The sequence below is a fragment of the Colossoma macropomum genome, unplaced genomic scaffold (genome assembly GCF_904425465.1).
Source record: "Colossoma macropomum unplaced genomic scaffold, Colossoma_macropomum, whole genome shotgun sequence".
NCBI lineage: Eukaryota > Metazoa > Chordata > Actinopteri > Characiformes > Serrasalmidae > Colossoma > Colossoma macropomum.
In genome coordinates this window covers 5,479,238-5,551,326 of record NW_023494784.1, presented here as the reverse complement: position 1 = coordinate 5,551,326, position 72,089 = coordinate 5,479,238, and the positions used below count along the sequence as shown (strand labels likewise).

Genomic DNA, 72,089 nt, shown 5'->3' with positions numbered 1-72,089 from the left:
GGACAGGGATGCAGCCTCACTTCCTGCTCTAAAATGCAGGGGCGTGGCTAAAATAAGGCTCTGCCTACAAACTGAAACCCTTTGTGTTTCTATAGTGACATGAAAAGGTAAGACTGAATTTGTTGAATAATGTTTTTCTTTTTATTTCAAAATTAAATTCATGATGAATCTAAATCTTTAAAAAGATCTTAAAGAAAAAACACTGAAAAAAAGAAAAAAACTTTGAAATTTAGGGGTTCAGGTTTGGGACAGACACCTCCAAATAGAAAGAACCCTATAAATTATGATTTTGAACATACTTGGCTTATTAATGTCTCTATTAATGTCTTGGGTTTAAATAGATCAGAACATAATCCTTGTAAACGTCTAAGATCTGAATACTTTCTTAACTTGTTCTTAAGTGTGAGAAGCTTCAAGGGACCACAGTTTGAACTAATTCTACAGTACAATGATCCATATTTACACCCAAACTATTAAAGCAGTTTTAAAATTTGCAGTTAAATTGTGTCTTAAATGAAAAAATGTATTGGGCAGATGTTCAGACTTGGCTGATATTTGATGATGTATTTATTGAACTCCAGAAGAGCAGAATGTAAGGTGACAGTGTGTTACTTCACTAAAATATCTGCATGTCAATCATTCCACTTTGTATATTCTGTGTTTTTTCTGTAATGATACTCCAGGTGCATTTAGGACCAAATGTTTTTATTGTTATTATTAATGTTTCAGAATAGGAAGATATGTAGATGAAAAACATCAGAAATCAGCATCAGCCCACAATTCCCATCTCTGTATTCACACCTCTAGGAAATAATGGGTAACGCTGTCTAATAACAACAGTTTATAAAGCATCTACTATTAATTAATCATGAACTAATGAGCTGTTCATCATTAACTGATATATTAGCATCACTGTGTAAGATGGATGCAAATTATTACTTGATTGTGAAGATTTTTTCTAATCTAACGTGATGTCACAGTGTCCTTTTCCTGGCTCCGCCCCCTCCTGTCTCCTCCCGTGTAGCCCCGCCTCATCATTAATGTTCTTATCTGTGTGTAGTTTGCTATCCTTCCTTTCCCAGGTGGTTGCTATTCCTGTCTTTAGGAAAAGCAGCTCTGATGTTTCAGTTTGCGTTTGTCTGACATTGTTTGCTTCATGTTTTGTTTGCAGTGTTTGTTTTTGGTCATCTGGCAAAAGGCAGGATGGATAAGAGTGTTTATTGAGCTTGTTTATGGACTCAAATCTCCTGTTCTAGTGTAAAGGAGTTTGTAAATGACACACAGGCATTTGTATATGTTTATGTACACTAAATTGGTTTCACTGTAGATTCAGGGCTACAAAACGTTGCAGATAGTTCATACATCATTTTGAAAACATGACCAAGGAAATTGCAGCTGTTTGTTAATGTTTACGATATCAGAGTGTTCAGTTTTCTTTTTATTGGGGTTTACAAAAGATACATTGCATTAACAGCCACGATTATTATTACTATTATATGTATTTTGTAGACACTTACATAATATAGAAATCATCTGAACTTCTAATTTGTTCATCATTAATTAATCATAAAGCACTAGAACGTATATAGACATATATTAACATATATTAACATATCGCTGTTGTCGGAACAAAACCTTGTATCTCCAAAATGGTAACTTTACAGGAGAAGGAAAAAACCTACTTTACTTTTAATGTAAGTCAATGGAACCAGACTTTTCCCCAAGTCATTTTGGGCCGTTTCTTTTGGTCCATTCTTCATGAAATTTACAAATAATGCAAAGAACAACAGGCTTTTTAACATTACATCAAAAACTGAAAATCGATAAAAATGGAGATATTTATAAACTAATGATGATAAAAGTTCTTGATTAATACATTATTTCTTCGCTGGGAAGTAAAAGCTCATTACTTCATATTAAAGTAATAGCTTATTTGCTCTTATATTATATGCTACACTAATGTATTATGTTGGATGAATCTAAATACTGGATTAGTTTATAATTAGTGAAATATAGATGTTATAAACTATTCTTATTATAATGTAACACCAAATAGTGTAAATTCGATTTTTCACCAAACTATTCCTTTATTTTCTCTCTTTCTTCCAACGACAGGTTCTCGAACCACCCCCCGCTCACCCCCCCGCTCACCCTCTCACAGCATGTCCAAGATCTCCAACACTTGATAAAGTGCAGAAGGGCCGTTTGCACAGAAGGCAATTAAAAGCTTTAGTGAGTCCAGGCCCCAGTCGACACATGAGCCACGGCGGCGTGCGGAGACGGCCGCAGCACGCGCTCAAATGGCATCAGTAATTTACACTAAATAGACTCCAGGTAGCAAACAGGAGCCAAAAGGAGGGCATCTGCATTAATCAAAAGGAAATTAGCCCGCGTTTAATTTGTGCTGGGCAGCCATGCACCTGCTCATAGAGAGAGAGAGAGAGAGAGGGAGAGAGAGAGAGGGAGAGAGAGAGAGGTGCTTATTCTGAATCACATTTTTCTTTTTGGGGGGCAAATAAAATGTTCCTTACAGATACTTTCAGACCGAAAGAGATGATTTACACTGATCAGGCATAACATTCTGACCACCTCCTTGTTTCTATGCTCATTGTCCATTTTATCAGCTCCACTTACTATATAGGTGCACTTTGTAGTTCTACAGTTACAGACTGTAGTCCATCTGTTTCTCTGATACTTTGTTAGCCCCCTTTTACCCTGTTCTTCAGTGGTCAGGTCCCCCATGGACCCTCACAGAGCAGGTACTATTTGGGTGGTGGGTCATTCTCAGCAATGCAGTAACACTGACGTGGTGGTGTGTTAGTGTGTGTTGTGCTGGTGCGAGTGGATCAGACACAGCAGTGCTGCTGGAGTTTTTAATCACTGTGTCGACTCACTGTCCACTCTATTAGACACTCCTACCTTGTCAGTCCACCTTGTAGATGTAAAGTCAGAGACGATAGCTCATCTGCTGCTGCACAGTTTGTGTTGGTCATCCTCTAGACCTTCATCAGTGGTCACAGGATGCTGCCCACAGGACGCTGTTGGCTGGATATTTTTGGTTGGTGGACTATTCTCAGTCCAGCAGTGACACTGAGGTGTTTAAAAACTCCAGTAGCACTGCTGTGTCTGATCCACTCAGACCAGCGCAACACACACTAACACACCACCACCACGTCAGTGTTACTGCAGTGCTGAGAATGACCCACCACCCAAATAGTACCTGCTCTGTGAGGGTCCATGGGGGTCCTGACCACTGAATAACAGGGTAAAAGGGGGCTAACAAAGTATCAGAGAAACAGATGGACTACAGTCTGTAACTGTAGAACTACAAAGTGCACCTATATAGTAAGTGGAGCTGATAAAATGGACAATGAGCGTAGAAACAAGGAGGTGGTCATTATGTAATGCCTGATCGGTGTATAATGCAGTTTTCATACATTGAAAGGCAACTCAAAGTGCTTTACGTACAGCATAAGAGGAAAAGCATTTTAAGGGAATTAAAAAAGCTAAAAATAAACAATTTAAAAAATGATGAAAAACATGATGAAATGAATGATTAAATAAATAAAATAAAATAAGACTAGAATCCACAATATGACAATTATCACAATATAAAACGAGAGTAAAGCTGAAGTAAGAAGGACCATCTCTTTTAAGAGTGTAGGAACAGACAGTAACCCTGTGTTCGATGGTCTTAGACCATCTTGATGTAGGCAGGTGCTGGAACAGTAACGGCCTGTAAACAAGAGCTTTAGTGTGTTCTGAAGAGGAAGTCAGTGCAGAGCTGTGGAGACAGGAGTGATACGTTCACTCGTTCGTGTTCTGGTTAAAACTGTAGTTTATCTAAACTCTCATGTAAGCCAGTGAACGCTGCACTGCAGTCAGCCAAGCAGGAGAAAGCAAACATGTATTTAGACATTCAGTGTACTTAATGGTGTTTGCACATAGTTACATTTATAGTACATCTATTCAAGAATAGATCAAAGGTATCTCTTTCTGCTGGTAGACGAGTGTTTGGTGGTGAAGCAGCGGTCAGTGCTGGACAAGGTCAGTGAGTCCTGCAGAGAGAGATAAGCCTGTACTGTATGCAAACACGCTGATAATGAAGCTGTGAGGAGACTTTTCTGCATATCTACATTTCACATCACCTTCTGTTCCACCTAAATACTCCCCAACTCCCCAGAGCTGACCTGAGGGAGTGTGAGTGTTTAATTAGAACTGCAGTCCCACTGCAAACAATCAACTATTCAGATCTCAGATGTTTACAAGGATATTCTAATCTATTTACACCCAAGACATTAATAGAGATAGTAATAAGATAAATATATACAAAATTATCATCTATAGGGTACTTTCTATTGGGAGGAGTCTGTCCCAAACACTAATCCCTAAATTTACACATCTGAAAACAATACGTACTGTTTTGTATTTTTTAATTTTAGTTTTTTTTTTTTTAAAGATATTTGAGATTTCTTTTAAAGTGAAGTTTAAAGATTTAGATTTTAGATTGTGAGTATAATTTCTAAATAAAAATAACTGTCCCATGTTTTCATGTCACTAGAGAGAGTTTTCGTATGTGGGCGGAGCCTTATTTTAGCCACGCCCCTGCATTTTAGAGCAGGAAGTGAGGCTGCATCCCTGTCCCTCATGGCCACATGGTGAGCAGTTGGATCCCATTGTTTTGAAGTAAATGAGTCCCAAAGTCTGAAAATCAGTGTGAAACATTAAGAATCATCATATTTTCTGCAGTTCAGCACTTTTTAGTGTTTTAGTGTAAAATATGATGATTTTCTGTGTGAACAGCTGTTCAAAGCTGTGTTTGCTGAGTTTTGAGCTCAAAATGAGCTAAAATTGTCACTGAAACAGTCACTACTGACACATTTGGTACAGTTTGGTAGAGTTATGATTGTTTTGTTAACAATAATGTTCATTTCTTTTAACAAAATAAACATAATGAAGGTGTAGGGTCACTCAAAGCAAAAGAGTTTTAGTCCAATAAGTGTCAGACTGAGACACGTCTGTAAAAGTCCGACTGGAATCGCATTTCAAACCACCTCCAAATCAGATCTTGTGTGTTTATTCGCTGTCCAGACTATCAAAAACCAATCTGGACACAATCTGGATGACAAAAATCAGATTTGGACCATCAGTCTGAACAAGGCCTTCGTGAACGGGTCTGCTGTTCTTTTTCTTTTGCTATTGCGTAGCTAATAGACTGTACGTGTCAGTGCTGCCCTCTTCAGGTTGAGTCGTTAACTCACTCTAGGTTGAAGGTCACTTTGAAAATGTACACAAGAAAACAATAACCGAAATATTTATCTAAGATTTCGTTATCATTATCAATACAGTTGAATTGTTTCAGCTCTACTGGACACACTTAAAAAAAACGTGTTTTTTAAGGGTTCTTTATTAAATGGAATGGTTCTATTTAGAACCATGAGTTCTACATGCTTAAATCGTTCCCTGCATGTTGAAATAATTCTACAGTTTGATGGAGAATGTGTTGAATATGGTTTTATATTGCATGAAAAGGGGTCTACTACTGTCACGATGTCAAGCTTGTATACGATAAAAGAACCCTTTTTGGTGCCGTTTGGAACCATTTTCGTAAAGTTCATATACAGAACCATCTGCAGCACATTCTCCATCAGTCTAAAGAACCATTTCACCATGCAAAGAACCATTTTGGCATGCAAATTGTTTTATATAGAACTCATGGGTCTAAATAGAACCATTCCCTTTACCGAAGAACCATCTTTTTAGGAGTGTAGACTAGAACCCAGTTTGGGTTGCTGCCTAAAACTGACTGTAGACATAATCAACAAACATCTGATGGTCTCATAATGACACATGCTCACATATTCATTAATTAATTAATTGAATTGAATTAACCACAGAGTTAGTTTTACAAATATAAACAGTACTGTTTGTGCTATTTATTAGCTATGTATTGTCTACCTTTCTCTCTCTCTCTCCCTCTCTCTCTCTCTCTCTCCATATTCAGCCCTGTGGACGAGTCCTTAGTCTTTCTTATCTCTCTCCTCCATCAGCAATCGCTCACTGACCACTCTCGCATTAATGCAGTCTGTCCGAGCGCCGAGGACACAATGGACGAGAAAAAAAATCCAATACAGTAGAGAGCGAGGAGGAGTGGAGGAGCTCCTCCAGACGGATTTCTGTTTTTATTTATTTATTTATTTCGTGGAGGAATGCAGCGGCCGAGCGCACACACATACGGACACAAATTTCACGCTCGGGTGAGATCACATTTTAGTTCAGTTTAAAAACGCAAGAGCGACTCAAACACTGTCCTAAAGCGTCCGGAGAGACTGGAGAGCAGATTATTCTCCACAGAGCGCTCGACTCCATCAGGAGAAACAGAGATAAAACACAGAAATCACAGCAGCCACTTAACAAAAGGCCCACGTGCTCAGAAGATCCAGCTCTGCACAACAGAGGTGCTGTATGGAACGGACACAGCCAGAATCCAACACACCTAAACATTTACTAAAGAGGAGCTTCACCGTCTGAAAGTGGTCACTTCCACAACTGAATATGCTTAAGCACTCAAACAGTAGTGCGTATTACTGTCTACATGGGTGTTTGTCCTTCTGGATGACTCTAGCCAGATGTTGCCGCGCTCCTCCTAACCCAGGGGTCGGCAACACGCGGCTCTGGAGCTACATGTGGCTCTTTTACTGCCCTGTTGTGGCTCCACAGCAGAATCAGATTAGTAGGTAAAAATAAAATAATCCTCCTTTACAGTAAAATAAAGCTCTGCTGATCGTTCAACACAGTTTAACTATAAATGGTCTTAAACTCTGGAGTTAATGTAGAACTGCTGATTCACCCTTTAACCCTGAAGATCAGCGCAGACTGCTGGTCACCATAGCAACACAGACAACAGTCTCACCTAGCTAGTATCTAACGAAACGGCACATGAATGTTGATCATTTGGAGACGAATGGACTTATTTGCATTTATAATCACTCCAGCTGGTTTCCTGATACGTTTAATCTGCAACGAGAAACTGAAACAGTAAAAAGTCATGAGGCTTTTCTCGCATCTCCAGCAGGAAACTTTTCTGCAGAAGTAGAAAAGCTTCTTGTAAAATTTCTCTCAACTTTAGATTTTTTAGGAGGCTAAAGTCTTCTCATTTGCCAGTTTCTCATTTGAATTTTCCCGTTCCACCTTAAATGGTACAGCAGTTCTCAATTCTGGCACCTCAAGCACCATTTAAGGTGGAATGGAAAAATTCAAATGAGAAGCTGGTGAATGAGAAGCGATTTCAGCCTCGTAAAATCAAACACCGAGAGACATTTTACAGGAAACTGTTCTACTTTTGTGGAAAGGTTTCTTGCCGGAGATGCGAGAAAAGCGGCTATAGCTGAGCTAAAGCTTAAAGCAGAGCAAAGTAAGTCTGCGTTTTCATTTATGTTATATTTTTAGCCTTTAGCCGTCGCCAGAGAGTAAAGGCCAGTCTGAAGCCGGTCTCTCACTTGGTTTCTTTCTCTTTTTCTCTTCCTCGCTTCCTCCAACAGCATCTTCTTCGGTCTCTCTGCAGCCTCTGCCATGATGTCCATACTGGGAATACAGAGCTGCTTCTTCTTATAGCTGCTGAGTTGTTGGTGTGACGCGGTGCCGTAAAGCAGTTCTGGCGAGAGGTTCTCGTGCTGCTCCTCCAAAGTTACATAGCACTATAGCAGGTGTTCCGGCCGACAGAGACGCCATTCTCACTGTTATAAATCAGAGTAGTGTTAGAATGATTTTGAAGTTATTTTAAGGTAAAATTGTTCCATAATTCTATCCGTCTGTCTGTCAATCTTTGTGAAAACTACATAAGTGGGTCTTAAGAAGAAATTTCTTCTTAAGAACAATTGGCTATTCTTTATTGGGCTGGGTTCTATGTTTTTATAAATCTGCTTCTTATATAAATCTACTTTTTATATACAAATAAAAAGTATTAAAACAATAATAGTGTATATTATTATTTTGATACTTTTTATTTTTGTCTTTACCGTCTCCCTGTTGCACTTGGCTACATTGAAAATGAGGATGAGCCAAAAGCCCCCTCAACCACAAAATGTTCATGTTTTCATCATGCTGTGGGGACCTGGACCCCACAGAGGGGTAAATACACACTCATACACACACAGAGACACACAGAGGGTGTGTGTGTTGTCTCAGACTGCAGTGCCGTTAGCAGGCAGTGATGAGTGGCTGAGTGAGCTCAGGCTGTGAGCTGCTCTCTCTGTGAGTGAAACAGAGTTTCAGACAGCAGTAAAATGCGGCTGTGCTGTCAGTGAGGAGATTAGAGAGCAGAGCCGACAGCAGCCTGTCAGCAGGTACTACTCAGAGAGGAGGAGGAGCGACCTGCAGACCACCGCACACATTCATACACACACACTCACACTCATACACACTCACACTCACACACACTCACACTCATACACAATCACACTCACACACACTCACACTCATACACAATCACACACACACACACACTCACATTCATTCACACTCACATTCATACACACTCACATACACTCTCACTCACATTCATACACACACACATACACACTCATACACTCACACACACTCACACTCATACACAATCACACACACACACACTCACATTCATTCACACTCACATTCATACACACTCACACACTCACACACACACACACACACACACACACACACAGACCTCTGACACCGCAGGGCTACACACTCATACACACACACACTTACACACACACAGACCCCTATGACCCTGCAGGGCTACACACTCATACACACACACACACACACATACACACTCACACACTCACACACACACACACACACACACACACACAGACCTCTGACACCGCAGGGCTACACACTCATACACACACACACTTACACACACACAGACCCCTATGACCCTGCAGGGCTACACACTCATACACACACACACACACACATACACACTCAGACCCCTCTGACACCGCAGGGCTACACACTCACACACACACACATACACAGTCAGACCCCTCTGACACCGCAGGGCTACACACTCATACACACACACACTTACACACACACAGACCCCTATGACCCTGCAGGGCTACACACTCATACACACACACACACACACATACACACTCAGACCCCTCTGACACCGCAGGGCTACACACTCATACACACACACACTCACACATACACACACACAGACCCCTCTGACCCTGCAGGGCTACACACACTCACACACACACACACACACACACATACATACACACTCAGACCCCTCTGACACCCCATGGCTACACACTCACACACACACAGACCCCTCTAACCCCCGCGGGCTACACACTCACACACACACGGACCCCTCTGACACCGCAGGGCTACACACTCATACACACACACATTCACACACATACACTCACAAACACTCATACACTCACATGGACCCCTCGGAGCCCACAGGGCTGCACACTTTCACACACACACACACACACACACACACACTCATACACACTCACACATACACACATACACACACACAGAGCCCTCTGACCCCGCAGGGCTACACACTCATACACACACACACTCACATACTCACACACATACAGACACTCATTTACACTCATTCACACTCATACACTCTCACACACTCACACATACACACACACACACATACAGACCCCTCTGACCCTGCAGGGCCACACACACACATTTACACACACACATTCACACACATACACTCACACACACACACATACACTCACACATTCACACACACACACACACACCATCTATCTGTCTGTCTGTCTTTCTATCTGTCTGTCTCTCTTTCTGTTTGTCCGTCCTTCTATCTATCTATCTATCTGTCTATCTATCTATCTATCTATCTATCTATCTAACTGTGTAAATCAATGTAAATCAGTTGTTAGTAATCAGGTTGGGCTGATTTATGAATGCTCAGTTGTTTGATTCTATAAAGCACATTAACATCAACAAAGAAATGAAAACACAGAAATATTCCTTTAGACGTGTGGTGTGTGTCCATCTGTCTGTTTGTCTACCTGCATCTATACACACTGCACAATATGATATCATTTCATTTCAATGATGTAATCTGGTCTAAATCTGCTTCAGTCCTCTGAGAGAGAAGAGTGATCTGACAGAGGAGAGGAAGTTTAAATCCAGTTCCAGAGCGTGAAACTGGAGCACGTCCATCAGAGCGAACGCTGCATCAAACCACAGATCGACTCTGTCAGTACTTCGCTTAATGCACTTAAGCGTCTGACCAGAGTAGAGATGTGTGGGAAATCCCTTCGGACAGATCAAACTCGAGCAGCCGACACGCCGCAATATGCGCGTGTCACTGAACACCTGCGAATTCGCTTCCCTTAATCCACAACTAATGCGCATTAATGAGCGAGATCGGATCACTGGATTGCCTTAAATCTTTATTAAACGTGTGAGAAATCACTTCGGGAAGCACTGAATTCCCTGTTAGAGCCATCCATACTGCGCTTCCTGGTAAAATTAGTATCTAATTTCCATATGAAGCGGCTCTATTAATAACAGACAGCCAGTGTGCAATTCCTGCCATCATTCTGTGGGAAATGAGCTTTGAAGAATGGTTGTAATTGTCGATGGACATCGCAGCAATAGAGCATCTGTTCTCGTTCTTTGTGCTACATAATCACCCTGTCATAACCCGGCAAAAAAACAGCAAATATGCTTTATTAAAGAGAAAAACGCTGTGGATATATTTAACCACAACAGGTGCAGCTCCACCGTTTCCTGTTCTGAGTCTTAACACTTAATCGCCCCTCACCTTTAGAGCATGTTAAAGGAATAGTCAACACAGCAGCCCCCCCACCTACCCACCCCAGTTCATCAGCCAAGACATATTTAGTGTCTGAAGTTTGCTTCTTTAGTTTTAGCACTGGAGCTACGAGCTAACATGAACGATTCTTTCAATCAACGTAGTTTTTTAAGTTGAATAAAAATAGTTCAAGTTTTTTTTTAGGTAGATCTGACGAGCCACTTTTTACAGTGTGGGTGATGGTGAGTAATCTTAAATAGACTTGCTTAAGTGGTTCCTGACACTGCATGACACTGTAGTTCAGTTCGGAACCTTAACTAATAGAGCTAGGCCTTCTGTTCAGGCCATAAATGTCAAAACATGGTCAAAAACACGGCACCTCTACAATAATGCTAGTTTCTGCTGGAACGTCTATGTGATTTCTAATACTGTGGTAGCACTGAACTAACGGCCATGCTTGTTTTGGCAGATCTAGATTAAACACAGGCATCTGAAGCTTGTAACTGTATCTAGAACTTCCAGAAGGTTTTTTTCTTATGAAATTGGCTCTGTTGTAAATCAAAACATGATGGGTTCATTCAGTCACTTGCTGTGTGGGTAGTTAATCCAGCTTCTGAAGTCCTAACCAATGAGAGAGCTCGCTTGGCTTTATCTACAGATAAGGATGGCATTTTAGGGGGAAAGCCTTAGAATTTGAATAAAAGAGTTTTTAGTAGAGAAAAGAAATGTTTTAGGCCAAAATCTTCTCAAAACTGTCATAAAACAGTCATCAGGCAGTGAATTCATAACCATTTCCTGTGGTCACTTTCTGTGAGGGAGGTTTTAGAGGTGGACGTCTGGTTCCTATCACCACCACTGTGAAGAGTTCTGACTTAGTAAGTTTATCTAGAACTGACCGTTTCACACCAAACCACTCTGAACCATTTAATTATGCGGGACATTTGAAAAACATCAGACTTCCCCTTTGAATTATTCTCTGTTGGCCACTATACCACTCTAAAACTTCACCATCGCTCAGTATTTATTTCTGAATTAGTTCAGAGTGCCGAATTCCAGAGTGCAGATGTTTCATCTTAAAGTTATTGAAACATTAGAAGTGCTAGCTTTGACAGTGTTGGACATCAAGAGACGTGTCTAATTAAAGCATCATATCTATTACAATTTCATACCATCTGGAGGTCCAAACAGTGTGGAAAACTCAACATGAAGCTCTGTAATGTCTCTGTAAGGGCTGAGCATCACCTGATCTTCCTCACAGACAACACAACAGAACAGAAATTCTACTGGAGCTGTAGCCTCAGTTCTATAACCACTGGCCTTTTACCTTTCTCACACTGAGCCAGACACAATGAATCCACACAGCTCTGGCCTACTGTGTGGGATATGGTTTTACTGATAACATTTTCATATTTTCATACCTGCCAAACATATTGATACTACAGCAAAACAGAAAATATGAGCTGTGTACATAGTAAGTGTTTCTAATAAAGCAGCCACAAGTACAAGGTTGGTGTTCCTAATAAATTGGCTAGTTAGTGGAAACAGATGTTTCTAAAAATCTGGCCAGTGAGTGGAGGCACAAGGAAGTGTTTCTAATGAGGTGGCGAGTGAATGGAAGAACGAAGTGTTTCTAATAAAGTGGCCAGTTAGTGGAAGTACAAGGGAGGTGTTTCCAATAAAGTGGCCAGATAGTGGAAGTACAAGGTTGGTGTTCTGAATAAAGTGGCCAGTTAGTGGAAGTACAAGGGAGGGGTTTCTAATAAAGTGGCCAGATAGTGGAAGTACAAGGTCGGTGTTTTGAATAAAGTGGCCAGTTAGTGGAAGTACAAGGGAGGGGTTTCTAATAAAGTGGCCAGATAGTGGAAGTACAAGGTCGGTGTTTTGAATAAAGTGGCCAGTTAGTGGAAGTACAAGGTCGGTGTTTTGAATAAAGTGGCCACATAGTGGAAGTACAAGGTCGGTGTTTTGAATAAAGTGGCCAGTTAGTGGAAGTACAAGGGAGATGTTTCTAATAAAGTGGCCAGATAGTGGAAGTACAAGGTCGGTGTTTTGAATAAAGTGGCCAGTTAGTGGAAGTACAAGGGAGGGGTTTCTAATGAAGTGGCCAGTTAGTGGAAGTACAAGGGAGGGGTTTCTAATAAAGTGGCCAGTTAGTGGAAGTACAAGGGAGGGGTTTCTAATAAAGTGGCCAGTTAGTGGAAGTACAAGGTTGGTGTTCTGAATAAAGTGGCCAGTTAGTGGAAGTACAATGTAGATGTTTCTAATGAAGTGGCCAGTTAATGGAAGTACAAGGGAGGGGTTTCTAATAAAGTGGCCAGTTAGTGGAAGTACAAGGGAGGGGTTTCTAATAAAGTGGCCAGTTAGTGGAAGTACAAGGTAGGTGTTTCTAATAATGTGGACAGTGAGTGGAAGAACAAGGGAGGAGTTTCTAATAAAGTGGCCAGATAGTGGAAGTACAAGGGAGGTGTTTCTGATAAAGTGGCTTGTGAATGGAAGAACAAGGTGTTTCTAATAAAGTGGCCAGTGCATTGAAGTACAAGGGAGGTGTTTCTAATAAAGTGGCCAGTGCGTGGAAGTACAAGGTAGGTGTTTCTAATAAAGTGGCCAGTTAGTGGAAGTACAAGGTAGGTGTTTCCAATAAAGTGGCCAGTGCGTGGAAGAACAAGTTAGGTGTTTCTAATAAAGTGGCCACTTAGTGGAAGAACAATGTAGATGTTTCTAATAAAGTGGCACTGACAGAAAAATAGCCCTAAAATATATTTGGATGGTTTACACACTCGAGCTGGGAGAAGAGGGTGTTTGTGTGTGTTTGTGGAGTAGAAATGCTGGGTTGGAACTCAGAAGCCTCACATGCTGGATTAGGAGGTGGGGTGTGTGGGGGGGGGGTTATAAGACGATCCGAGCCACCGACACACAGACACTGAAGAGTGGAGTTAAAGAGATTAAAGTGGGGCTGCATGCACGGACGCTGGAGATGATGGATTTAGCTGGATCAACCTCATTATGCATGCAGTTATTCAACGAGCTGTCAGTGTGTGTGTGTGTGTGTGTTATAGACCAAGAAATAGAATGAAATAGACACAGAAAGTGTGTTTTTTGTGTGACTCAGAGGCACTGGTAAAAATTTTGGCCCTGAAAATTTCATATTCATGACCCTTGCCTCGCCTCACTTGTCTTAGCAGAACTCACAGCACTAAAATGTGCCAAATTTTTGCATAGCTACTCTTTCCACCGCTTACTTTCGCTGTGCTGTGGTCTCCAGCTGTGAATACAAATAAAAGCAACATCACTGCATATTAATTAAGGCTGCGTGATAAACCATATTTTTACAGTTATCATGGTATGAGTTTCCATGATAAACACCTCATTAACACAAGAAAGGCCAAGAAAGTCAGTCTAACCGTTTGGACATTTTGAGATGTGATAACTTAAATAAAAGTAAACCCTTCATATCTACCATTTCCTGACTTTTACTAAATCAGCGCATATTTCATTCTGATGTTGTTAAAAGATCAGTATTATGTGTGTTTTTACCTCATAAGGCCTTTGGAGATCACTTTGACGGTATACATTAGCCTGTTTTTGTCTCTGTGGCCTTTTTCCCATCTATTCCAGTGATTCTGACTCTATTTTAGCAGACGCTATTTAGTCTACTAAAAAAAAAATCTGGATAAAATTTGATCCAGAATAGAATAAAACAGTAGCAATACAATATAAAGTGGACAGTGAGTGGAAGAACAAGGTAGGTGTTTCTAATAAAGTGGACAGTGAGTGGAAGAACACGGTAGGTGTTTCTAATAATGTGGACAGTGAGCGGAAGAACACGGTAGGTGTTTCTAATAATGTGGACAGTGAGTGGAAGAACACGGTAGGTGTTTCTAATAATGTGGACAGTGAGTGGAAGAACACGGTAGGTGTTTCTAATAAAGTGGCCAGATAGTGGAAGAACAAGGTAGGTGTTTCTAATAATGTGGCCAGTTAGTGGAAGTACAAGGTAGGTGTTTCCAATAAAGTGGCCAGTGAGTGGAAGAACAAGGTAGGTGTTTCTAATAAAGTGGACAGTGAGTGGAAGAACAAGGTAGGTGTTTCTAATAATGTGGACAGTGAGTGGAAGTACAAGGTAGGTGTTTCTAATAATGTGGACAGTGAGTGGAAGAACAAGGTAGGTGTTTCTAATAATGTGGCCAGATAGTGGAAGAACAAGGTAGGTGTTTCTAATAATGTGGCCAGTTAGTGGAAGAACAAGGTAGGTGTTTCTAATAAAGTGGCCAGTGAGTGGAAGAACAAGGTAGGTGTTTCTAATAAAGTGGACAGTTAAAATAGATTGGTTGTAAAGCTTTGATTGGCGGCTTTGATTGGCGGCACATATATGGTGAATTGGGTGCTGTTTCTGGACGACATGATCACTCAGGCAGCAAAAAGCTGAAGATGGTTGAGACACATGTAAAGGTGTGTCCAAGTTGAGTCAGAAGTCATTTACGGACAGGGCCAAGTCGAGTCACGACTCATTCGTGGGAGAGTCCAAGTTGAGTTGCGAATCATTTGCGGACAAGTCCGAGTCAAGTTGCGAGTCATTTACGGGCGAGTTCAAGTCAAGTCACAAGTCATTAATGGGCGAGTCCGAGTCGAGTCGCTTTTCATTTATGGGCAAGTCAAGTCGTGAGTCATTTAAGGGTGATTCTGATTCGAATCATGAGTCATTCATGAGTGAGTCCCAAATTATTTACAGACCAAATTCAAGTTCAATTCAAGTTGTGACTCATTAACAGGTGAGAACAAGTTGAGTCATGACACATTTAAGAGCAAGACGACTTGAGTCTGAGTGGAGTCGTGAGTCTGGTCAATATGCGACTCCAGGGCAACTTGCAATTAGGGCTGTGATTCAGCTCAACGTGAAATGCAGGGTTGACTTGAGTCTGATTCAAGCCTTGAGTCAGTTCAGCATGTGACTTGAGGGTGATTTGCAAGTGAAGTCATGTGACAGGTTAACATGTGACTTAAGCCCGAGTCAGAGCCTGAGTTGAGTCGTGGGTCAGGTCAGCATGCGACTCGAGGGTGACTTGAGGCAGAGTTGAACCATGAGGTCAACATGTGACTTGGCGGGTGACGGGTGATTCGTGATTCACGTATCAGGTCAACATACTTTTTGAAGGTGACTCATAAGTCGCATCGTGAGTCAGATCAGCATGTGCAACATCCCTGAGTGTGTGTGTGTGTGCGCGTGTGTGTGTTATCCGGAATGTGTGTGTTTGGTCGGCGGACCCCTGCTGATCCAGCTGATAACACACACACACACACACACACACACAGGTCTGTGTATAATGAACGATGTGTGTGAGCAACAGAATCTAAATGGCTCCAAATGAGAACTAATGTGGCCATAAAACAGGAAACAGTGGATGATTTAGATGTTTGTTTTCTCTCTGCTGTCTTTAATGGACAGTGCTGACCGTATCACTGTCACACACCTCGCGTCCTTCAGCTTCAGAACAGCTCACGTACAAATTTATTCAAATTCGATTCCATTTACGGTCTCGCTCTGACATTGTGGAAGTCAAGGAGAGTCAGACGCTCTGATAAAGAGACCGACTCAGTTTTGCAGGACGTCTGTATTAATAACCGTCCGAGAAAAGTCACCACAAAGGTTTGAAACTCTGTCTTTAATCCTGAGGAATCCACACTTATTACTGTCATTGTCTTACACTGTTTACCGCTTCACAGTTATGTACTTAAATATGGATCATCCGGCTGAACTGGATCAAAGTCAGAGATGAAAACATATTTAGGACATTTAACTGACTTGTGCTTTAGACTAAAATCCTTTTGCTTGTGTTTATTTTACCAAAATAAATGATTAAACATTCCATTTTTCCTGCTTAGAAAAACCATCGGAGACTAACGGCTGATCACCACCAACACCAGCAGTTATCAGAACAAAGTCTCGTACCGCCAAAATGGTGACTTTACAGGAGAAGGAAAAAACAGACTTTACTTTTAATGTAAGTCAATGGAACCAGACTTTTTTCCAAGTCATTTTGGGACACTTTTTTTGGTTCCATCATCATGAAATTTACGTACAATGTAAAGGACAACAGGTTTTTTCGAATTATGTCAAAAACTAAAAAAAGTCAAAAATGGAGAGGTTTTGTTCCAACAACAGCGATATGCTGTGTTTTGATGCTGGTATGATGCTCAACCAGCATGACCATGACCAGCATGACCAGCTAAACTAGAACAAGACCAGCAAAGAACTGCATAAACCAGTACAGACCAGTCGGAAATGCTTGCTGGTCTGCGCTGGCTTTTTAGCAGGGTTGTCACTACCAAAACAATCATAACTCTACCAAACTTTACCAAATGTTTCAGTAGTGACTGTTTCAGTGCTGACAATTTTACCTCATTTTGAGCAGAACTCAAAAGGACAGCCAGTACATAACCAGCAAACACAGCTGTATACATAAAATCATCACATTTTTCATTAAAATGCAAAATAGTTTACTTAATTGCAGCATTTCATTTGTGATAATTCTCAATGTTCCACACTGATTTTCAGACTTTTAACTGATCTTTAGACTAAAATCCTTTTGATCTGAGTGACTCTAAACCTTAATTATGTTTATTTAATCAATACTAATAACTGAACATTTCATTTTGTCAGTACCAAAACAATCATAACTCTACCAAACTGTACCAAATGTGTCAGTAGTGACTGTTTCCATGACAATTTTAGCTCATTTTGAGCTCAGAAACTCAGCCAGTTCATGACCAGCAAACACAGCTTTGAACAGCTGTTCACACAGAAAATCATCATATTTTATATTAAAACACTAAAAAGTGCTGAACTGCAGAAAATATGGGTAACACTTTTTTTGGAGTCCTTTGTAGATGATTAATAAACTCTTAACAGATTATCAGTAACACGTCAACAACATATCAGTGAAGTAGCAGCAGTGAAGCATCTGAATACACTGAAGTAAATATCTTATAGATGTTCTGTTGATACATTACTTACATTAAGTAGCTGTGTTGTTAATATGTTACTTCCATTAGTAAAGGTTACAGATGTAAGTATACGGTACTGACTTCTGTGATCTGCACTGTACTTTACATTAACCAGGTACGTCTGCAGTCAGACTCTCACACACAATGTATTTCACATAAACAAGATATCAGATCATAACTGCATTTTCACAGAGTATCAATACCCACAACACTCGCTTCTGTCCTGTTAAAGGATCATTTGATCAGATTTAAAATGAAGATACTGGAACACAAACTCATCTCTAAAGGTATCAGACAGTGAAGAGCATCAGACAGGATTCTGGATATTTTCATACATTTTTCAAATAGATTTGATAAACATTTACATACATTTATTGCTGTATTTCTGTGTGTGATATTTCCCCATACATTTAAAATAAATGTATTTTAAACTATATTTGGTTAATCTGGCAAAATATTCTGAAATACATTTTAGTGTTTGGAATGTATTTCATTAATTACATGACTTCAAACCGAGACTAAGGCTACGTTTACACAGCATGTCAAAGTGGCCCAAATCTGATTTTCTCACCAAATCCGATTCTTTTGTTTGGCTGTTCAGATTATCTTTTAAATGTGATCTGTATGCCACATCAGTCTGAACAGATCAGCTCCTAAACCGACCCGCATGCGCAAAAGAACAGAGCTTCACGTGGCTCGTCCAGAGGTAAACAGTCATGACGGCCAGTCGCTCCCGCAGCTTCAGTCTCGTCTTCACCAGCATCACAGGAGCGAGTATGAAGATCCAGTGGTTGACAGCTGGACTCACCACCCACAGTGTGTTCGAGTTCGCCGTTAAAGGGCGCGGCCGCTTCTTTGGTTCGAGTCCTCGGATTCTTTAAACTGTTCTCTGACGCTGCAGCCTCGGCCTCCTCCGTTTGAACACGGAGCGGTCTGATGAGTTTAGTACAGAAACATCAGACTAAATGTTTATGAGTCTCAGCAGCGCGAAATTATGACGAATGTCGAGTTGGACTGACGTAAATGTCACATGAATTCCGATCTGGCTGTTCAGACTGAGTCGCACTGCCGCAGATCGGATACGCATCGGATTTCAGTACCACATATGAAAGCGTCTCAAATCAGAATTGAAAATGTCAGATTCAGTGTGTTTATCTGTTCACACTGACACACAGACACACATCTGTGTCACATACAGAGAAAAAGATCGGATTTGGGCCACTTTTACCTGCTGTGTGAACGTAGCCTAAGTTTAAGTCTAAGCCTCATTGAACTACAGCGAGATATATCAGGGTTCAGTGTTTTTTCCAGCTTGAACCTGAAAGTTCGAACGTAATTTTTACTGTCCTCAACAAATCTTTGCATTTTAAAATGCTATTTAAATATAAATAAGCACACCTAAGCTAATATATTCAATTAATGTTATTTATTCTTACAATGAGTGCACATATTTACAATATACTATTAAAAAACTTTTCTTTTTGCTCTAAATAAGCAAAGGTTTCATAACAGCAGGCCTGTGCTGCAGCTCCTCCACAGCCATGAATGTGTTCCCTGGCTCTCCATCCTTTAAGAACCTCACCATCATCGGTCTCTTGGGCTGGCATCAGTAGAGGCATCAGCTAGAACGCTGTAAAGCTGGAGGACTGGAGCTCTTTCAGACAAGATTCACATTCTGTTTTATTTATAAATATATTCACATTAAAGTTATCAGTAAACTAACATTAGCATTTGCATGCAACAAATATTACCTTACCGTCTGCAGTACTGGCTACCAAGTTCATGCACCTCCATCTTCTTAACAATCCAGTCTGGAGTTATTTTGGCTGTGTGTTTGGCGTCAGCCTGCTTTCGTTATCGCCAGTGATAACTCGAAAACCTGTAGGCTGTCGTTTGAAAACAAAGTCATTGGGAAGTGAGTGAGATTAAACGCTAGTGGAGCTTATCAAACTCCTCAGTGTTGGTGAAGCTGTATCAGGGGTTAGCATCTGCTGCTTAGCGATAATCACAAGGCCGCAATGTCGAATGATCGGACTCAAAGTCACTTTGCTTATGTAGCGCCGGCTGTTTGTGCTGGTATTTGTAGCCGTCTATACTGAGTGACCTTACGAATGTGAACATACCAGAAGCTTACAGAGTCAGAACTGTTCACAGTGGTGGTGATAGGAACCAGACGTCCACCTCTAAAAGCTCCGTCACGGAAAGTTACTACAGGAAATGGTTATGAATTCACTGCCTGATGACTGAGACACTGTTTTATGATAGATTTGTTTGGATGGTCTATAATTATTATTCATTTTTACATGACCCTTTTCAAACCTCCCTATGAGTTAAATTTGTTTAAGTTACTATTATATGTAAATGAGCTCTGTTCAGATTTGCTATCCTGTACTGTGCCTCAAAAAAAAAAAAAGTCACAAAAAGCTGGAACACTCCTTATAACTTCATGCTGAATGGTGGGACCAAACTACTGTAGGCCGAATGAGTGGAGCTAAATGGTTGTAAGCTGAATGGTGGAGCTAAACTGCTGTAGCTGAATGGTGGGGCTAAACTGCTGTAGCTGAATGGTGGGGCTAAACTACTGTAGCTGAATGGTGGAGCTAAACTGCTGTAGCTGAATGGTGGGGCTAAACTACTGTAGCTGAATGGTGGAGCTAAACTACTGTAGCTGAATGGTGGAGCTAAACTGCTGTAGACTGAATGGTGGAGCTAAACTGCTGTAGCTGAATGGTGGAGGTAAACTGCTGTAGACTGAATGGTGGAGCTAAACTGCTGTAGCTGAATGGTGGAGGTAAACTGCTGTAGACTGAATGGTGGAGCTAAACTGCTGTAGACTGAATGGTGGAGCTAAACTGCTGTAGCTGAATGGTGGAGCTAAACTGCTGTAGCTGAATGGTGGAGCTAAACTGCTGTAGACTGAATGGTGGAGGTAAACTGCTGTAGACTGAATGGGTGGAGCTAAACTGCTGTAGACTGAATGGTGGAGGTAAACTGCTGTAGACTGAATGGGTGGAGCTAAACTGCTGTAGACTGAATGGTGGAGGTAAACTGCTGTAGACTGAATGGGTGGAGCTAAACTGCTGTAGCTGAATGGTGGAGGTAAACTGCTGTAGACTGAATGGTGGAGCTAAACTGCTGTAGACTGAATGGGTGGAGCTAAACTGCTGTAGCTGAATGGGTGGAGCTAAACTGCTGTAGGCTGAATGGGTGGCGCTAAACTGCTGTAGACTGAATGGATGGAGTTAACTAATGTAGGCTGAATGGCGGGGCTAAACTGCTGTAGCTGAATGGGTGGAGTTAACAGCTGTAGGTTAAATGGGTGGAGTTAACAGATGTAGGCTGAATGGTGGGGCTAAACTGCTGTAGCTGAATGGATGGAGTCAACTGCTGTAGACTGAATGGGTGGAGTTAACAGCTGTAGGCTGAATGGGTGGGGCTAAACTGCTGTAGGCTGAATGGGTGGAGTTAACTGCTGTAGACTGAATGGGTGGAGTTAACTAATGTAGGCTGAATGGTGGAGCTAAACTGCTGTAGCTGAATGGTGGAGCTAAACTGCTGTAGACTGAATGGTGGAGCTAAACTGCTGTAGCTGAATGGTGGAGGTAAACTGCTGTAGACTGAATGGTGGAGCTAAACTGCTGTAGCTGAATGGTGGAGCTAAACTGCTGTAGCTGAATGGTGGAGCTAAACTGCTGTAGACTGAATGGTGGAGCTAAACTGCTGTAGCTGAATGGTGGAGGTAAACTGCTGTAGACTGAATGGTGGAGCTAAACTGCTGTAGCTGAATGGTGGAGCTAAACTGCTGTAGCTGAATGGTGGAGCTAAACTGCTGTAGACTGAATGGGTGGAGCTAAACTGCTGTAGACTGAATGGTGGAGGTAAACTGCTGTAGACTGAATGGGTGGAGCTAAACTGCTGTAGCTGAATGGGTGGAGCTAAACTGCTGTAGGCTGAATGGGTGGCGCTAAACTGCTGTAGACTGAATGGATGGAGTTAACTAATGTAGGCTGAATGGCGGGGCTAAACTGCTGTAGCTGAATGGATGGAGTTAACTGCTGTAGACTGAATGGGTGGAGTTAACAGCTGTAGGCTGAATGGGTGGGGCTAAACTGCTGTAGGCTGAATGGGTGGAGTTAACTGCTGTAGACTGAATGGGTGGAGTTAACAGCTGTAGGCTGAATGGTGGAGCTAAACTGCTGTAGCTGAATGGTGGAGCTAAACTGCTGTAGCTGAATGGTGGGGCTAAACTGCTGTAGCTGAATGGTGGAGCTAAACTGCTGTAGCTGAATGGGTGGAGCTAAACTGCTGTAGACTGAATGGTGGAGCTAAACTGCTGTAGCTGAATGGTGGAGCTAAACTGCTGTAGACTGAATGGTGGAGTTAACAGCTGTAGGCTGAATGGGTGGAGTTAACAGCTGTAGGCTGAATGGGCGGGGCTAAACTGCTGTAGACTGAGCTACTACAAAGTATTCAGTATCTACTATGAATTTTTTAATAACAGTGATTCTAAAATGTGGAATGTAATAAAAAAACAAAGAAAACTAAAACAACACTGTAAGTAACGTCTCCAGACTGTTCGCTGGATGAGAGAGAGACGCCTGTGAGAGTGAAGCCGTGGCGGTGTGAGCACATCTATTAAAGTGAGCTTATGCCGTACGGTGTGCTGAACAAACACTGATGAAAGATGTGGCTGTGGCTCTTTTTCCATCAGCCGGAGTCTCTCCGAGTCTGATTAGGTCAGCCTGGGGTCAGCCGGTCAGCGCGGACTTATTCTCTCTTGTCATGAGGTGTGTCTCGCTGTCCTCTGGAGGCCATTTACTGGACGTCATAAATAATATCTCTAACTTCTTGATAACCCCCCGGGAGCTTGCGCTGGCACGGCTGTCACAAACACTTTCAGTCGTTTGTGATGCCGTCAGAGAATGATGTTGGAAATATGGTCGCAAAATATCAGCTGTATCTTATAATATCAGACGTATTTTTGGAGTCACTTCATCTCTCATCACGCTGACGGACCCAAATAGAGTTCTGAAAACATCAAATGGCAAAAGCAGGTGCTGTGACACAAGAACAATCACTGTGACACATGACTACGTATGATTTGAGCGAGACAATGGGTTTAAATGACAGCGGCTTCGTCAACTTTTCATATTATTTTATTTTGAATTTACATCTCAGGTTCACCAAACATTTAACACGCTAGCACTCTAGCAAACTATGTAGAAGGGCTTCATTAAGGCCATGTTCAGTAACTACTATAAATTATTATTCAGTATCTACTCGTTCCATATCTGCTATAAATAATTCAGGATGTATTATGAATTATTTTGTATCTACTATAAATGTTTCAGTATCTACTATGAATTATTCAGTATCTATTTTGAATTATGGGTGGCACGGTGGTGCAGTGGGTAGCGCTGTCGCCTCACAGCAAGATTCCCAGCCGGGTGACCAGGGTCATTTCTGTGTGGAGTTCCTGTTCTCCCCGTGTCTGCGTGGGTTTCCTCTGGGTACTCCGGTTTCCTCCCACAGTCCAAAAACATGCAGTCAGGCTGATTGGTCGTGCTGAATTGCCCCTAGGTGTGAGTGACTGTGTATGTCTGTCTGTCTGCTCTGTGATAGACTGGCGACCCGTCCAGGGTGTATCCTGCCTTCCGCCCAATGACAGCTGGGATAGGCTCCAGCACCCCACCACAACCCAGAAGGATAAGCGGTTTAGATGATGTATGTATGTATGTATTTTGAACTATTCAGTAAGTACTATAAATTATTCAATATCCACTATATATTATTTAGTATCTAGTATGAATTATTCAGTATGTACTATGAATTATTCAGTATCTTGTATGAATTATTTGTTATCTACTATGAATTATTCAATATTTACTATTAATTATTCAGTATCCACTATGAATTGTTCAGTATGTACTATGCATTATTCAGTATCTACTATGAATTATTCAATATCTACTATTAATTGTTCAGTATCTACTATGAATTATTCAGTATCTTGTATGAATTATTTGTTATCTAATATGAATTATTCAGTATCTACTATGAATTATTCAATATCTACTATTAATTTTTCAGTATCTCATATGAAGTTTTCAATATCTATTATGAATGTTTTAGCATCTATGATAAATTGTTCAGTATCTTCTGTGCATTTTTAATATCTATAAAATATTCAGTAACGTCTAAACTTTTAACTCTCAACAATGAATTATTCAGTAACGTGTCTGAACTTTTCAGAATCTACTATCAATTATTAATAACTACTATAAGTTATTCAGTGAGCCGTTAGGGTTTAGAGGATTAGTGTGATTTAAAGGAATCTACATGGTTGAGGTTTGGTGGTTGGCTGCAGCTATTGATAAAGACGTAATCTGAAAAGTAGAACCCACCCGTCAGTGCACAGTCTCTGATCTCCCACACGCTGCTCTAAACAGTGTCTAATCATCCGTCTGATCAGCTCTCTCACCTGTAACTCTGTTTTGCGGTCGTATAAAGGACTGTTTATGAAATGTTCTTACAGTACTAAGAAAGGTAGACGGAGGAATGTTATTCTAAGTGTCTGACGAAGGCTGCGTCCACAGTCTCTGACCTTTAGCCCTTCTATAATGAGAAATGTCTGCAGTCCACCGTGCTGAGGTAAACCGCCTCAGAGGAGAATAGTAGTTTGATGCAATTAGAGGATCATTCTTCATTTCTATTGCTCTGATTTGAGAGATATGATTGTTTGTGTCGCGTTGGTTTGCTTGAGAATCAGCGATATCATTTTTAAATTGTTAATAAAGGACTGTAAAAAATGATATGCTTATAAAAAGATTGTTTTGCTGTTTTGTTGTGAGGATTTATAGAAATATGCCAGCTCTTTGGGACAGGTTCATGATCAGATGCGTATGACAACACATTGTATTAGGATTTCTGCTTTATTTGGATTCATTTTCAAGTTCTGACAAAGTGCCACACAGTTTTGAAGTACCGTATTTGGGCTTTATGCCTCCTCAGATGAATAAAGCAATAAGAAAATAGCAGAATATGGTCACTGTCCAAAGACAAACCAGTGTAACCTTACAGGAGAGGACAAAAACGGTCTTTTACTGTCAGTCACCGTAAAGAGATGCATTTCGGAGCATTTTGATTGGTCCAATCATTCTGAAATATTCCCACAATATAGGGACAGCAGAGCTCTAATTATGTAGTATAATAAAAATGGGAACGAATGCAGACCTGCACCAGTTAATAATAAAATAACTGCTGAATCTGTGTTTTACACCAAATATCAATTTTTCCATTAGTTATTTTTTCTTACCTAATCATTCCTCCTTTTACCCTGCTCTTCAGTGGTCAGGACCCCCATGGACCCTCACAGAGCAGGTACTATTTGGGTGGTGGATCATTCTCAGCACTGCAGTAACACTGACGTGGTGGTGGTGTGTTAGTGTGTGTTGTGCTGGTACAAGTGGATCAGACACAGCAGTGCTGCTGGAGTTTTTAAACACTGCGTCCACTCACTGTCCACTCTATTAGACACTCCTACCTTGTCGCTCCACCTTGTAGATGTAAAGTCAGAGACGATAGCTCATCTGCTGCTGCACAGTTTGTGTTGGTCATCCTCTAGTCCTTCATCAGTGATCACAGGACGCTGCCCACAGGACGCTGTTGGCTGGATATTTTTGGTTAGTGGACTATTCTCAGTCCAGCAGTGACACTGAGGTGTTTAAAAACTCCAGCAGCACTTCTGATCCACTCAGACCAGCGCAACACACACTAACACACCACCACCATGTCAGTGTTACTGCAGAGCTGAGAATGATCCACCACCCAAATAGAACCTGCTCTGTGAGGGTCCATGGGGGTCCTGACCACTGAAGAACAGGGTGAAAGGGGACTAACAAAGTATCAGAGAAACAGATGGACTACAGTCTGTAACTGTAGAATTACAAAGTGCACCTATATAGTAAGTGGAGCTGATAAAATGGACAATGAGCATAGAAACAAGGAGGTGGTCAGAATGTTATGCCTGATCGGTGTAAAATGCTGTGCAGCATGTTGTTATAAAATGATGATTTGTTTACCTGTTTAGTCTGTTTACAAAGAATTAACCTGACTGTTTGACTCAGTGAGACACCTAAGTGGCCTTTACATGACTCCACTCATAGTGTAAACAGATCTGTTCATTCCCATTCACACTAAATATCGTATCTCAAATCTTCATAGGAGCCCAACTCGTTACAGACGGAGTAATGCAAAACACCAAGTCCGCATGAGCATGGAGCTGATTTCCCATTCCGGAAAAGTCTGCAGGCTTCATGCTGGAGTGAATGGGAATTAGTTATCACAGGCCCGCAGGGTGTAATCACACCGCATTGTTTCAGCACAGCTTACCCAAAGCTCCTTTATGTCTGACATCAGAACAGGGCAGAAGACTCAGAGAGGGAAATCTAACCTGTACAGCCTCCTGCAGGATCACCGCTGTGCAATATAAACTGTGTGCATTAAAATAAAATGAGAGTTTTAACTGATGAGGGTGAAGCAGTGCATGATACTGATCAGCTGGAGCGAACGGGGCACAGCAACACGCTATAGTTTCTGCTAACTGTCTAAGAAAGATAAACATCGTTTTATACAGGCAACCTACACGTCTCTGCTACAAATGAAAGCATAAGCTATTTTGGAGCACCTACCGTTTATGAGCCGTTCAGCCCTGTATTGGAAAAAAAATGCATGGACATTTACACCGATCAGCCATAACATTATGACCATCCTTGTTTCTACGCTCATTGTCCATTTTATCAGCTCCACTTACTATATAGGTGCACTTTGTAGTTCTACAGTTACAGACTGTAGTCCATCTGTTTCTCTGATACTTTGTTAGCCCCCTTTTACCCTGTTCTTCAGTGGTCAGGACCCCCATGGACCCTCACAGAGCAGGTACTATTTGGGTGGTGGATCATTCTCAGCACTGCAGTAACACTGATGGTAGTGTGTTAGTGTGTGTTGTGCTGGTCTGAGTGGATCAGCCACAGCAGTGCTGCTGTATTTCAATATTTGAAATACTTTTCAAACACATTCCAGTCGATGCTGAAACACTATCCAAACACTAAGGTATATTTCTGAATATGTTGCCATATTAATCAAATATATTTTAAAATTTATTTACTTTAAAATGTATGATGAAACATTACACATAGAAATGTACCGTCTAATAGATGTGTGTTAATATATGTAATTGATAGCGCCCTCGAGACAAGGCTAACGGCTAAAATGGAGCTCAATTTGACCCTTAACCTTTAGAACCCTAATATTGTGGGTAATTGTTTTGGGTCAAATACAATTACAATTGGAATTAAAAGGTTTTTACATGAGACAGTCACACAGGCCGTATGATGTTATTTTCAGGAGACCCTGGGCTGCTCAGATATGCCATTGTTTGCCATGTAAATGCTAACAGAAAATTGATATCTTTATGAATTTGGGTCATTTCTGATCAAAAATTTACCTAGCGCCTGCTAAATTTTGTATTTTTTAAATATAGAGATCTTGAAAACAAGTGAAATTGTAGTTATCTTATGAGGAATTGTTAGTCTGGAGTGTCTGTGAGCTGAAAGTACAATCATTTTGTACAAACTGCTGCTGCACAGTTTGTGTTGGTCATCCTCGAGTCCTTCATCAGTGGACACAGGACGCTGCCCACAGGACGCTGCCCACAGGACGCTGCCCACAGGACGCTGCCCACAGGACGCTGCCCTGGTGGACAGTTAAATTCAGTAAATAAACAGTAACTGTGTATTAAAATGTGTGGAAATGTGTCTCTGTAGAAGATGTGTTCACTTATTTACCCTTCGGAAATCAACAACCATATGTAATTTGACCAGGGGTGCCCAAACTTTTGTATATGACTATATTTGTATTGTCAGAATAGAATAAAATATACTATATTCTATACATACAGTACATACTTGAATACATTTGTATGTATTTTTTGTCCTCCTTGCAGGTTGAAAAATATTAGATACTACCCAGTTACTAACTCAGTCTAGTCAATTTAATGCAATGTAAATATTGAAAATTAATTGTAGATTTGTAGAATTCTCCTATAATATTTTTGCATCAAATTTTAAGAATTTACTGATTTTAATCAACTTATTTATTACTTAAAAATAATAAATGAGTTATTTATTGAAAATGTTATATACATTTGGGATATTTTATATTTTGTAATGTATTCTTGCCTTTCTTGCAGGTTGAAAAATATCAGATAGTAACTAATTACTAACTCAATCTAATTAATTTAATGCGATGTAAATGTTAAAAATGAGTTGTAGATTTGTAGAACTGTCATATAATATTTTTGCATCAAATTTTCATATTTTACTCTTTTTAATTCACTTATTTATTATTTAAAATAAATAAATACATCAATTAATTAACTAATTACTTAATTAATTGTCTATTTTTTGTATTTTGAGTTATTTATGTTTTATAACATACTTTTGCCCTTCTTGCAGTTATTGACTCATTCTGGTTAATTTATTGATATGTAATGTTAAACACTGATAATAAATTATAGTTCCAGCAAATTCTGGTTTTCCCTCTGCGCACGCGCACACTGGCTGGTTAATTTGAATATCGGATTTGCAGTGCGCATGCTCAGTTCAGTGTTCCAGCTGGGTGTTGGGGACTTCAGCGCTAGCCGGCTAACTTAGCCAGGACGGATTAACAGCAGTTTCGTTTCAGTTTAATATCCTGTATTTCATTTTAGTGCCCTGTAGCACTGAGAGGATGACCACAATGACCACAGTGATGGACTTCGTTAGCCTAGCTTAGCTTAGCTTAGCTTGCTCCATACTGGCCTATGAGGAGTTAGGTTAGCTTGTTAGCTTAGCTTGTAAACAAAAGAGCCGTTCCGCAGGCGGCGGCGCTCCGAGACGGGGTTTTATGGTAAACTCTCAGTAAGTAGAGCACTCCGGTTTCCTGTAATCTGTTTTTTATTCACAACAGAGCGTCTTTATCACGAGAAGCGCTGCGAGGCTGAAGTTTGCTTCCTTTTCGCCAGCTTTTTGCTCGAATTTTTCCGTTCCACCTTAAATGGTGCAGCAGTTACATTCGTGCGCCTCAGGTTCCAGAATGAAACTGCTGGACCGTTTAAGGTGGAACGGAAAAATTCGAACAAGCCACCGGGAGCTTTTCTTAAATGGTTAAAAAGTTTTTCCTTTTCTCATCTCGGCTTTACAAAATATGGCCAAAGTTAGAGTTTTAACCCCTGTTCGATATTAAAACGAGTGTTTTTCCACTTGTCTAAATGATTTAGTGTCATTATCCAGATATCCAGATAACATAAACAACCAGAACCGTGTTTGATAGGTTTGTTGTTGGGGTTAAAACGATGGATACACTCTTAAAAAGATGGTTCTTTAGTAAAGACAGTAGTTCTATATAGAACCCTGAACGCTTACAGAACCGTTTGCATGCTGAAATGGTTCTGTATTAGAACCAAAGAGGGTTGTTTTGCTGTTGTTACAATGAACCGTTTTCAGAAAGGTTCTATGTAGAACCATATAAAGTTACAGCACGTTCTCAATCAATCTGAAGACACATCTCACTATGCGAAGAACCAATAGAGAGTTTACAGATTCTTATAGAATCACTGTCTTTACTAAAGAACCCTTGAATAACCGAGAGTAGGATAATGTTTATATCTATGCAGTTCCACTAAAGGCCTTTTAAAGATACCGTCAAGTTTGTCCTCTTTAATTTTACTGATTATTTGACTTTTTTTTGCATTATTAATCTAAAATGACCCATGATGCTTTTTAATGATCTGTATATCTGTAACGGCCCTGCAGTGTTTGCTGTTTCTCTAATTTATGTCCTTTTGTCCTCAGGTCCAGGGATCCAGAGCCCAGGGACCATGCTGTAGTTCGGGAGCAGCCTCTTTTCCCACTAATGCGCACCTCTTTAAACTCAGCAACGTTATGGAGAACGTTATATCAGCAGTAGCATGAGAGAGAAGACGTTAAATAAGTTTGGGGTGAGTGGATCTTGTTTGGTAACACTTTATTTGAAGGCTGCCTACACAGGGGCTTCATAACACATGCTTATGCATTGAATAATATATTTAAAAAGCAACTTTTGAGTATTTATGAAAAGCTTGGGTCAGTACTCATAAAATGACATGGAACAATATAACTGATGTGTAGTGTTCTCATCTAGGCCTCTAGATTGATGCTTCATACCATTTGGCCCAGGACTTTAGGTCAGTACAGTATCATTCACACCGATCAGGCATAACATTCTGACCACCTCCTTGTTTCTACACTCATTGTCCACTTTATCAGCTCCACTTACTATATAGGTGCACTTTGTAGTTCTACAGTTACAGACTGTAGTCCATCTGTTTCTCTGATACTTTGTTAGCCCCCTTTTACCCTGTTCTTCGGTAGTCAGGACCCCCATGGACCCTCACAGAGCAGGTACTATTTGGGTGGTGGATCATTCTCAGCACTGCAGTAACACTGACGTGGTGGTGGTGGGTTAGTGTGTGTTGCGCTGGTCTGAGTGGATCAGATGCAGCAGTGCTGCTGGAGTTTTTAAACACCTCAGTGTCACTGCTGGACTGAGAATAGTCCAACAACCAAAAATATCCAGCCAACAGCGTCCTGTGGGCAGCTTCTTGTGACCACTGATGAAGGACTAGAGGATGACCAACACAAACTGTGCAGCAGCAGATGAGCTATCGTCTCTGACTTTACATCTACAAGGTGGACCGACAAGGTAGGAGTGTCTAATAGAGTGGACAGTGAGTGGACACAGTGTTTTAAAACTCCAGCAGCACTGCTGGGTCTGATCCACTCATACTAGCACAACACACACTAACACACCACCACCACGTCAGTGTTACTGCAGTGCTGAGAATGATCCACCACCCAAATAGTACCTGCTCTGTGAGGGTCCATGGGGGTCCTGACCACTGAAGAACAGGGTAAAAGTATCAGAGAAACAGATGGACTACAGTCTGTAACTGTAGAACTACAAAGTGCACCTATATAGTAAGTGGAGCTGATAAAATGGACAATGAGCGTAGAAACAAGGAGGTGGTCATAATGTTATGCCTGATCGGTGTATTTCATCAAGTATCTTTTGTTGTCTTGCAAATACTGGCATAAGCTTTAAAGAGCAACGCTTGAGCACTTTATATAGATGTTATCTGATGCGTGTCACTGTGTAGGTAGGCTTAGAAGTCCCACGGTCATTGCTTTCCATTCTGTTTTAAACTAAAGTAAATGTGTAATATTCAACCTGAATGACTTTCCCCGTCTTTGCCGTTAGAAACTGCCACACGCTTTGGCTTATCAGAAAGCGGCTGGTGCAGCGTTTGTCCGTATGTTGTCAACAAAGGCAGGTCTGGGCCTGTAGCAGGCCTGTGTGGACAAGTCTCAGAAACCCAGCTATACTTATTTATCTAAACATACACTTTGACTGCCATTGTTATGATTCACTCCTGTGTTTTGACGTGTGGTTTGAATCAGGAGCCGAATGCTATGAAAATAAGTGGGTTAAAGTTTCTGATAACGGGTGATTTCGGCTGATTTAATTTACATTTTAAGATTTAATTTTATACTTTAGTACGTCTTGGTTGACCAGGGCTTTACTGACTGATATGACTGTCAGTTCTCAGTGGGAATGTTCCTTAAATTCAAATAAACAGCTGAAACGAACAATCATAAATGATACAATAGTATAAATGTTGTAAAACTGAAGGGCGGAGCCGCTCATAATTTTTTTACCTTTTTCTTATTTTATTCATGGTAGGTGGGTTTGGATATATTTTATTTATGCCTTTTTAACAATAATAATAATAATAGTAAACATAACATTATTAATAGCACACTTTTTAGACCACTAGCAGCTCAGAGTGCTTTACAGACAAGTGATAAAGTTTAACACAAACAGGAGAAATTAAAGTTTAGTTTAGTGATTTTATTATGTTATTGCTCAATAACAGCAAAATCAGGAAAAATAAATACATGACATAATTGATGGTGCTATCTGTTCAGGTTCTCCATTTCAGTCTGTTTTACTGTAAAATAGATAAACAGAGGGACTGTAAAGACGGGGTGGTCTTTAAGGAATAGTTCAGAAAAAAAAATCAAATTTATACAGATTTCTTTGGGGCTAACTTATTATTAAAAGTCAATAGTCACCCAAATCTTTTCTGTAAATGTGTCCCCCAAACTTTTTCCAACCTGCTCAGACCACGTTATTGTTTTTGTTGCCATTGTTTTTTCTACTTATCTGAGTTTAAGATATCCACACAGTATTGGTCTCATGTTCAGGGGACTCTGCAGGTCAAGAATTATTTAAAAAATGTGATATTTATGAACACTATGGTCACCATGTGCCAGTGAAGCCCTGGCTACAGATCAGGATTATTTTGGACAGATCTTAAAGTTAAAACTGTGATGCGAAACAGTTTTGTGGAAGCCCACGAAGTTTAACACCAATTATTCAATAGGGGGCGTTATTATAACCAAATATCTGTTTCTCAGCAACCACTGGGCTGACTGAACTGAAACTTTGCATGCTGCATTTGTGGGCGGCTTTATAAGTGAGCTCAACTCAGTCATTGGACAGATATGGCCGCTCTTGGCAAATATGATTTCAACAGGCATTTGGGGGGCTTAGCATTGGCCAGTCTTCACAAAAATTGTACAAGGCGTCCACAAAGGCAATCGCTATTAGGCTATGAGGTTTGACCTCAATCGGCCATTAGGTGGCACTATACAAGAAACACAAGAATAAATACTATATATTTCATCATCCATAAAAATAAGTCACTTCATATAATGCCTTACACTGAGACTGACGTTTTGTCCAGTTCAACTGTATCATCAGCATTAACCGTTTAGTCCAGATAGGGTCGCGGTAGCAGTTGGGAGAACAGAGAAACCCAGATGACCCTTTTCCCCTTTTCAGTCCTCCAGCTCATTCCAGGGGACCCCAAGCCGCTCCCAGGCCAACCTGGAGATATAATCCCTCCAGCAGGTCCTAGGACGACCCCGGGGTCTTGTGCCAGTAGGCCATGCCTGGTAAACCCCAACTGGGAGGCGTCCAGGGGGCATCCGGATCAGATGCGCGAACCACCTCAACTGGCTCCTCTCAATGCGGAGGAGTAGCGGCTCCACTCTGAGCTCCTCACCCTATCAAGTAGAGTGTAGCCCACCCTGCGAAGAAAGCTCATTTCCCCGCTTGCACTCGTGATCTCATTCTTTTGGTCATTACCCACAGCTCATGGCCAGAGGTGAGGGTGGGGATGTCGACCGACCGGTGAACTGAGAGCTTTGCCTTATGGCTCAGCTCCCTCTTCACCACTACAGTCCGGTACAGCGACCGCATTACTGCTGCTGCCTGTCCCAGCCTGATGGTGTCCCATCTCACCATCCCTCTACCCATCGCTCGTGAACAACTCGTTGTTTTTTGTGCAATTGTTCAGTGTTCGAAAAATTAGCTTTATTTTATTCAACTCCTTCAAAGTAAGCAAAAAAATGACAAGGTTTATTCGTAACTTGGCACCACATGTTCTTCAGATCTCTTGTATGGATTTTTGGTTGTTCTGTCCTGCAGATTCTCATGTTTTGGTTTTTACCTCTTCACTCATCCTCAGTTCTGTTCTGCACCTTGTAGTTTGTGCGTAAAACAGTATTTCACTGTTTGCTGTGTCTAACAGAGGCAGCTCACTGTTCCAGTCTTGTTACGTCAACTTTATCATATTAAGTTTAGTCTGCTGATGCATGCAGCCACGTAAACACTCTCCTGATTAATGTATCAGTGCCTGCGAGCGTCACTCAGTGCTGCAGTCTTGTCTAAAATACCCTTTTTGTTGGATTTTGAAGAGTTATTTAAGGTTTTACGTGCTCATGTTTAGTCTGTCTCGGGGCAGCACTGTTTGTGGTTCAGTGTTTTTGGCTTTTCACAGTATCCACGGTTACAGGAAAACCCATACTGATGTCCACATTTATACCTGTGTACTTCCCACCCACCTCCGCTATACAGTTAGTCATACTGTGTTCTAATCAACAGGTCAGGTCACCTTAATGAAGAGCTGAACTTAAAATATAAACAAATCACGGACCAATCAGGAAATGGCTGCCTTACTTACATCTGGGACACTGATGTAATGTGTATGTTTTAGTCCCACGTTTTAAATATTCGCAGTCTAAAAAATGTAGTTAATATAGTTATAGCGCCCCCTGATGTTGGGCTTGGTTGTATCTGCTACGTTTTCTGAGCTAATTAGCTAACGCAAAACAGTATTGAACAGTATTCACTTTTAACCTCTAGTACTCTGACCATTAGATTTCCAGAAAAGATTTGGGTGACTATTGACTTTGAGTGTTTGGACTCAATGTTGGTCTTGTAGCTCCAGCTCTAAACTAAAGAAGCAAAGTTTGGAAACAGTTATAATCTTAAACCCTATTCGAGTTGGATTAGTTTTACCAGAGGAGGTCCGGTAATGTAATAAGTGTGTAATTTGACCGGCTAATTCATGTAATTTCCCCAAATTACCCCACATAGCCCAGATCGAAACACAATGTGTGGTTGTCCACCTCAGCATTATGCCACGAGCACAACACTTCCAAACAGTAACAACATGATGAGCAGCTAAATTCCATATAGATGAGCATTAGGCTAGTAAAGTGGTTCACTTAAATTACTGAATGCCACCCAACAAGACAGGAAAGTATCATTTTCCTTTACCTAGTATTTCAGCCATTGCCAAAAGTGTTGTGGATTTCAGTTGTCTCGTCATGAACTTGACACTTAAGGGTTAAATTGAGCTCCATTTTAGCTGATGGCATCGTCTTCAGGTCACAAAAAAAGAAAATAAGGGAAGGCGCAGTTTTCTATGAAGCTTAAGTCAGCTTCTTATTTGAATCTTCCTGGTTAAATTCGAACACGCAGCCGGAGAGGAAGCCAGCTTCAGTGTTGTCCATTTTGTATTAGCCGGTTTTATTATTAAATTACTGAGATGCTATTACTGAGGAGCTCTGAGTTTGGTGAATTGTAAAAGATAATTCACTCTGGAATTATTACTTAAAAGAATTGGCAGATTTAAACTGGATTAAATTCACATACTTCGTCTGCAATCCTTCAAATTACAGCACGTCCCCAGGTAATACTAATCCAACTCAAATAGGGCCTCAGCTGAGCGACTGCATCTGGAGTAAATGAAAAATTGTGAGTTTTATTTTTTTTTGCCGAGTGTGAATCCTAGCAGTACTGCAACCAGAAAAGTAGACGATACTGATAAAACCATGGGTTATCAAAATATCAGGTGATATCATCACCCAGCTGATATATCAGTTGGGTCCTAGTTTGTATGTAGGATGGTATTCGTGTGTTTTTCTCACACCTGAAGTGAAACATCTCTGCTTTCATGTGTTGCAATGTCAGGAATCTAAACACCCCCCAGCGCCCACTCCATCCACTCTGACGCCTGGAAACTGTTTTGATAGATTCTCTGCCCCGAGTCGGGTTAGCTGTGACTCTCATTTGAACACAAAATAGCTCACTGATGGTGAAGTCAAGGATTTGATATTTTGGGGTCAGGATGTGTGGGGGGGAAATTGCTGCCATTTATTTTTCCTAAGCGGTGCCTTTTGCTCTCTTTGTCCCTGTAAAGGTTAAGTGGTGAAGCTGCGTGGCTGTCAGCTCTTCTTGTCCAGGGAGGGAGGGGGCTTCGCCAGCCATGTCGCGAGTCCTCACCCCCCCTCCCCCGGGGGAGATGGCCAGCGGGCCGGTGGCTGAGAGCTGGTGCTACACACAGGTACGATTATGGTAATCAGCTGGTTTCTGCACAGGTGAGGTTTCTGCTTCTGTGGACATGTGCATTCGGCATAGGTGTCTGCTGATATATGTGGGTCACTCTCCATCTGGAGTGAGAATTCAGGTGGATACATTTTAAAAAATCTATTCCTTTCATCCCAAAACTAAATCATCTTAATATGTCCATTGTCATCTCCTATTATCATATATGCAGAAAGGAGCTTAATTCAAACATATTTTACAGTCACTGGTGTTGTATGAATATGGTGTAACACCAGTGACGGTGACTCCAGTGACATTTTGGTTAAGACTGAGGATTCTGTAAATTGGATGACTCATTTTTGGTCAGGTGACCTTGTGCAACTATTTAAAATCAGTAAAAAAAAATTATATTTGGCATTATTTTAATAATTTTAATTACCCATTCATTAAAGCACATGACTCAACCTCCAACAAAATATCTGACCTGAAAGTATATCGTCGTCCAGTCTACAGACTACAGTTTAAATTGCAATTTTTTCTATAAATTCAGTTTTAAGCCTGGTTTGTGGCCAAGTAGACCAGAATGTCATCGCTGACCAAAGAAAAACAAGTATCTCCAAAATAGTAACTTTACAGGAGAGGGCAAAAACACTCCTACCTTTCAATGTAAGTTAATTTAATGAGATTTTTTTTCAGCTGAATTTAGAGCATTTCTAGAGGTCCGTTCATCAATTTTCACAACTTTCACAGGACAGCCGGTGTGTTAAAATGATATAGAAAAATAAAAATCAACAAAATGGGAGATACATGGTTTTCTTTGGACAGCGATGATATCCACCCTTTCTGGCTTAAGGTCTGAAACCTGAATGTAGGATGCTAGACTGTCAGTAAGTTGTGGTTGTGATGTCACGACTCGTGGAGGTTTGGTTGGATTTGATTGGTCTAACTCATCTACAGGCAGTTCACAAGCTCTGTGGTTAAATTTCCCCACTTAAAACTCAAGACAGCTTTTTGATAATGTGGGCTATTTTAATAATGACGGCTCCTGCGATTTGAAAATTGGACTCAATGTAAATTTTGATTTTGATATGAAAATGCTTAATCTTTCAGCTCTAAAATGCTGTATTGATAACGGTATTGAAGAGGATTCTCGGCCGGTCAGCGTAAGGAGCATCCTGCTGTTCGTGTTTACAGCTCTTTTTCTGTAAACGTGCTCAGATTGTGTGCTGGTGGTGTGGAAATCTCACGATAGTATTGTGCAATAGGTCGGGGGGGTCTGATTGGGTGATCGCACACAGTATCACCATCCTGGGGAACTGTGAACGGTCTAGCTGCTTGACTAATACTGTTTGAGGTTTTAATATTGATTATGTACTGCTGAATTGATTAGGTTTGGTTCAGTGTTTCCTCTTCTCGTTCTCAAAGCTGCAGTGCATCTATTTTAGGAATATGTGATAGAATTCCTAGGGGTGTAGGTGTTTTGGGAAAGTGTGCCGATTGTATTTTAAGGTTCATATAGATAAGCGCGTCATAATCTTCTGTCTGTTTTGGGGATGAAATAGGCCTGTAAGCAGCTCTTAATTTATAACTCAACAGGCTTTGTGACTTTCTTTGGGGGCTGATATGTATTATTGCTGCTTGTCAGTAAATTAATGCTATAAAAAAAGCTTTTTTTTTCTTCAAATTGTAGGTAAAAGTAGTGAAATTTTCCTACATGTGGACCATTAACAACTTCAGCTTCTGTCGAGAGGAGATGGGCGAGGTATTAAAGAGCTCCACTTTCTCGTCAGGTCCAAACGATAAGATGAAATGGTGAGTGTTTTTTTTTTTTTTTATCCCAAATTAAATTTATTAATTAATTCATTTGTTATATAGTGATTTTTGTAGTAGGCATTGTTCATGTCAGCTTTATCAGACTAAGTAAGCTGTTTGTTCTCTCCAGGTGCCTGAGAGTCAATCCAAAGGGACTCGACGATGAAAGCAAAGACTACCTGTCATTGTATTTGCTCCTGGTTAGCTGTCCAAAAAGTGAAGTCAGAGCAAAGTTCAAATTTTCCTTACTCAACGCTAAGCGTGAAGAGACTAAAGCTATGGGTAAGAATCTTTCCCGCCTTAAACACCACAGTGCCCCTTGTAAATAATGTGAGATACTAAATGCACCCGCTGGGCGTGCAAGCCCATGATACACTGCACAAACAGTCAGTGCCCAGAGCTGAATGAAGTTCTCATCTTTTGAAGTCACAATAACCGTTTGACAACTGGCTTGGCAGTCTGACTCTTCACGCAGTGCATCGTGGGTATTCATGCCAGTATCTTCCAAAAAATATCAGAGAGGTCATCCAACACCAACAGTGAACCAACATGTATATTCTGAGGGTTTTTTTTATTGTTTTGAAAGAAAACTTTATTTTTTTGCAAAAAAAACTAAGTAAACATAGCCAACAAGTAAAGTGGCCAATCAGCCAATTTAGGCTTCTGTTTTAATAGTTTCAAGACAATTCAATCGATAATCACAATTATTTATGGCAATTAATCGTCAGCTCAAATTTATTACACAATTATTACATAATCGCCTAATTGCAATTATTTTTGATGATTGTAATTCTCATTTTCCACATGCGATTTCACAGTAATGTTAATCTGCAGCAAACAGAAGGTGAATTGTGTGGCAAGTAAATGTAAATAAAAGAAAGCAGTAAATGGGTTCATTGAGACATCATGGGACTCATGAAAAGGAAAAAAGCTCTAACTTGGTGCTCTAACGTTTAGAGGGCTGTCCTGAGTTATGTTTATTTGTTAGCTGTGTAGCTAGTTCTGTTGCTTTTCGCATGCAGGCTAGCAGAAAGAGCGTTTCTTGCTTATATTTTCACATTTAAGAAACCGTGTAAGCTTTACCTGAATACACACAGCTCTGTGTAACTGAGACATTGTAGGAGTACCATTCAACAGTATACCAGCTTCACCCAGCAAGATGGCTAATAGGCTAGTTTGGCCACTTTTGGCTTGTACTTTAATAGATGCCTATAATGAACAAGAAAAGACCATTAAATTGTTAGTTGCAGTTACTTATGCAACAATTGTAGCAGCCCTACCTTCTCCATGAATGTATTTTAAAATATGTTTTGGGTCCAAAGCCATCTCAGACATCAGGCGGTGAATTCATAACCAATTTCATGTAATAACTTGCTGTATGGGAGCTTTTAGAGGCTCATTAGCTATTTTTGAGCCTTTGATGAAGTGAGTTGAGCAAGGAATACTTAAATGTGAGAACTGCTGTTTAGTCTTTAGTGTCTGAGTATTCAGATAGGGATAGGACAGTTTGTAACTATATACTGTGGTATAAACAAAGTCCTTATAGGAGAGTTTGTCCACTGGACAGCCATCTTTGCAACTCCACTGGGAAGTTATTTCCAGTTATACAAGACCAAGACAAGACTTTTATCTGTCTGAACAAGACATAAAACGGAAACTCTTTTTGTTAAGGGACGGGCCCACGCCAGGACAACAGATGTGTACACTGTGTGTGTGTGTATATATATATATATATATATATATATATATATATATATATATATATATATATATATATATATATATATATACCTTTTTTTGTATGTATGTGATATTAGATATTAGATTAGATAAAATAAATCAAATAAGATGCCAAAATGAAAGCGATCTGGTTTAGGTCGCTTGTATATTCCATCCCATATAGTCACTGTCTGACAAATTTACACTGTACAGTGCTTTTTGGATATTCATGCCAGGATTATTAGCCTGAGTGCTGTGGTTTGTGAATTGGTTCAAAGTAAACTGACAATTTCAAAGTACTAAATCATTAAATCATTAAAATCAGTTGAAATGTAAACTGTTTTTGAAGCAACATTTTGGTGCCCCTGGACAGTCACTCAGGTCGCCTATACGGTAGATCCGGCCATGTATTTTAACCGTGGCACAATGATCTTTGCAACACATCAGCTCTGTGATGGTAGCATGCCTGTTGCTGTGTTTGGCACGTCACCACTGTAACCACTAGGGTTGCGTTGTATCTGTTGTTTGTAGAGTTGCGCTGTATCTATCCAGTTCTGTTTAACCATTTTGCACAATAAAATATATTTACATGCACTTCAGTTGTTATATAGGATTCTTAGATATCAGTGCTGTAAACATCATCGTGCTACATAATGAATGAATCTCCTTCTTTTCCCTGCAGAAAGCCAAAGAGCCTACCGCTTCGTCCAAGGCAAAGACTGGGGCTTCAAAAAGTTTATTAGAAGAGATTTTCTGCTCGATGAAGCAAACGGGCTCCTACCTGATGACAAGCTCACTCTATTCTGTGAGGTAACGTTTACCGGTGTGTCTTTCTTAACGTTATCCCTCATCATCTCCCCCTCATGTGCTAAAATAAGCTGATCGTGGTTTCTGTCTGATACAGACGAGAAGGCCATTAGGAAATGCGTTGTGAGTTTCGTAAATAATTTGCAGAATTAGCAGGGAGCACTGAGCAACCACTGACGGATTACATGAAGTATAAGCTGCTGATACTGTCTGGTCACGTTAGTTTTATTGAAAAGTATTGACTGTCGCGTATGACAACAGCTGAAATACGGCATTGTGCAAAAGTCTCAGGTGCACAGTTTCACATTGTTTAGAACTATTTCGCATGTAAAAACACCATATATCACTGGATTAAATGTAAATAGACAAATACAGTGAAAGTTAACAATATTTTTTTTTTTGTTTTCCTGAAAAGTAGTTGATATGAGCTAGTTTGAGGAACAGGTTTAGTTCCAGATTCCTCCAGCCATCGTATAGTTTTGCTTAATTCCATTAGTAGCACATTTGATTTAATTTAATGCAATATTGAATAGATAAACCAAGTATTAGGTGATGAATACAGTTAATACATGTGATACTGGTTCAACAGACACATCGACTACATGAAGTCACTACTTATTGTATTTATCTTATTTGTATTTTTTGTAATATTAGTGTTTTTCTGAGTAAATAAATGCTTGATGACCAGAGAAACAGCTTTTTAAATCTAATTTAAGTCTTTTGCACATTATTGATTTGTGGTTGGGACTAAACTGTACAGGAATTCCGTTGTGAAACTACACACTCTCTCATAGGGCTGGGCTGTGTTGTGTATATTTACAGTACAGGGTGATTCAAAAAGATTTATCCGATTTCAAAATGATTTATTTCACTTTTCATACAACAGTTAGTTCCGGCTATGCATGCTGATTGGTTGAGAAGCGTTTTTTCACAAACGCTATCACTCTGCTGAGGTGCCGTTGCTAAGCAACAACTTTGACAGCTGTAGGAGACGCTCAAGCCATTTGAACGTTTTCACTTCTTACTTTGCCACAAACAGAAAATGGACACTTTTAAGATCACATTTGACCGACAGCCGATTTGGTCAGACTCTGAAGATGAGACGACACTAAATTCCCAAACTGTCATCACCACTGAGCAGCTTTTCAGTCGGCAGCTGAGACAGAAGAACAGCTGAACAACCTGGAATCAGCCAGAAATGAACCCAACACCATTCGCCAAACTAAATGGGCTGTAAGATGCTTTACAGACTGGCTGGAACAAAACAACATGAATACTGATCTGGAAAAACTGACAAAACTGAGCTGAACTTGATATTGCGGCAGTTTTATGGCCCAATCTGATTTGGTCAGACTCTGAAGATCAGACTACACGTTTGGCGAATGGTATTGGGTTCCTTTCTGGCTGATTCCAGGTTGTTCAGCTGTTCTTCTGTCACAGCTGCCGACTGAAAAGCTGCTCAGTGGTGATGACAGTTTGGGAATTTAGTGTGTGGAGCTGGAGAACGAACTGCCGGCTGTGCAGCGAGTGGGCGGAGCTCGTTACTCTGACGTAGCAACAAGCTGCTCGTTAAGGAACTATAATTTGGTGAAGGAACTGCGAACATTAAAACATATTAAACGCCGCGTTCACGGCCCAGTTTATTAATTTAGTACTGTATTTATTTAACTGTTGTATAAAAGCAATAGAACATTCGAGGAGTTTGTTATCACCAATAACATCACGGCTGTGATGATCTACGGCGACCAAATCACAGCCGTGATGTTATTTCACGATACACACTCCCTCTGTGTTCTGTTGCTTAAATAAATCATTACAGATCAGTGCAGTAAACTGTAAATGGTTTAAATGAGCATAAAGTTTATTATGTAATTGTACAAGGTCTCAGTATGAACCTCCTCCAGCTGTACGAACAACATCAACGCCATAGTCAAACTCATCCCATACTGGATTGAGCATGTCGGGTGTCGCTGCACTCACGGCGCTTTCAGTGCGATTTCGGAGATCATCCAGTGTTGTGGAACCAACGATGAACGCTCCGAGCTGTTGGAGGTTCACTGCCATACTGACAGTCAGAAACTCTGCGACCCCCCCTCTTTCAGTTGGGTTGTGATTGGTTCCTAGGCGCCTCACGGTTGTATGATATGGCACTTTGAAATCGGATGAATCTTTTTGAATCACCCTGTACTTAAATAACACTGACCAACTGCATGTTTACAAAGTGAACACGATGGCTGCATCCATCGTTTATATGATAATCTTTGTGTATTTTTTACTTGGTGTAAAATAAAACGCAGACCATGGAGCAGAAAACCCCACAAACATAAATAAGAGGGCTCTGTGTAGCAGCTCAGGCCGTGCTTTCAGGCGAGCGTTGTCATTGGCTCAGTTTATCAATAGTCGACATCAAATTTAATGATGTTGAAAGGAGTCAGCTGCCCCATTTCCCCAATTTCTGCTCGTTATCTCCTGCTTCTTTCGTCTCTTTGACTCCTCCTTGTTTTAAGGGTGAGAGAGGAGCAGTAGAACGGGAGGAGGAGAGAAAGTGCAATAGCAGAAGTTTCTGGACGCAGCCAATTACATACATACATACATACATACATGATGTTAGATTTTTGCTACATTACCACCACCACTGTCATGTAAATTTATGTATAAATGGATAGTCTGACCTGCTGCCGGGCTCAGGTTTTATCTGGCGTTGCTCCGATGGGTCTCACCACAGCCTGCCAGCTGTTTTTAATGGATCGTTTTGCCAAACTGGTTCAAATTCAGAGCTAAAAACACATTTGGGACTTTTAACTGACTTAGACTTTAGACTAAAGTCCTTTTGCTCTGAGTGACTCTAAAACTTATTTATCTTTATTTTATTAAAACTAATGATTGAACTTTCCATTTTGTCACTACTAAAACAATCATAACTCTATCCAAACTTTACCAAATATTTCAGTAGTGACCGTTTCAGTGACAATTTTGGTTCTTTTTGAGCTCAGAAACTCCAGTACACGACCAGCAAACACAGCTTTGAACAGCTGTTCACACAGAAAATCATCGTATTTTATTAATATACATAAAAGTGCTGAACTTCAGAAAATCTTTGTTTCATTAGTGTGGAACGTTAAAAATTAGCACTGATTTTCAGACTTTGGGACACATTTACTTCAAAACAATGCGGTCAAACTGCTCACCATGTGGCCATGAGGGACAGGGATGCAGCCTCACTTCCTGCTTTAAAATGTAGGGGCGTGGCTACAAAAGGATCCGCCCACAGACTAAAACTCTGTGTTTCGTTAGTGACGTGAAAACATGAGGCAGCATTTTTTTTTAATAGTTTATTTTATTTAGAAATGAAACCCATCTAACCCAATCTAAATCTTAAAAAAGAATCAAAAATAGCTTCTAAAAAACAACAGTAAAAATGAAGTGTAAGCATCATTATATAGAAGTGTAAATTTTAAATTATAGGGGTTAGGGTTTGGGACCTCTCCCAATAAAAAAGTACCCTCTAAATGATGAGTTTGTATATCACTGCTGTTGGAAGAAAACCTCGTATCTCCAAAATGAGAACTTTTACAGGAGAAAGGAATTATTTTTAATGTACGTCAATGGAACCAGACTTTTTTCCAAGTCAGTTTGGGACATTTTATTTTTTATTGTTTTTCAAGCAGTTATCTGCCAACACGGATATGATTCCAATCATCATACATGCCTAATGTATGTACCAAAATAAATAGTAATTCAATTTATATGTTAATATATATATAAATATATACTATATATGTAATCCTTAGAATTAAACAGGGGTTTTTTGTTACTGTGCCTTTAAGACTGAGATGTAAATGAGCTCTATTCTGATTGGCAGTACCTCATTCAAAAAGCAGTCCGGGCTGAAACACTACTTATAACTTCCGCATGAGTGGGCGGCGCTAAACTGATATAGGCTGAATAGACATGTATATAAATATCGCTGCTGTCGGAAGAAAACCTCGTATCTCCAAAATGGTAACTTTACAGGAGAAGGAAAAAACTACTTTACTTTTAATGTAAGTCAATGGAACCAGACATTTTTGTCAAAGTGATTTTGGTCCATTCATCATGAAATTTACATACAATGTAAAGGACAACAGGCGTTTTCAAATTATGTGAAAAACAGAAAAACACCAGCAATATATTTAGTTTATTGCTATCTCTATTAATGCCTTGTTGAAATACATTATAGCATAATGTGTGTAAATATGTAAAGTCTTAATACTTCATTGTTTTTTTTCTATGTACTGTAAAATCACTGGTTTAACTGGTTTGAGAGGATGGTCCTTATACGCTCTGCAAGAGAAATAACAGTGAAGTGAATGTTTATGACCTACAGAGGAAACCATAATCGCTGGCTGCCCTGCAGTCCTGTGAGTGGGCGGGGCTAAACTGCTGTATGCTGAATAGATAGATGTGTGAGAAGTTTTGATTCTCAACATCACAAACAATAAGTTGAAAACAGGCTGTTTTTCAGGCCGTATGGACGGAGGAGTGAACAGTACGTCTTCAAACGTGTTTACATGCCTCATCAAAACTCTTTGTGCTTTTCAAAAATGGGCTTTTTAAAAAAAAAAAATCTGAAATTTGGTTTTTCCATTAAATGGGTTCTTCCATCATTGGCCGCTGTGAAAGAACCCCTTATTCCTAACTGTGCTGTTCTTTTGAGATCAGTTAGTTCCTCACTTGGCTGCATATTTGTGGCGATGTTATCCGTATTGTTTATAAGTCTCTCTCAGTAGCCATGTGGCCGAGTCGAGTCGGCTCTGCCTTTCTGAAGGTGCGAGTAAATGATAGGTTGCGGTGGGCGTGGCTACAGTCCTCTCCGAACGACAGGTTCTTCAGAACAGCCCGTCAGCCTCCTGTTCAAAGCCTCTTCCTAGAAAAGCGAACAATAAAAAAGCAGAAAAAAGAGCGGCGCAGTGAATTTGCGGATAATTAAGAGGGTATTGTCTGGAGAGAGAGCCTGTGAGCCCGATGAGATCTGCAACAAGGTTCAACATTTGCTGGGAAATTGGCAATTTAATAAAGCAAATTAGATGCAAATTGCAGATAGACTGTTTCCCATCATTAATTGGGCAGCACTTCATATGAGGAAGAGGGAGCCGCAGCGGCTGTTAAGCTACTGCAGGTGGCTTCTCTGCCCGAGGACCAGCTAATCACAGAGCTTCTCTCCGTTCGTTTAAAGACGCTCCTTTGTTTTCAGTAATGAAAATGTTCAGTTGGTCGTTTAGAAAAATGAACATTACTCAGCAGTGGTGAGTGTGGGGTGTTAGATGTTGCTAATGGAAAGGCTCATGGTGAGCTGTGTGCTGGGAACACTGGGAAGTAGAATTATGGTTTTCACTGCTCCTTTAAGTGATGTTAAAATATAAAGCTGCTTTGTGTTTTGCTGCAGCTTGTTATGGTGTTCACAGTTATAGTCGTATTGAACGATTGGACGGTTGCCCCACAGTTGGGCCTGGATGTTAGGGTGGTGTCATCGGATATTACCAACAACTGACCCAGTGGCATTGCTTAAAAGGAGATGATCGCTGTTACATGCCCCTGTTTTGTATCTAGTGATAAAGGGGAACTAAGTGGAGTATGTGATGAGGGGTGGAAGAGCGAGACACGGACAACGGGAGTACCACGTTTAGACAATTCTTTACTTTTTAAAAAGTAGAAGTGTAATACAATATACATTCATCTTTAAAGGCTTTGTAGTGAAATAGGAAAATGAAATAGGACATTTCAACAATAAATAAAAAGAAAACATCCAGCTCGACAACGTCAGTAGAGTAACCGGCTAACAAGATTCATTTATAAGGCTCAAAGTGATGGAAAAGTCAGGTTTGCCATCAGCACTGAAGGCTGAATGCTGGGTGTAAGGGTACTGCATACAAAGCCAGTAGCAATGGTGGATGACGGACAGTGCCAAAGCAGTGCAATAAATAAAACTTCTAACCTGCCTAATTAGAGCTAACCTGCACAAAATACAGCGAGGCACTCGTCCCTCACCTAGTGTGTCTATACAAAGAGATATTACAAAGTGATAGATGTAAAAGTGCCCAAACTGCCTGTCCACTCAAGGAGAGACACAGAGAGAGAGAGACAAAGTGAGGCCAAGGCAGAACTATAAGCTAACTTGGCTACAAATCTAACAACAAACCTAAAGGCCTCACAAACACACGCCTGGCCCTCTTTACATGTTCCCAGCTCAGCCTTTTATCTTCAAACACCCGCCCCTATTCAGTCAGCTGCGATTCCAATTGGAGCCTGAGGGTTGAATTCTGGTTGGAGGGCCGAACGCCACCAACACAGCCATTGGTAGGGTTGTACCTGTCAGGAAGTGAGGTAGATAGAAATGGGCGGGGGGAGTTTGAGGGAAGAAGAAGAAAAAAAAACGAAACAAAAAAAAAACATACATGCCGTCCTGACATGTAATAATCGCTTTAAGCTTAACAGGAAAACAAAGGAAGATATGGCTCGCAGCTTTAACATCGGCTTAAAAAAACATTGCACGGAGGTGGCTTCCCCCGCATAAGCCAAGGCTACGTTTGCACAGCAGGTAAAAGTGGCCCAAATCTAATTTTCAATTCACCAAATCCGATCTTTTTGTTTGGCTGTTCGCATTAAATTTGAACTGTGATCTGTGTGCAACATCAGTCTGAACAGATCAGCTCCTAAACTGACCCACATGCACAAAAGATCAGAGCGTCACGCTGCTTCACGGCTCATCCAGAGGTAAACAAACACGACCGCCAACGAACGCCAGTCGCTCCCGGAGGATCAGCTTCATCTTCACCAGCATCACAGGAGCCATCATGAAGCTTCACTGACTGACAGCTGGGCTCATCACCCAGAATGTGTTCGAGCTGTAAAATAAAAAAGGGTGCGGTCACTTCTTTGGTTCACGTCCTCGGATTCTTTAAACTTTTTTCTTTGACGCTGCAGCCTCGTTCTCGTGGAGTTGGATTGATATAAAAGTCGCATGAATTCCGATCTGGCTGTTCAGACTGAGTCGCACTGCCGCAGATCGGATACGTATCGGATTTCAGTACCACATATGAAAGCGTCTTAAATCGGAATTGAAAATGTCAGATTCAGTGTGTTTATCTGTTCACAATGACACATAGACACACATCTGTGTCACATACAGATCAGATTTGGGCCACTGTTACCTGCTGTGTGGACAAAGCCTTAATGTACGACTGGCTGTTTCACAGTCTACATGACAGTTACGTTAGTATTGACCACAGCTGGAATTAATAAAGTTAAAACATCTACTCTTAAAACACGGAGACAGATTTGTTTTGGTGTGATAAAAAGATTGGAACAGATATCATGATGTACATTTTAACGGCCAACATCCTTTTTTAATCTCATTCTTTACATTTAAATCTTATTTAGTAAATTGTTAGAAATACAGAAAAAGAGATGGATGAACCAGAGGGCTGGGCCGGAAAGGGGATTGTTTTTGATTTCCTTTCATTCTGTATTATTCTGAAAAAGATCTGCTTGATTAACAGAAAATAAAAATTTAATTGCGAAAAATAACTGACTAACTAGATAAATAACTAGAGAGGACACATTTACCATTAAACAGGTAAATACGTTGGGAAATTGGAGTTCACATTTGTTTAAGAAGTGAGAGAGATGAGAGAGCACGAGCTTCTCCTTCCACTTGATTTACTGTATGTTAAGTTTAGCTTGAGTGAATGGAACCAAAAGTAAATGCAGACATGCTTTGTAACTCCAGCTTGCTTCATTGTGGCTTACTGCAGTGAAATAACCCAGCTAAAGTGACCCTCAAGGGTTCTTTAGTAAAGTCTGTATAGAACCATGAGCACTCAGAACTTTTCACATGATTAAAGGGTTTTTTGCATCATGAACGGGTTCTTCAGATTGATGGAGAATGTGCTGTAGATGGTTCTATATAGGATCTTTTGTAAAAAGGTTCTATATAGAACCTGCTGTTGCTACAGTGTCAAGCTTGTCACAGTAGAAGAACCCTTTCCTGTACTGGAGGAGATGCCAGTGATTATCCACTTCCCTAACCTCCATCTCCCTTCCTGTCTGCCTGTCTCAGGTGAGCGTGGTGCAGGACTCTGTGAACATCTCGGGCCAGTCCAACATGAACATGCTGAAGGTTCCGGAGTGCCAGCTGTCGGATGATCTGGGGAACCTGTGGGAGTGTTCTCGTTTCACAGACTGCTCTCTGTATGTAGGAGGGCAGGAGTTCAAGGCCCACAAATCCATCCTGGCAGGTAAAGCCACCCAGCACATTTTAATCCACGCGCAGACCCTGCTGACTGCTGCAGGACTGCAGCCGCAGCATCAGCGCTCACCTCTGAGTCCCCTACAGAGGGGTGGGGGGGGGGTTATGTGGGGGGTGTTTTGTACTTTTTGATATAGTAAAACCGGAGAAATGCAGTTCTAATCTACACAGCCAACAAAACGGTGCCCCCCACCACAAAAGCTCTCATTTTACACAAACTATAATTCTTTTTTGGTTCCTGAAATTAAGATTAGCTTTAGGGTAAATCTTACTGTGTGTGTATATATACTCCACAACTTGAGGGGCTCCACAAGAAATGCCAGATCTTTTTGATGAATGATTTCCCATTGAAATCATGAACTGTCTGTTACCTAAACATGATTTAAACCATTCTAAAACTGTACCTGAGAGGCTGACCCAGCATTCAAGACGCTGGATTAAAATCTTGTGGTCAACGTTATCAAAAGCTGCATCAACATACAGCTTAGTTATTCAAGCAGTTTGGGCCGTAGGTATGGTTAATTATAACAATAATTCTAATAGAAGTTAGTAATAGTTACGTATTTTAATGGACAATGCAGACATTTGTATTATATGAATAATGCAATGCAGACAGAAACCTCTTTCACCTAGCGACGCATGTGTGTTGTGCCTTATGTCTGGTGTGCAATAACAAGTGTCGCGGAGTGGTTCTGGCTTACCGCTCACGCCGCATCACATCTGGTGTGAAATCGGCTTAAGGGCTCCTTCCACTCTCTCTGCTTCTCTAACCTCTGACCACACTAACAGATCCTTCACCTTTTGTCATTGACCAAACCGTAATTATTTAAAGCCAAGAGCTTGCCTGATCTGTCCATTCAGAAGTGACTATTTATGGAAAATATCCCCCAACCTGAAAGAGAACCACCAAGTCTTGGTGTGATGTTGAGGTCTGGACTCTGAGGCAGTCAGTCCATTGTTCAGAGCACACCAGCAGCCTTTTTGTTAGATTTGCATATGTAATATTTTGGTGTGAATGATCATAATTTTTACCCAGCTAAGGCAGTGTGTGATGGTCATAGGTGTGAGCGTAAGGGACGCACGTATGAGACACATGTCTTCAGACTAGAAACATTTAGCACCAGAGAAGCTAGTGCATGCTTACATGTACACTTCATAGGTTTATATATATCGCTCCTGTTGGAACAAAACCTCGTATCTCCATTGTGTGTGTAAATTTCATGATGAATGGACCAAAAGAAACGGCCCAGAATGAAATAAAAAAAATGTCTGGTTCCATTGACTTACATTAAAAGTAGAGTATGTTTTTCTTTCTCCTGTAAAGTTACCATTTTGGAGATAGAAGGTTTTGTTCAGACAAGACCAATATATATTTTTGAGTTCTGTTTTTGCTATTTTGCACAATAAAAAATATTGAAAATATGCAGTTGTTAAATATGGTTCTTTTAGTTGAGAATGACCTGTCGCTTTTAATAGGTCACTGTAAAATATGGGTAGCGATGTACAAAGTTATTAAAACAAATAGCAAACGTGTCCTTGCATGTTTGCACAGGTGTACTGGTGTGTCTATGGCTCTGACCTTGACTGCTGTACTTTTACGTTCTGATGTTGCGATTCTACAGTGTAACATTTCCTTAATTCATCAAACTGGGAATTCGCCCCACCAAACACTCCGGGAAATCATGATTTATCTAACTGAACAGGTTTTAGGTGACTCTGTGACTCTGTAAGCATAATCAAAGGTCAAAATGAAAAACAGCCAGAAAGTCAAAACAGTAAAAAGCAGAAATAACTTGCTGGTTGTTTGTGCCTCAGTTTTCACCCCCAGCTCCGCCTCTGTGGCTCCAAATGGTTTATACGTAGAGAGATGCTCATATGATGTGACTGACGGATTTATTGCTTCTTTGACAGCGAGATCGCCGGTCTTTAATGCCATGTTCGAACATGAAATGGAGGAAAGCAAAAAGGTGTGCTTTCTCTTGATATTACCTAGACCCCTAATATTGATCCTGATATTTGAAAGCACTGTTTTATCTTTAACTTTTTTTTTCTTTCTGCACACACAGAACCGGGTGGATATCAGCGACATCGACCCAAATGTCTTCAAAGAAATGATGGGTTTCATTTACACAGGAAAAGCACCGAATCTGGAAAAAATGGCTGACAGTTTATTGGCAGCAGCCGATAAAGTAAGTGATTGTGCATGTTTGTTCTTCAGCGTTCATCGTGCAGTAAGTTCATTAAAAAGTCTGGTATAAGAAATATTGTTCATTCTAGCTTGTAATTTGGTATATTAGGAGTTTCTATTAAGTTCTGTCACCATTTGTAGAAATATGGCTGAACAGTTGTATACGAAAGTTTGGGCCTACATGTTTTGTTGATTTCCTAAGTAAAAACAAGTCTATAAAAACATCTGCATGGAACAAAAAATAAAACAGTTGTACTCACATTAATGATTAATGCACGGTTGCCATTTATTTGATATATATATATATATGTGTGTGTGTGTGTGTGTGTCGTCTACAGAAAACTTAAATGTGGGATTTTTCTGCAACTATTAGTGCACAGTTTCCATTTATTTGCTGAATATAAAATATTGGGGGGTAAACACAGCATAAAATATAAAATGTGCCAAAACATTTGCACAGGCCTCATGTTTGTGTTATTATTTGCCTGCAATATGTCAGATTTAGTAAACAGTAATTGTGCATTAAATGTGTAGAACTAACTATATATATATATATATATATATATATATATATATATATATATATATATATATATATATATATATATATATATATATATAATCCCTTTTCCTTTTTTTTTTAACTTTTTCATTTTGGTAGTCTTGCTTCTTTCATTTTTGCATATATTTATCACCATTTTTGTTTTGTCGCCCTGATATATTCTGTGTTTTTCTGCTCAGTGGTAATGTTTAAATTGCGCTTGATTTAATAAAAAAGGAATTTTAGTTTATTTCCTGTGATATGGGCCATTTAGGAAGTGAGAAAGTGACCCCACTTCACCTCAGACCCCCAGACTTTTGTGTCAGTAGAAAGCTGTTTGTCAGAGCTGGGTTTTAACAGAGTATATAAATATATAGATCTGTGTGTGTGGTTGTTCTTGCAGTACGCTCTGGAGCGTTTAAAGGTTATGTGTGAGGAGGCCCTGTGCAGCAGTCTGTCTGTAGACAACGTGGCCGACACCCTCATCCTGGCAGACCTGCACGGCGCCGAGCAGCTCAAAGCGCAGGCCATCGATTTTATCAACAGGCAAGCATCACTTAAAGCAAACTACTCCGCTTGATAAATCCCCGCTGCCATGGCTGTTTACCCATGCTGAATGCTAGTGGCCTGTATTTCTCTGTGTCTTCCTGTAGGTGCAGCGTTCTCCGACAGCTGGGCTGCAAGGATGGCAAAAACTGGAATAGCAAGTATGTAATTAGCTGATGTTTGTGTGACACAAGATTAATAACTAACTCTTATCGGCCCGGGCGAGATGCATTACGATTCATTGTTTTAGGTTTTTGGGCAGCAGCCTGCGCTCGGCTGGTTCCTCCGTATCTCCAGATCCGCATTATTAATAGACTCCGACTCGCTCCAAGCTTTGGAGAAGGGAACAGTTCTGGAATATTAAGACACAAAAATGTCTCAGTTTAAAGATTTTTTTCCCACCTTCTGCTGTGCTTTTCTCTGACCTGGAGAAATGCCTTTTTTCATGTTTGCTAGGGATGGATGTGGTTATTCGAAAATGCTGAAATTCATCATATTATTCATTTACAGTTTAATAAGACATGGGAAAAATAAGTAGTCTCGTGTGTGCGACAGATCCACAGAGATTTCTGGACATAACTAACTGATACTGCGTCTCTTCTTAAGTCAAATGGACGCAAGTAAGCATACCGGATAAATATAAAGATGGTACTCATGATGTTTTTTTTTTTGTAAATTTGTGAGTTATCATCCTGTAGGTCTAACTAAATCTGCTTAAAACGTGAAGATAAATAACTGAACATGAAGATAAAGTCTGCCTAAAACACAAAGATAAATGACTAAATCTTTTTAAATGCAAAAGTAAATTACTAAATCATCATAAAAGGCAAAGATAAAACACTAAATCAGCTTGAAATGCAAAAATATATCACAAAAGTAACCTAAAATCCAAAAGTAGGTCAGTAAATTTGCTTCATCAAATACTAGCTGCACAAAATAAATATTACAAACCCAATTCCAAAAAATTTGGGACAGTATGATTCATGTAAAACCAGAAAGCAGTGATTTGCAAATCCACTTTGACCTTTATTTAAACTGAACCAGTACAAAGACAAGATATTTAAGGGTTATCAACTTCATTGTTTTGTGTAAATATACGCTCATTCTGAAATTGATGTTTTCAACGTACTCCAAGTTAGGATGGGAGCAATTTAAGACTAGAAACATTGTTAAATGTTCAGAAAACATTTTGAAAGAGGAAATGTAATAATGTTTGGGTACAAAAGAGCATCCAATAAAGGCCGAGTCCTTCATGAGCAAGGGTGGGCCAAGACCCGACACTTTACCAAAAGAAAAAATCTGACTGTTTAAGAACAACATTCATTAATGAATGTTGGCAGTTTTGTGCATCCCTCTGTGATGTACAATATCATTAAAAGATTCAGGAATCCAGAAAAATCCCTGCAAGGCCAAAAACTACAACCACTGGCATGCTTTTGTCATGGATATCACCACATAGGCTCGGGAATGCTGTTGTCAATAAACAGTTTTCATCACTGCATCCGCAAATGCAAGTTAAGACTGTACTATGCACAGTGCAGGGCATATAACACCAATGTCCAGAAACACGTCCAACTTCTCTGGGCTCAAGCTCATCTGACTTGGACTGATGCTCAGTGGAAACGTGTATTGTGGTCTGACGAGTGAACCTTGTTTATGGAAATAATGGGCATTGTGTTCTCTGGGCCAAAGAAGGAATAGACCATCCAGATTGTTACCAGCGTAAAGTTTAAAATCCAGTGTTTGTCATGGCAAGCAGGGTACCATTTGTACTTTTTTCAGTTGAATAGATATAATTTACTATGACTGCTTTCTGTTTTTATCGTTTCACATACTGTCCCAAATATTTTGGAACTGGGATTGTAATAATGCTTTAAAATTTATGTATGTATGAATGTGTGTATGTGTATATGCAGGCATGCTCTGTAAAGAAAAAAAAAACATGAATTTTTACAACAGTATCTAACAGTAATTAATATTTTGCATATTCTGTATACATTTTTCAGCTGTTTCTTTGACTTTAAAGGTCATCGCTGTAACCTTTACCTTAGGCAAAAAACAAAAATTTTAATAATACACAATCACCGTATGTTATTGCGCCAGGTATCAGTAAACCAAATATTTTAATGCTATATATCCTGCAGTATTGAGCAGCAGTTTGTTGTTGCAGCTCTTCGTGATGTGTTTATTGCAGAATTTAAAAATGATTAATCGCGCAGCCCTGTTATATTTTATCTTGCAGGACATCTTTCTAAAGCAGTGTCTTTTAATCACCCGCACGCTTCGTGTGGCACCTTTTGATCCCTTTGCTCTTTCCCTCGCCACATTAGATTAGTCCACATTCGCCGCTATCGATTTTTAATGTGTCTTGTGTTAATACGCTAATGTCTTTGCCCTTTCCTCACAGCCACGCCACAGACATAATGGAGACTCCGGGCTGGAAGTCAATGATCCAGTCTCATCCTCACTTAGTGGCCGAGGCTTTCCGCGCGCTAGCCTCGGCCCAGTGCCCACCCTTCGGCCTGCCCAGAAAGAGGCTAAAACAGTCCTGACTCGTCGGCTTTCTTAAGCCGGGCACACGCCAGAGACGTAGAGGTGCGTGTGAAGTTCCTCTCCTCGCAGAGCGGCAGCCTTTCTTCAGCGATGAGTTCGGTCTTGGAGCTTTAAACATTTCCGTCGTCTCTGATGGCCTTAAACTGTTCGCCGTGGCTCCACAAAGCCTCTTTTCTCCTCTTTTCTCAGCTCTACTCTGTGCCTGCCTTGTCCCGAAGAGACCAGGCCTCCTCCCCTCCCTTGCACTAGTTCCCAAAGTCTGTCTGTTTTGATACGGGATTCAGTAAGAATGTATGAAGGGTTTGATAAATGGGAAAATATTGTTATATATGGTCATCGTGTTTGGCCCGTTTTGCGACTAAACATTGAAAGTGATGGCTGAGTGCCGCTGAGGTCACTGCTCTACACTTTTTGAAGAGACAAGATAATGCCCCATATTGATGGCACTATTTCTATGTAAGACATATTTGACATTTAAACATATTTGAAAGGAAAAAAAAATTTAAAAACATAGTACTCGTAAATATTGTGGAGAAGACAACTGTATGCATTTGAGATGTTTGTAATGCTTATGTGACAAAAGGAATTATTGTCTGTGTTGTTCTGCCCCTAATTTATTCATATGTGAGAGAACGTTACAATACGAGAGAAACAAGTGTTAAGTCTCCACTTTCCCCAGGTTAGTCTGGTGTTGCTTTCTTTTACAGCTTGTTACGTTCTAGGTATTTACTGGGTACAAACTCCAAAGTACTAGGTAATTATTTTGAGTAAAAGGAGAATAAGTACCGAAAACGTCCTGTTCACATATATCTAGATTTTTCTAGAGTTTTCTTTGTGTTTTGGCCTCGCGTCCACACGGAAATGACGTTTTCGGTCACTAGTAATTCATATTTTTGAAAAATGCTCTCCAGGGTGTTTTTGTGCAAAACGCAGCTTTTTGAAAACCATTAGCTGGATATGTAGCTGTTTTCATTTATTGAGCAGAACGCTGCCCAAAAAATGGGTTGTTTATGTGCACAAACAGAAGTTATAATCATCTTTATGATTAAGTTTGGCTTTACTGTGTCAAACTTCAGAGAAGGGGTATCAGAATGTAACATTCCCGTGCTCAGTTCTTTTAAGTGGTCGACTGCAAATATTAAAAATATCTCAAGGATTCTAATACGTGACATTATGATAACTAAACCAACCAAACAGATTTGAAGAAATAACAACAATAATAATTAAAAAAAAGAATAATTGAAATGGGGTGAAAAGACTCAGAGATGGTAGTGTTGCCATAGAAACATTAGTGAACTCATGGCAAACGGTAGGTTTTGTTTCACTTTCTTATAAGCTTTTATTTTCTGGCAGAAGTCTGACTTCTGTGTGAAATATCGAATTGGGGAGCTCAGTGTTTGTAGCACATTTGTCACGTTATGGAAACTTTGCTTTAACATCTCAGCTCTACTTTGCGCCACAATGTTGTTTTTAAGGCAGCATCAAATTGTACAAGGTATAATCTCCCCTTATTAGGCTGGATTGCTCATGCGAGTGTTTGCGAGTCGTTTTCACGTTTTTGTGTAAATGTAGATTTTTAAAAAATGCTGCTGTTTTGGACAAAGTGGATGAGGCTTAAATTACACTGAACTGCCCAACAGGTTCTTTCTGTTAAGCCTGTAACAGATATAGTACTTGTTAATTTTTTGGAGTATAAGGTGGTAAATACAAACACTGAATACGTTTTACTGTAATATTTCATGTTTAAGCAGGAAATTTTATAGTTAACACCCTGTAAAACCACAGTATCATTGTGTTTTTCATTTTGTTCAAGTATTAAACAGGTACATACTGTATAGGACTCTTGTGTCTTCAAGTGTCTGTGTATGGCCTTTTAATCCCATTTAACTGAAAGGTATTTGGTGGACTTTGGTTTAATTTCCTGCTTAAGTGTGAAACAGTGAAATTTAGTGCAAGTATGTTTGTACTGACCATTTCATAAATGCAAAAACTCATCTTAAAATTTATTTTTTTGCCATTCACGTTTTGAGCTTGCCACCTTTTTCATGTCTGAGCTTGATATTCTAAATAATTATCCACTTATGAGATGTTTTTTATATCCAGTTATGTCGTTTATCTGCCTAATGGCTAAAACCTGTAAGACTGGGCATCTGGATATACTTTGCCTGGATTCCATTTACACTTTTTATTGTTCTCCAGAGTGTTCTCCAGCCTCCTGTATCCTTGTTTATCCTCTCATGTGCTAGTAGTGTTGTAGTACTCAAGTCCAGTCTTCTTAATCTTAACCTGGTCTCGGTCTTGACTCACCTCTAGTAGTCTTGACTACAACACAGCCTACAGTGCCAAACACTGCCTACAACATAGCTGTATGCAGATATAGTTAAAAACATTGTTTACACTTGTGTTAAATGTGATCAAGATCCGTCTCTGAACACCTCCGTCTGTGGTTTGAGTGATCCAATAGTAATCTGGTCACAATGCGTCCTGGGTGTGTTTTAAACCTGGTAAAATCCAAGTGTGATCCGATCACTGGATGCATGTTGATGAACCGTGCAAATAACCTTTCAGTGTAATTCAAGCGTTCCGTTCCAAATAAACTCTGGAGTTTTGTATCACACACCCAGTAAATATCTAGAACCAGTTGTTTCAGCGTTGTTGAGAGCAACTGGAGCTCGCCGTGTCATTTAAAATAATTACCTAGTACTTTGGAGTTTGTACCTCACACTTACCCAGTCAGTTCTGGAAAGTAGGGCTCTAAAAGAAAGCATTACAGTTACTCCTAGTTGGTCTGTACTAGTGGTCGACCGATGTTAGTTTTTGAAGGACAGATGCCAGTTTTCAGGGTTTGGGCACAGCAGCGTTGGTGATGTGGTTCAGGGAGCAGAGGCCCAGAGCACGGCGTCAGTACTGCCCCTAACGTCACATTGTCTTAGCTAGTTAACTTTAATTTATCCAGCCTTTGTTTAACATACCACATTTATTTTTGATTAAAAACCATAGATTGTGTTTATATGCACTTAATGATCCGATAACCACGGAAAATCAGATTTCGTCAGTAATCCGATCAACACGTTTACATGCACTTGGGTAATCAGATAATGGGGAAACTCCAGGTCTGCATGAGTCATTAATCGAATAAACAGCCAATAAACTCACAGAAGAAGACGTGACGTAAACATCGAGTTGCTTTAGCAGAAAATATGAATATAAATCATCTAGAAGATGAAGAATATTTAAATCCTTCATCTTGTCAATTATGTAGTCAGTTTCAGCGTCGCGCCAAAAGTGTTTTGTTGGGTCTCGCAGGTGCTGTTAGACACTGGTAGCTTTTTCATGTACCGTGTCTATTTTCGCACGTGCTGACTGAGAGAAGTGAAAGAAATCAGAGTAGGAGTTTACACGTGCTGAGAAATCTGATTATTGAGCTAAAATCTAGCTCTCTTCATCAGATTTCTTAATTGGACTTCAAGGCCTTATTCTGATCTGAGTGTGTTGTTTACATGACCACTTGAATAATCATAACTGCAGAAATCTGATTATGGTTGGATTATTAAGTGCATGTAAACACACTCACAGATAACTTCCCAAATTCTTAATGTGAATTACTCAAAAGCTCAGATATTTACATAATAACTGACTGACTGTCCATCACCTTTCGAATTTTTCAGTGCCGATACCAGTAACAATGTTTTGATTTCGATTCCTGAACGATTCTAAGTGGATTTTGGCTTAAAGCAAAAATGATTGAGGCTCTTTAAAGTGTTCATTTTCTCACTGCAACCGATTACAGACTGATCGCGAAGCGCTGATGTTAATGTTAATTATGTGCATATGGAATATAATTCCGACAGCCAGTCAGCAGTCTAGATTTTGGAGCAAGCATGCCTTTTGGCTCACTGATGCTGGGATGGACTGCTTAGGTATTGAAATTTGATATTGAATATCAATTTTTCAATAATTTGTATTGTTGAAGAACCATGAAAGTATTACATTTCAATACTGGGCATGTGCAGTAAAGTTTCAGCGAAGCAAAGTCCGTGGTATTATGCTAAATTTGCTAGTTTGCTTGTTAACATTACTGCTAGCCAAGTTCCAACCTCAGATGCTCCACCCACATGTAGATGGAGAGTCTGGTATCTGTTACGTTAAGATGGCCACAACTGTTGGGGTTCTGTCAGCTCCATTCTAATTGGCTACCCGACAGCCTTATTAATACAGGTGGTTTTATCAGTCTTGGAAAACATGTTTGTAAACACCTTCGAAGCGATAAAGTCACTGGTTTGAAAAAACATTTAAGAAGTTTGTGGCGTAACATCAAAAGATATTCCGTAGTTGTCTTTGAAGTGTTGAGTCACTTCTAAGCAAGATCCTCGAGTTTGCTGATGGTTTTGTTTCCTGTGGGTGTGTTTTTGTTGCAGACCACTCCCCTACACTTAATGCCCAAACAGCGGTCTGTGGTGGGTTTATTTACATATGAGCCAGATGGCCTTTCCTGTCAAAGTAGGTGGTTCTTGGCCACGTTAAGAGGCAAAATGTACTAGACTCTCTGTGAGAGACTACTGCTGGCCTAATGTTAATACACAGGATAAACACAAGAAAATAAAATTCAGTATCAACATATTTTCCAAATATATCACTGTGGCAGTTGATAGTTTTAAGTTAGCAATAATAAAGTTAATGAGCTCTTGTTTCTTTAGTGCTGCTTCTCTATACTAAAGGACTACCTTACAAACCTGATATTACTTGTTTTTGGTTAGACTTTGTTTTGCTTTCTTAAAATGACACCAAAGGAAATCCTACACAGTATTGTAAACGCTAACTAGACAGCAAACACATTCCCAGAAAGAGAACTTATTATTTATTTAGTTTTGCATTGGGTTGGTCTGAATGGCATTTTACAGGCTTTGGATATTTGTTGGTATTTCTGAGTACTCTAATACTTATTCTGAAAATCACCCTTAAAAATAATATTTACATTTCAAAATTAAGCATAATATACATTCGTTAATGTAGTTCAGGCCTCAAAGATGTATTAATAGTCAAGCTGAAGCCCAGCTGCTTTTTATTTAGTTTTTATGGGTGTAAAACTTTTCTTTCAAAACAATTTGAATATCTATGATATAATTCTCACTTATCTGTCAAATATATTACTAAAAATATTATAACTTTACAGCACTGTTATCCACCCCATATATTGCCCAGCACTAGTCCTTCGGTCAGGTCCTGAAATGCTTTCAGCTTATTGGTCGACCACTAGTTTATCCACAAAACCTGTTGCCTTTTCAAAGTCCGTCGTAATCCAAACACATTAGGGTCGATAGTTAAACCGTTTTAGATGCATGAAAATGAACCAAGACGTCTGTGGAGATGTTTCGTTGATGGTGTTCTTTGATACGTATTTTGGGGAAAACCTTGCAGATACCTGTAAAGAACTGAACCTGTGTTCAGACGGGTGTTGGCAGCAGATCAGAGGGCCAGTGCAGAATTCAGTGCTCCCTCTGTTCTAACACACTAAATTCAGCGTTACCGAGCTGTGTGGGTCACCGGGGTGCGGTGGATCAGTGCTTTGGTCCTCTAGGCTTTTATTTTTTATTTTTTTTGAAGCCCCTTGGTCAGACAATCCACCTTCCGATGTACTGTCTTCTAGAATCAGGAATGCAGGATGCTGAGCATCCAACAGTGGCATTATTACAATGTGAGTTGATGAATATATATTTTTCATGACCTGTGGTATTACGGTAAAACTGACATTCTGAGTTGGAGGGATTCTGTGCAAAGTTTGTGTCATGTTACACCAACTTGTTCTGTTTGAGGATGTGTTTTGTGAAGATTCTGGACTTCTTGAAAAGGTCCAGTGTCTGTAAGAATGCCTGCGTTGTCTCATTAAAAACTTTTTTCCAGCATACAGAAGAGTTTTTTTTCTTCCAAGTTGAAATTTGTCCACTTGTGTGCACAATACCTACATTTAGAGTCGATTATTCATTCAGCCTAATAAGAAACTGTAGAACAGACTCAGTTTATATCACAATACCTACATTTAGAGTCAGTTATTCATTCAGCCTAACGAGAAACTGTAGAACAGACTCGGTTTATATCACAATACCTACATTTAGAGTCGATTATTCATTCAGCCTAATAAGAAACTGTAGAACAGACTCAGTTTATATCACAATACCTACATTTAGAGTCAGTTATTCATTCAGCCTAACGAGAAACTGTAGAACAGACTCGGTTTATATCACAATACCTACATTTAGAGTCAGTTATTCATTCAGCCTAACGAGAAACTGTAGTACAGACTCAGTTTATATCACAATACCTACATTTAGAGTCAGTTATTCATTCAGCCTAACGAGAAACTGTAGAACAGACTCGGTTTATATCACAATACCTACATTGAGAGTCGATTATTCATTCAGCCTAATAAGAAACTGTAGAACAGACTCAGTTTATATCACAATACCTACATTTAGAGTCAGTTATTCATTCAGCCTAACGAGAAACTGTAGAACAGACTCGGTTTATATCACAATACCTACATTTAGAGTCAGTTATTCGTTCAGAATTTTTACCAGCATTCTGTAAAGCTTGTCCAGGGTTATAACAATAGTGATGATAAAGCATTTTTGTGGGTGGAGCCTGGATAAGTCAATTTAAGAACCCTTGTTCTATGTTTATTTTGTACCAGATATATTTCCCTTGTGTGGTTTTATGCATCCAAAACAGTCATATTTAACTTGTACATGACCATTTTCCAGCCCCTCTTATCACTTAGAATTAAACAGGTTATTTTTGTTAAGACTGGTATATGTAAATGAGCTTTGTTCTGATTGGATGCCCTTTATTGCACCTCACTAAAAAGGCTGTAAAGGTGTTAGTTTAAATGGGAAAAACACTCAATTGGAAATAGGCTGTTTTGCAGCTGTTTAAAGCTTTAAATTTTAACTCTGTTTATATATTACAACAAACTCATTTTTAGAAGGCCAGGTAAATTTGGTTTTATGGGCCAGTTAAGTGATTTTTCAGGGGTTTATTTCGTAATTTGAAAAGTCTTGTGTCCTGGACTGCACAGTTTCCACACTAGGATACAGATTTTAGAACTCTGTATGGTGACAGGCCCTCGAGGAACACAGCTTATCTCCTGCTCAGCCCTAGATCTGTGACAGGAACCCCAACCGCAATATTCAGGAGAGTTGAAGATGCTGGCTGTAGTGATTTTGTGTTGTGTCTGAGCAGTTTAATCATGCAGAACTGGTCACTCTGATACCAGTATTAAAGCATCTACAGCACACAGGCCAAGGTGTAAATCAAACAGACTTTTAGTGTTTGATGTTGGACAGTGTTATTGCTTTTAAAATGAACCGTAAAACATTTGTCTGAAGAACCCTTTCATAATGCGAAGAACCCTTTAATCATGCAAAGTGTTTGAATCTTCTGTTGTGACGATGTCAAGCTTGCAACAATAGAAGAACCTTTTTGGTGCTATATTGAACCCTTTTCAGGTTCTTATAGAACTATCTGCAGCACTTTCTGAAGAACCCTTTCTTGATGCGAAGAACCCTTTAATCATGCAGAGGGTTCTTTGAGTGTTCATGTTTCTATATAGAACCACTTCCTTTACTAAAGAACCCTTGAAGAACCATGTTTTTTTGAGAGTGTACTTTGTTCCTACCAGTCTGACTACAGTTGTGTCATCACATAACGTGAATAATCCAGTACACCCATAAATGAGGTGGTGGTGCTGCATTGTACTGTATATCTAGATTGTATTTTCCTGGGGCCCTTGGCTCAGGGGGACCTAGATGGCTGCCTACCTTTTCCTAGTGCAAAGACCACCCCCAGCCAATCAGAACAGACCTAATTTACATATATGAGTCTTAAAGGCAGTCTGTTTTTGGTAGATAAAACCCCACAAATGTCAGAAGTGGGCCTCAGAGGACACTGTCGGATATGGGCCCTAAAAACGAAAACAAATCTTACCCACTCGGACCAGTGCAGCGCTGCGGGAGTGGTTTGCGCGGTTAGGCCTAAACGCCTGCGTGGTTAGACACTGCGGGCTGCGGCTTGCCTGTTGTTCTAAGCTGCAGATGAAAAGTGCCGCTGTGTGTACGTCCTCCATAAGGCCGGGCCTAATTAAAGCGCACAGCATGCAGTGGTGTAATCTGAGCTACTGGAGACGGAGCTGCTTCACGTGCCGGCCGCTCACGATCCCCCAGCAGCCCATCAAGCTCTGACAGCAGCTCAACACCAGCACCAGGTTTGCGCTCCTTCTGGAGATCAGTGGATTTTCATGTTCCAACAGATTCTTAGTGAACTGTGGATGTAATCAGCTGAAGGACATGACAAAGGGCCAATCAGAATGTTAGAGCGATTACCCTAAAAGGTAGTCAATCAACCAAGACGCATTTGGTCTCTGTTTACTTCTTTAGTTTTAACACTGGAGCTATGAGGCTAATGTAGCTAGCAAGCAATTGAAGCTCATACCGGAAAGCAAATTTACGGAATTTTATTTTTCAAATTTTCTGCATAATTAAATAATTAAGATGTAAACAAAGTCATTCAGAGTGGTTTGTTTGCTAAACTTATCAAACTCTGAAATCTGATCTGTTTTGTCTCCATGACGACTTCAGTATGGATTGAATTCAGGACAGCAGCTATTCCAGAATAACAGCTCCTACCTTCATAATCTCATCATGAACTCCAGATAAGAAAACAGCATCACACAAACATCCTAACTAGACTAAACCTCCTAAATCCTGTCCTAACTTTAGGATGAACCCCAACAGGGTCCTCACTTCTGTTTAAGGTCCGTTTCTATGGTTTTTAGGCAGCTGAGTCAGCAGCATAGTTCACTACCAGCATAATGAGCTCCATTTATTTCTACTGTAAAACGCTGCTTTCACTGTGAGATGATTTTCTTTTGACTCTGCGTTTTAAAGATCTCAGACGCTGCAGACTCGATCTCCACCGCCCCTCTGATCACCTTCGTGTGTTAATGTTGATGATGAAATATTACAGTGATGGTGGTGAGTAATGAGGAGACGGAGCTGAACGTGTGTCTGTTTATTAGGGGGAGTAACGTTAGCGCGCTCGGCTAAAGCGTTTGGGAAATGGAGACTGAAACTGGGGAGCGGCGACACTGATAAACAGTCTCTCTCAGAGTATTCACAACTTACATTTATCACACTTTGGTTTTGTTTGACCTTTTTTACATTGGTAAGCGTAGCTGTCTGGCTAACTAACTTACACTATAACATTATTTTAAATACGTGTTTACATTTTGAACTTGAGAAGTGTAAGATTTCCCAACTTGACATAAGATACAATTCAGTAAGATAAGATTCCTGAATTAAGATCAGACTTGCTTCTGTTAATACAGCTTTGTGAAAAATCATATCTTGACCTTTTAGATCTTAATTTAAGACTAAAGATCTGTAATACGGCCCCAGACGTCCAGCTCTAAAAGCTCCCGCACAGAAAGTTATTACATAAAATGGTTATGAATTCACTGCCTGATGTCTGAGACACTGTTTTATGATAGTTTTGAGATGATTTTGGGCCTGAAACATATTTTAAACTCCATTCATGGTGGAGGGATAGATGCTGAGGCAAAATAGTCCCCAAAGAAAACGTATTATTTCAGATTTTCCATCATCAACATTCCATATAAACTCAGAAGACTCGTGTAGGTTCACTGGTGGTTCTGGGTAGTAAATAAAATGTCTATTTCTGTGTTGTAGTCATGGCGACCCCTGGTTCCTATCACCACCACTGTAAAGAACTCTGAACCATTTCATACCAAACCACTCAGAATGTTAAAAAATCCCCCTTTGAAGCAATAAAAGCTTTACAGTTCAACTCAAGGACCTGAGACCAACAAAAGCATTTAAACCCAGTCTGCACACAGAGAAGATTTTATTTTCAGAGCCGATCCTGAAGCCTCATCCATCATTCCAGAGTAGAAATGAATGACAGTCACCCTTTCAGTAACGTTAGCATCGGTAGCTGAATAATGGTAATGAATATAAAAGTAAACAATCTCTGACAAAATGTACAGGTTTGAAATCAATGGTGGCACCTACCTGCTACAGGAGATCTCAAACACTCAAAATGACCCTTTTCTCTCAAATGTTATTTTACAGAGGAGCCAAAAGGACAAAGACAGAACATACAGCTTAAAATAATACTGCAGTGTGATGATCATAATCTAATCTACAGCTAGTATTACAATCAACAGCAAACATAGGTGTTTTAATACCCATACAGTGAGGGGGCATACAAATGACATTTTAAAATGCAAACGTTTCATTAAAATTAACTCACAAAATTGCACACTGGGTAACAACTAAGCATACAGCACTTTGCAAAGGCCAGAGACCCCCTTAATTTATCTAATGTCCAGTCAAAACAGCCATTAAACACAAGTTATTCATTTTTCAGGAGATTAGATATTAGATAATCCAGTTGCACAAGTCAAAGAAAAATAAGTGGAGCTACAGGGAAAATGATGCTCCTAACAACCACCTGGAAGAGCTGGTCGACCCCAAAACTGCCCCCATCAGATAAACAGCACTTAAAGCTTTCATCTCTGAGAGAGAGGAGAAAATCAAGCTGCTTCAGATCTGAAAACATCCACAGGTGTTTCTGTCCATCCTTCCACTGTGAGAAGACGACTCAGCGCTGTGGGTCTGAAAGGATGTGTAGAAGAACCTCACTGAGAAAAGGAGACGGACACATCAAACAAAGAAGCTGAAAGATGGACTGACCACCCCAGAGTCCAGACCTCAACACCACTGAATGTGTTTGATTACTTCAGAAAATGATCAACCAGCTTCTAAGACTGAACTTTGGAGGTGTGTCTGCAGATTCTTTGAGGAGCTGAAAGTGAGTCTCCTGAAAAGAATGGAAGCTGGGATAAAGGTATGTTCTACTTTTTTTCCTGATGCTTGAAATGAATACATTGTAGTTCTATAAATGAAGGGTGGTCTCAGACTTTTGCACAGTGCTGTAAATAATGTCAGTACTGGAAGTGGAACATGTTTGGGTTAAACAGGTATTGGAAAGCGGTAAATCTCAGTCTCCATCTTATTTAGTCCGGCTGGAGTTGCCGCCCTGGGGTGAATTAACACTGTTATAATCTATTTGGCAAATAAGTGTTGAACCTGAGAATTTTAGGACTCTTCATCAGATTATAGCAGTTTGGTTGAACGTCGCTGGCAGAGCCATATGGCCTGTATGAGACAGTGAGGTTACTGCACTACTGAGCAAACTGTAGTCATTATATCAGCTCCACACCATCAGATACCACCATATAAACACCAACTTTAGTGCTTCAGAAAGTGTGAAAGTGATTATTTCCATGTGTTCAATTACAGTTTGGATGGATTTGTGCTTCTCTGAGTATTCGCAAATGACAACACTCAGTATTTAGTCATTTAGCCATTAACATTTAGTTCCTAATTCCCTTTTTTGGGGTTTAATTTCATTCTGATGTGCAGGTTCAGCTCCTGTTCTGCTTTGCTGTTGATCACTCCTCTCATTTTGGAGCTTTATCTTATTATTTTAGACCAAAAGGAGCGAAGAAGAGAAGAACAGAGTCTAATAAACTTCAGTTTCTATACCAACGGATGATGGATGGACATCTAATGCAGTTCTACAGTGCTGTGCAAACAGTTTAGGCTATTTAAAAACTTACTATCTGGGCAGATTTGCAAATTATCATTTATTTAAACTATTAAACACGAATAATACTACAACCCCATTTCCAAAAAAGTTGGGATGCTGTGCAAAATGTAAATAAAAACAAAATGCAATGATGTGCAAATCATTTAAACCCTATATTTCATTGAAAATAGTATAAAGACAACAAATCAAAATGTTAAAACTGAGAAATTGTATTGTTTTTTGAAAAGATATGCTCATTTTGAATTTGGAAATGGGATGTAATAAATGTAATAAATAAGTAGTGATTATATATATTTTAGCTTAATCCTTACCAAACCTCTCTACAGGGAAGCCCAGTATTTATACCATCCATCACCTGAATGATCTAATCAGTTCTCCATTCGATTAGATTTAGATCAGGTGGAATTTAACAAATCCATGCAGCTGCTGGGAGACTGGAACTACAGTCATGTGCAAAAGTTTGAACGCCCCTGGTCAAATCAAGTGTTCTCGATTTTGTAAGTGTGAATAAGTTACACATCCTCTACAGAGACACACTACTGCACATTTTAATGCACAGTTGCTGTTTAATAACTGAATTTACTATAGTGTAAAAAATCAAACATGACATGTGGCCTGTGCAAAAGATATGGCACATTCAATATTTTCATTATTATAATCATTTTTTCTGCATTTTCTGCTAAATTTAGTGTACAATTTCTGCTTATCTGGTGAGTTTAACATATCTTTTAAAAAAAAATCAAACATGGAATGTGGCCTGTGCAAAAGTTATGGCACATTTAATATTTGAATTATTTATTATTATTTTTTTTTAAGACATGTTAAACTCAGCAGTTAAGCAAAAATTGTACATTAAATTTAGCAGAAAATGCAGAACAAAAATAAAAAGTAATGAAAATATTAAATGTGCCATAACTTTTGCATGTTTGATATTTTTCCAGTATATGAAATTCAACAAATAAACAGTGATTATGCATTAAAATGTGCAGAAGTGTGTCTGTAGAGGATAAGTTCACTTATTTACACTCAAAACACGAAAATCAATAACGACATGGAATTTGACCAGGGCCGGCCAAATTTTTGCATATGTCTGTATTCTTTTTCAAAACAAGCAATTCTTGTTAATAATTACTTTACTAATGGTTGTTTGTATTTATTCACGTTGTATATGATGATTTTACAAGCAGAAACATCTAAACTGCAAACATAAACGGTTTTAAAATCTGCTTAGGTGTCTAAGACTTTTGCACAGCCCTGTAGAAGTTACTCAGAGTTAAGTGCCTCTCTGAGCTGCTGCGTCTGGATTTCTGATCAGGACGGTTTTCATTTTTACTGCCGTCATTATTTCACTGCAGTAACTGAACATCCAGCCCAGATCAGACCTGAACACCATCAGTAATCAGACAGATTATCACACTGACTGTGTCTGATCTGTGTTACAGGGTTATGAGGTTAATGAAGTGAGGCAGGTAAGAACACCACACTCTCAAAAAGATGGTTCTTCAAGGGTTCTTTAGTGAAGAACAACACTGAAGATCCCTTTGGGGTTCTTTGCATGGTGAAATGGTTCTTCAGATTGATGGAGAATGTGCTGCAGATGGTTCTACATAGAACCTTTTTTTTTTTTTACAATAGACCTGTCCAGGGTGTGTCCTGCCCCCTGCGGCTTAGAAGATGTGTGTGTTATCTAGCTTGTAACAATAGAAAAACCCTTTTGGGTGCTGCATAGAACCCTTTTCAAAAAGACTCTATGAAGAACCGTCTACAGCACGTTCTCCATCAATCTAAGGAATGCTGTAATCATGCAAAGGGTTCTTCACAGAGCCATTTTCTTTATTAAAGAACCCTTGAAGAACCATCTCTTTTGTAGTTTAGGGTTCTACTATTGTTACAAGCTTGGCATCATAACAGCAGAAGAGCCTGTTTTGGTGCTATGTAGAACCCTTTTCAAAAAGGTTCTAAATTGAACATATAGAACATATAACGCACATTCTCAGTCAATCTGAAGAATCATTTCACCACTTCAAGAACCCTTTAATCATCCAAAGTGTTCTTTGAGTGTTCATGGTTCTTTGTAGAACCATTTTCTTTGCCAAAGTACCCTTGAAGAACCATGTTTTTTTTAGGAGTGTAGTGCTGTGTTTGAATGCTGTTGCTACACCTGAACCAAAATACCATATCATATATATATATATATATATATATATATATATATATATATGATCAGTCACCTCTTACTTTACACATAGCACTTTTGAAGAATACCAGTTTGGCCCATTAAACTGTAAATAATGTTGTTTATATTGAGACTTTGGCTAAAGAAAGTAGTGTAAATGTGCTGCAATGGGCTAATAAAAGGAATTAATACATGAATGAATAAATAAGTAAATAATTATATAAGAAATATTCTATATAGAACCATTTTTTTCACTTAAGAACCCTTAAAGAACCATCTTTTTAAAGAGCGTAGCTTCAGTATTTGCTGCTGCTACACCTGAACCAAAAAATCATATTACAAAATTATACACAACTCACTGTGATAGTCAGAAACCTCTTACTTTACATGTCACACTTTATTTTAATCATGTTACTTAAATCAAAACTGATTTTTAAGACGGTAAAATGCCAGTTTGGCCCATTAATCAGTAAATAATGTTTATATTGTCACTTTGGCTACAAAAAGTACCGTAAGTGTGCTAGAATGGGTGATAAAAGAAATACATACATATGTATAAATAAATGAATAAATAAATAAAATCAGCTCCCCAAAAATTAACCAATTACTCCGTACAGTAATTAGAATCATCACCAATGAATCCTGACTGTTTCAGGTTTGAGGACAGTCGAAACACCTTGTACATAAATAAAATTGCACTTAAAGCCTCATAAGATGTGCAGAGCTCACAATAATCACTGTACAGCTGAATAATCTGTTAATTTTATATGAATGTGATACAGATTTTTGGCCGTATGTCTCATCTCTGTGTTAACTCATAGGAAAGGGATCCACATCACGCTGAGCTGCAGTGAAATCACCTGTAATCCGAGTCACGGACGGTTCTTACCTTTTGTAAAGCTGTTAACATACATAGAATAAAACCGGATGACAAACGTGACGCGTTACGTCAAAATACATCCACCGCTGTTCTTTCTTTTCCCCCACAGTCGCCGTCCTGAACAGAGACTGTCAGAGTGACTGACAGGCTAAATTTCACTTTTTGGCTTCAGTCCCTTCATTTGTGGTGTGTAACTGAAATTTCCCACTGTAATTAATGTTAATTAGAGCCTGGAAATGCGAAGCACTGTGGCAAGACCATGACAAAGTGTTGTTAATTGGCTGCCAGATTCACTAAACCCACCTGTCCGATGAATTGAGCTCTCATGGGGCAACCTTGAATTTCCAAGCACGGATTTTTTTTCTTTCTTAAACGGTAGAGAACGCCTCAAAGACACGAGTAGAATGATTTAACCAGATCACAACATAAATCTTCTTCAAACAATCCTGATATTTTCTCTCTTTTTCAGTAATTCACAACGTCAGAATGAGTGGAAACACAGAAAAGCTCACAGAGATGGTTCTACTTTGTGTTCGTGTCTGTTCTGTCCTTCATGACTGGTTTGCTCTTTATTTCCGGGACTGTTTTCTTGCGCTCAAGTTATTCTTTCCCAGCAAATTCAAAACAGTCAGTTTGGCGTTACTTTCAGTTACCTTCAATACAAAAAAACAAAAACAAAAGAAAAACAGAAAACAAAAATAAATTAGCTCAGTTTGCTCTTTTGAAAATAATCACGTGGCCACCGGGGGCGCCGCTTCACTCGCACGAAAAGCAGAAGTTCGTCCAAAGCTCATGCCGATGGTCTAGCCTGGTGCAAAACATCTGGACTGGTTTTAATGGAAACCAATTCACTTTGAACACATGGTGTAGATGAGGCGGTCAGTGCTGCAGGGTCGGATGATTCGGGCCAGATTTGGGCCGTGCTTGGCTGAGCTGGCCCGAGGTCAGTCTGCTCTGAATTTAGGCCGATCGGACGGCGCTCGTCAGCCCGTAAAGTCGTAAAATCAACACTATTTCTTTAGTTCCATCTTCTCTAAGAGGGTCATCTGCAACTGGCAACATGTACATCTACTGAGATGGACCAATGACATCTCTCGAAAAAGAAAAAAGACATTGTGAGACAATAAAGAAATATTTTGGTCTGCAGTCACTTTCAGAACTGTTTCCTTTGGAATCACTGATATATTAGTAATTAAATTGTTTTAAATTGTGGGAAATTGTCAGTTCGGTCTTCTATATGAAAACAATGTCAATTTCAATAAGCAAGAAAAAATGTTCTTAATTTTAAGGTACATTAAAACGTTCTCAACAATTTTCCCAGCCCATTCATAATGAAATCTTAACACAATGTAAAGAGCAGCTGGTTTTTCCAAATGGAATAAAAGCGGAACTGAATTATGAGGTTTTCATTTAACATCGATGACATGGTGATGCTTTTCTCGCTCAAACACACCTCATTCAACTGACCAGCCAGTGAACAAGCCCTTCTGAGCTGAAGTGTTTCAGAGCAGAAAACCCCAAAATGTGCAGTACAGAACCAGGATTTAGAACCAGTGCTTTAGCTAAAAGGCGTTCGACGGATTGATAAACAAAAATAAATGTTGGCAAACAAAGCTCCCTTATTCAGTTATGTATTATTGTGACCTTTTGACCTCTACAGTCTTCATTGGGCAGAACGTCAAAATGGAGCTCCAACTGAAACACAGCTAAAACTTAACATACACACTTAAAAATGTTGGTTCTTCAAGGGTTCTTTAGTAAAGAAAATGGTACTGTATAGAACCATGAACACTCAAAGAACCCTTTGCATGAGTAAAGGATTCTTTGCATCATGAATGGGTTCTTCAGATTGATGGAGAACGTACTGTAGATGGTTCTATATAGAACCTTTTTGAAAAGGGATCTTAATAGCACCAAAAAGAGTTCTTCTATTGTAACAAGCCTGACACCATAACAATTGAAGAACCCTTTTTGTTGCTATATAGAACACTTTTTAAAAAGGTTCTTTATAGAACAGTGTGTAAACAAGACCGTGCAATATGGAAAGAACACTAAACAATGTGCAAAGAAAAGTACACAATACGTAAAGACAACGATACGATCCGTAAAGAAAGCTATGTGTAAATGTGTAAAAAAACTACTTTACAATCTGTAAAAAATATATTTAGAAACAACTATACAATATGCAAAAAACTATTATATGTTACTATATTAAATAGTTATATTATTTATATATTAATAAAACTATATTATCTGAAATGAAAACTATGCAGTGTACAAAGCAGACAATGACATGTACATGAACCATCTACAACACATTCTCCATCAGTCTCAAGAACCATTTCACTATGCAAAGAACTCTTTAATCATGCAAAGTGTTCTTTGAGTGGTCTTGGTTCTATATAGAACCATTTTCTTTACTAAAGAACCCTTGAAGAACCATCATTTTTAACTATGTACATATTATCTGTACGGTCATAATAATAATGTAAAAGATAAACATTACAGGAGTATAAATTTAGTTAATAATGAAGTTGAGAAAGAGGAAGAGCCACCAAATAAGAGGCCCTTTATAAAAAAGGCTTGATTGGAGCCGGTTTATGAGGAGTCTGGCCACTTCTTATTTCCCCTGTTATATCAAAAACACAACTGCGAAACAGCAGAGGGCGCCTGTGAGTGAGTCCTCAATGAATGGGAGTAAATGGAGCTAAACGACTAAAACCTAAAAGTTAAAATAGTTTCTAATCACTCGCCCAGAACTTTCCTTTAGTTTTAGAAAAAGGATGGATGGATTTCACTAAAAAACAAAGAAAACTCACCTGTAAGTTTCATTTTTCTACACCAAACGGGTTTTGGGCAGCAGGACGTTGGCGTTACTGCTACTGAGTGCTGATTGGTTAGCGTTACTGCTACTGAGTGCTGATTGGTTGGTGAGCGGAGCAGCTCATTGACTGTTTGCGCTCACAGACGTCATGAACATACATGAGGTGCCGTTTTAAACTCCTGTAACTCGAGTTTAAAAGCTCTTAAAAATATAACAGCAGTGTTAACATGATTTATACTGCTCTGTGTTCAGGATATGAATGTATTCTTTTACATTAAAAATGTTTTCTTATGTTTTTCTCCATCTTAACCCATTCATTTTGGACTCACTCAGGGGCGCCCTCTAGTGTTTGGGAAACCCGAAAGAGATTACAGAGTGTAATTCTCCTCTCTACAAGCTCCCTGGCTTGATATCTAATTCTTTATTCAGCCTA

General features: G+C 39.7%; 1 protein-coding gene across 1 annotated transcript; it reads left to right on the top strand.

Moving 5' to 3' along the window:
• Nucleotides 1-28,489: 28,489 nt before the first annotated feature.
• Nucleotides 28,490-59,996, top strand: spopla (speckle type BTB/POZ protein like a). The gene is made up of 12 exons (XM_036576729.1): nucleotides 28,490-28,782; nucleotides 29,716-29,861; nucleotides 35,514-35,657; nucleotides 37,329-37,450; nucleotides 37,581-37,732; nucleotides 39,852-39,979; nucleotides 48,075-48,252; nucleotides 50,175-50,230; nucleotides 50,330-50,452; nucleotides 51,396-51,538; nucleotides 51,646-51,699; nucleotides 53,946-59,996. The coding sequence occupies exons 3-12, from the start codon at nucleotides 35,580-35,582 to the stop codon at nucleotides 54,088-54,090; spliced, it is 1,179 nt and encodes a 392-aa protein (XP_036432622.1). The 5' UTR covers nucleotides 28,490-28,782; nucleotides 29,716-29,861; nucleotides 35,514-35,579; the 3' UTR covers nucleotides 54,091-59,996.
• Nucleotides 59,997-72,089: the final 12,093 nt, after the last annotated feature.

What these genes read in the sequence shown, in the direction of transcription:
- spopla (XM_036576729.1), top strand. Translation starts at nt 35,580, where the DNA reads ATGTCGCGAGTCCTCACCCCCCCTCCCCCGGGGGAGATGGCCAGCGGG. An exon ending in TATTGGCAGCAGCCGATAAA is followed by an intron (nt 50,453 to 51,395) that starts GTAAGTGATTGT and finishes TTGTTCTTGCAG; the next exon opens with TACGCTCTGGAGCGTTTAAA. An exon ending in GCCATCGATTTTATCAACAG is followed by an intron (nt 51,539 to 51,645) that starts GCAAGCATCACT and finishes GTCTTCCTGTAG; the next exon opens with GTGCAGCGTTCTCCGACAGC.